The following is a 72,089-nucleotide window of genomic DNA, read 5'->3' as shown; positions in this document are numbered from 1 at the left end:
TTTATATTCTATAACTATAAAGTTTCATACAATATTGAGATCAATACAGACTTTTAAATAGAAAACTATACACACAATCAGCATTGGTTGATCTCAATGAACAAATATTTCTAGAATTATTGGACCAATCCATACAAGGCTCTTGGCCCTGTTGCTATCCCTGGCCATGCTATCCCTGGCCATGTTCTGAAGGCATGTGCAGACCAGCTGGCAGATGTCTTCTCGGACATTTTCAATCTCTCTCTAGCTCAGTCTATAGTTCCTTTCTGCTTTAAGAAAACCACCATTGTCCCTGTTTCTAAGAAACCCGGAGTCAGCTGCCTGAATGACTACCGCCCTGTTGCACTCACATCAGTTATCATGAAGTGCTTCGAGCAGCTGGTCAAAGCATACATCACCTTCTCACTGCCTGACACCCTAGACCCACTGCAATTTGCGTATCACCAGAACAGGTCAACAGAAGATGCTATTGCCACTTCCCTCCATACTGCCCTTTCACACCTGGATAAGAAAGGAACATATGTGAGAATGTTGTTTGTTGATTACAGCTCAGCATTCAATACCATAGTGCCCTCAAAGCTTGTCATCAAGCTCCAGGACCTGGGACTGAACACCTCCCTCTGTAACTGGATCCTGGACTTCTTGATGGAACGTCCCCAGGTGGTGAGGGTGGACACCAACATATCCTCTACCCTGACTCTAAACACTGGAGCCCCCCAAGGCTGTGTGCTTAGCCTGTCCTCTACTTCTTATTTACCCATGATTGTGTCACCAGGCATCACTCAAACTCCATCATTAAGTTTGTGGATGATACAACAGTCATCGGCCTGATCACAGATGGTGAAGAGTCTGCGTGCAGGGAGGATGTTGAAACCCCGGCAGAATGATGCCAGGAGAACAACCTCTCTCTGAACATCAGTATCTGACTATAGGAAATGGCAGGGAGGAGATCACACACCTATCTATATCAATGGGACTGCAGTGGAGAGGATCAGCAGTTTTAAGTTCCTGGGTGTTAACATCACAGAGGACTTAACCTGGTCTCACCACACCAACAGTGCCTATTCTTTCTCCATAGGCTAAAGAGGTTTGGCATGCCATCACATACCAGGCCAACTTCTACAGGTGCACTATTGAGAGTATTCTGACTGGTTGCATCACTGCCTGGTATGGGAGCTGCTCCTCCCGGGATCTCAAAGTACTGCAGAAGGTGGTAAAGTCAGTGCAGCTCATTACCGGCTGTGAGGTACCAAACATCCACGATATCTACTCAGCTAGATGTCTTAAGCAGGCCAGGTCCATTCTCAAGGACCCCAGTCATCCCAGTCACAAACTGTTTTCCATCCTACCGTCCGGTAAACGGTACCGAAGCATTCGGTCCAAGTCCAACAGACTATGGAACAGCTTCTACCTCCAGGCAATAAGACTGCTTAACAGCCAACCTGCAGCTCCTTTAGCAAATCACCTGTAATGGCTACATGGACATACTGTTTTCACTGTACTGCGCACATCTTTGGACATAATATATTGCATACACCACAGACAAATAGTAGCTCTATTTATATTAAGTTTTGTCTGTGTTTATTGTATTTAATTTCTATTACATTATCATCTATTTTTCTGTCACCTTATTTTTTGTAACCTTAATTTTGTGATTTTTATCCCCCTCCCCCTGGTGAGCTCGTTGAAAAGACATTTCATTGCCAGCAGCCAGTGCTGCATGCTGTATTGTTGTGCATTTGATAAATAAACTTTGATTGATTGATTAATTCCTTTGGAGCACTCCATTACTGCCAGTCTGGATCGTCCATACATACACAAAACAAAGTTTTTAATTCAGAAATATAATCATCAATGTACTTCCTCCTACCCAAAGCTGTACATCTATTAATGTAAATGGCAAAAACTAGAAAAATCAATGGGTTTAACCTTATTAAAAAGTCACCTACTGTCACGATAGGTAGTTTTAACACACTCCCTTATGTTTCAGTTAGTGTAGTAATTGTAAGACACTTCCTAGAGCAAACTAGACTGTTAGAATTTGGCTGACCTGTAAACGGACTCATTATATCGGTTTTAGTAAAAGTTAAGTTAAAACGCATTTCCTTGTGTTATGTTCTACTGTGTTTAAGTTATATATAAAAGAACAAAAAAAAAAGGTTACAGCCACCCCCCAGTCTGCAGTCGCAGGTAATCTTGCTGAAAACTGGATGCGATTTAAACAGCGACTCGAAGTATATTTATTTATCTGCAATTGGTGCGGATGAAAAACAAAGTGATAAAACGAAAGCGTCCGTTTTATTTCAAGTAATTGGACAGGAATCGCTGGAAATGTATAAATTTCATTTTTAACCCGGAGAACACACGAAGTTAGATGTTACACTGGATAAATTTGAAAGACACTGCATTCCGAAACGAAATGTGACTTATGAAAGACACAGATCCTTCACTTGTGTACAGGAACGGTTGATCAATATCTAACTGAGTTACGAACACGGAGTAAAACGATAATTTAGAGAGCTAACAGAATCTCTAATAAAAGATAGGATCGTCTGCGGGTATACTAGATAACGCACTCGGGAAAAGGTTGCTAAGAGAGCAGGATTTGGATTTGGGGAAAAGCAGTGAGAATATGCGAGGCAGCCGAAACGCAAGTAAAAGCGCAAGTAAAAGAGATGTGCACCAAAGAAAACGCTATACACGTGGTGAACAAAAAGGAGAAGAACAAAATGTACTGTATGCATTTACTGAGAAAAATTAAAACGGAAATAAAAAAACAAACGCATAGCACAAAGCATGCTTGTGGATGTTGTGGATCACAGCAGGCTCCTAGGCGATGTCCAGCATATGGAATTTTTTTTTTTTTGCACGCTGCTGTAAATCGCAAGAAAAACTAAGGCAGGCGCATGCTGTAATGGAGGAAACAGGTTTCTGTAGATGCAGTACATTGACTGAGGTGGAAGGTAGAAAGAAAGAGTGGATACTCCTGGTACATGTGAACAATACAGTAATTTCATTGAAACTAGATATGGGAGCACATGTGAACATCGTGCCTGAAAAGGAATTTGGAAAACTGCAGCCCAGATCAAGTCTACATGAGGCAAAAGTAAAAGTCATTAGATATTCAGGAGTGGAAATATCTGTAAAAGGGCAATGCATAGCTAGTGTTCTGTACAAAAACAAAAAATACTCACTATCATTTGTACAGTAGTTGTGCCAAAAGATGTACAGGCAATTTTAGGTTTGCCTGCAGGTGAGAAAATGAACTTGATTGAGAGAGTTCAGGTGGGGAGCTGCGTCAGCATGCATAGGCTGCAAAGGAAAAAGTAATAGGTTTATTCCCATGCTGAAAAAAGAAGAAGAAAGAAAACACAACGTTTCGGCCGTTGAGCCTTCTTCAGGTGTGAGAAAGACAAGGAAGTAGGCAGGATAATTTGGGTTTTGGACCACTCTAATCTCTCCCTCTGTGTTCTCAAAGACGGTATTCCGAACTCGTACATCAGAAAGACTACTGAAACCAAAATTATCCTGCAGCTAGGATCACACATTCCCCCTTCTCTTAACGACAGGCTACTGTTCTTCAACATTTTCTCCATTCATTGGAGGTTTCATTTCACACCTACACCTATTCTGACTTCACACCTCTTGATTGGCCTCTCTTTCTGTCCCCTGCTCCCACCTCTCGCTCCTCCTCTCTCCCAGCCTTTGTTCTCCCGCTGCATTACCTTTGCTTACTGCCTTGTCTTTCTCACACCTGAAGAAGGCTCCACGGCGAAATGTTGTGTTCTCTTTCTGTTTGATTGAGAGAGGGCTGACTATTAATGTAGAGAGCAGTGCAGAGTACAAATCACTGCTGGAAAAATATAGTAAGCTATTTAAAGGACTCGTTGTCTTCCTGGAGAGCACAAGATAAGCATAAACAAAAATGTAACTCCTGTCATCCACCCACGCAAGAAAGGTTCCTTTCGCCCTAAGGACAAACTGAAAGAGGAACTGGACAGAATGGAAAGCATGACTGTGATCAAGGACAGTTCAGGAACCAACTGAGCTCTCTGGTTATCGTAGAAAAGAAGAATGGTAAATTAAGAATCTGTTTAGACCCCAGAGACCTGAATTGAGCCATTAAGAGGGAACATTTTAAACTGCCAACAAGAGAAGAAAGTATGGCACAGTTTGCAAATGCAAAATATTTCAGTACATTGGATGCATCTTCTAGCTTTTAGCAACTACAATTAGATTAACCTAGTTCCAAGTTGTGCACGTTTAATACACTTTTTGGCAGATATCGATTTCTGAGATTGCCTTTTGGAATAGCATCAGCCCCAGAGGTCTACCACAACACAATACATATGATTTTGAACATCTGGATGGAGTTTACAAATCCATCATTGTGTGGGGAACCGAAAAAAAGAGCATGATGAAAGGCTTAAAAAAAGTTCTGGATGCTACAAGAGCAGCAAATTTGAAGTTAAAGAAAAATTTATGATAGGAGTAAAGGAACTGACATTCATAGGTGATATGAATTCTGATATTCTGAGTAGAGAAGGAGTTTGTCCAGATAAAACAAAAGTATCTGCTTTTGAAAATATACCAAGGCCACAGTGCAAGAAAGATGCACAGAGATTCATGGGCATGGTTAATTATCTTGGCAAATCTGTTCCTAACCTATCAGAAATATTAGCACCTCTTAGACACCTGACTGAAAAAAATGTTGAATGGAGTTGGAACCCTGAGCAAGAGAGAGCATGGAATGAAGTCAAGCAACTGCTAATCAAAGATCTGGTGTTAAAGTTCTACGATCCCCATAAACCAATCAAGATTTCATCAGATGTCTCACAATATGGATTAGGAGCTGTGCTATTACAAAAGCATGAATAAACATGGCAGCCAGTAGCATATGCACTAGATCTCTTACTGGAGCAGAGACAAGATATGCACAAATAGAGAAGGAGCTCTTGAGCATCACTTTAGCTTGTGAAGGGTTTCGTCAGTTTGTGTCGGGACAAGCTGTGATAGTTGAATCAGACCACAAACCCTTGATTGCTCTGTTTAAAAAATGATGTCTCAATGACTGTCCACTATGTATTCAACGCATGATGATTGAACTTCAGAGATACACCCTGGACGTAACATTCAGTCCAGGCAGATGGATGTTGACGGCCGACGCACTGTCAAGGGCAGTAAATCAAAAACATAGGCAGCGAGAGAAGATCTCAGAGGCAGCAGAAGCATATGTGGACATGATTGTAACAGCGATGCCAGTGTCAGCCAGCAAAACACAGCTTATCTGGAAAGAATCAGGAGAAGACGAAGCTCTGAAAAGGCTGAAAGAAGTAACCCTACAAGGATGGCCAGAGTACAAGCATGACTGCCACCCACAAGTGAGTGAGTACTGGAGCTGTCGGGCAGAACTTACAGTTGTGGATGGAATCATAAACAAAGGTAGCAAAATTGGGATACGATTGTCATTAAGGAAGCAGAGGCTACAGAAAATTCATTAAGGGAATTAAAAGGTGCAAGAAAAGGGCACGTGAGGTCATGTATTGGCCCACGATTAATCAAGATATAACTTAATGAAGTAGAAAGATGTACACTATGCTTGAAATATAGACATTGTAATGCTGCAGAGCAATTAAAACCACATCCCGTACCAGGCAGGCCATATGAAAAAGTAGGTGTAGATTTCTTTACTTGTCATGGAAAAGAATTTTTGATAGTTACTGATTATTTTTCAGCATATCCTGAGCTATGTGCATTGAATAGTACAAACAGTGAAGCAGTAATTGTTGTGGGAAATCCTTCATCAAAACAATCTTGCGTGGATTCAGTTGTTTTATTGAGCTCAATAATGACATCAACGTGCGTTGGGTCTGCCCTGCAGAACAGACGAAACTGCAAGGGTTTCCCAGCTCTTATATACAGTATAATCTCAGGAAGATGTTTTGTTTCACCGCTTCATGGGTATTCGTCTTGCCCTTTGATATGAAGCACGAGTTGACCAGTTGGTCCTGTCCCAAGTCCTGTCCTTTGATGTGTAGCTGTAATTGTTGGAGCTGCTTAAGATATGATAAGAAAGCCGACATATTACACAATGTGCTTGAATTAATACTGTAGTGTTGAATACAGGTAAATTATATATATATATTCCATCAATAATATATATAAGTGTTTTATGTTCTACTTCAGTAATAAAACGCCTGAAAGCTATTTTTTTGCAGACATGGAGGGCCAAGTGAGGTTTTTAGCGACAAGGGATCACAATTCACAAGTTTGCAGTTCAAAATCTTTGCAAGAGAATGGGACTTTGTACACATCACGTCAAGAGCAAATGTTCACCAATCTAATGGACTTGTAGAAAGGTCAATTCAGACAATTAAACATCTCATGAAAAATCTAAAGAAAGTGGAGGTGATTTCTATTAGAGCCTTCTAGAGTATCGTAGTACACCACGAGAACATGGAGCTTCCCCAGCACAGCTGCTCATGGGAAGACGATTCAGATCAAGCCTACCGATGAAGGAAGACCTGCTGAGGTCTGGAAAGGGAGAAGAAGTGCGAAGAAAGAGAGAGGACCAGGAAAGGAAACAAAAAACATATTATGACAGAGGAGCCAGGATTCTTCCAGAACTGGAAATAGGAGAAGAAGGAAATTCCAACAAAAACGTGGAATATTCAAGGAACAGTTAAGCAACATGTACTACCAAGCTCTTATCTTATTGAAACAAAAGATGGTGCAGTGCTTAGAAGTAATCGATGAGATCTCATCCTAGACAAAACGTCCCAATTAGAAGATTCAAAAGAAAGCACTGAAACACAGAAAACAACCAATTCAACATGTAGAATGTCACAAACAGCCAGAGAATCAAGTGAGGTTCTCAGAAGGTCATCAAGAGTGATAAATCCACCAAAAAGACTGATGGAGACTTGCTAAAAAACAATTATAACTGTTGTGACCCTGAAACTAGCCCAAGTCAAAATGTCAAGTAATAGGTTTATTCCATGCTGAAAAAAAGAAAACACAACATTTCGGCTGTGGAGCCTTCTTTAGGTGTGAGAGAGACAAGACAGTAGGCAAAGGTAATGTAGCGGGAGAACAAAGGCTGGGAGGGAGGAGGAGTGAGAGGCGGGAGCAGGGGACAGAAAGAGAGGCCAATCAAGAGGTGTGAAGTTAGAATAGGTGTAGACAGGTGTGAAATGAAACTTCCAATGAATGGAGAAAATTGTGAAGAAGAGTAGTCTGTCGTTAAGAGAAGGGGGAAGATGTGATCCTAGCTGCAGGATAATTTTGGTTTCGGTAGTCTTTCTGATGTACTGTATGAGCTCGGAAAACCGTCTTTGAGAACACAGACGGAGAGATTAGAGTGGTCGTGGCTGTCAGAGGTGAAATGAGAAACAATGGGCTTGGAGAGATATTTAATCTTCACAGCCCTGACGTGTTCTCTGAAGCGGTCTCTGAGTCTCCTTCCTGTTTCTCCAATGTAGAGAGAAACTGGGCATTTACTGCAAGAGATACTGTACAGTAAATAAGGTTGCTGGAGGTACAAGATGCCATCTGGGTGATCTGGAATTGTTTTGAGGGGCCTAGAATGAGTGTGGTGTTAGATATGTAAAAATGTAATGTGTATATAGTTGTGATTTGTTACTGAAAAGAAAATTGATGATTGTAAGGACCAGGTCAAAGCCATGCAGATCTGTATGTAAATAAAAAGTTAAAGTACTGGACTTTTTGAAAAAAAGGGAAAATGTTGTGATAGGTAGTTTTAACACACTCCCTTATGTTTCAGTTAGTCTAGTAATTGGGAGACACTCCCTAGAGTAAACTCGAATATTAGAATTTGGCTGACCTGTTAGCGTTATAATGACTCATTATACCTACTATATACCTACCTTGCCTAATCTGAAACTTTTCTGAAAAATTAAAGTAATTTGCAAAAACTACCAATGGAAAATTAATATCAAAACTATTGGAAAATCAAAGCAAAACAAATCTGGAGTGCCTGGTCAGAATTTTGCTGCTCTGAATTAAAGTACATCATTTCCAGCTTTAGGTTTAGTTTCCTCTTTCATCTTCAGATGGTAATGAAGCTCATTGATTTTTCCATATGTAGTTTTCCCAAATTCCTCTTCATCTGTTAAAATATAGTGGGGAGTAAACGTCTAATTACTAAACTGCTAGTCATTTCACAAAATGTGAAGTGCTTTGGAATCCTTTGGATGACTAGCATTATATAATATGAATTAAAACGATTAAAGTATTTTCTTACCAACAATGGCATTCAAGTTCTGCCTCTTTTCTCTCATCCTCTTCTGCCTAAAAAGGAAAAAAAAACATTAACCCTCTCACAGGATTTAACTAACTGTAGACTAGTTTGGGTATAGTACATCTATAGTTTGGGTTATTTTTTCACAACTATTTTCAATTGCAGTAACTTATCATTTCAGTTAAGAACCTTATAAAAGTATGACGAAAAGAGGAATTGGAACTGAAAATCTAGACGTGACCTCGATCCTGCTAATACAGCAGTTTCTGGTCAATAAACTGATTTTTCACGTAAAGAAAATATTGTAACCACTTATATTTAACATTCAAAATCCCGAAATTAAAGTTACAAAATAAGGTTTCATAATAATAGTGCAATAGAAATCGAAGAAGATAAACTCAGACAAAACTCAAGATAAATAGATAGTTTCTGTGATAAAATTAAATATGTTAACAAAATAAGCTAAATGACGCACGGTTACATTTATTGCTCATTGCAACTGCACCTTAGGTGCTTATTTCCAAACACACTTTTACCTGTTCGGCTCTGGAAGAGGGCTTGTTGTTAGAGTCTTCCGCACTGGAATCAAACCACTTCGACCGCTTGACTTTCCTTTAGGTCCCAGAGGGGAGATACAGCTCCATGTTGTTCATCTTTACCTCCAGACTCCTAAGTTCTTCCTCCTTGTCTGGGAAGCAGATTTAAAACCACAACTGAACGAATTAAAATGGGATCCACCCGTAACTGGAAATTGTTAAGAATAAAATATTCGATCAAAACATAATCTACTGAACCCCCAGACCCTATCGTGTTTTACCCTTGCACGTTTTCCATGGTGCTTTCAGTGGCGCTGTTCTATTTTATGAACAATTAATCTTTCTTGAATATTTCATATAAATTGTAATTATTTACTTCATGAATTTACTTCAAGGGTCATTTCATACCTGACACTTCCAGAGTTGTAGCTTTTTACAAGGAACATTCTTTCCCTGTTTCTTTTCCCCGGTTCATGCCACCCAACAAAACACGCCTTCTTCCTAGTCAGCCTCATCAAAATCACGCATCCAGCTCATCTTTCTTGTGCTTCTCCGCCCTTCTTCTTTTTCAATCCAGGAAAGTGCAAATTTCGCCATCCTTAAGTGTGGACCTCGAATCAGCGCCCGAAGTCAGTTTCCAGACGCGACCGTTAGGCGATTCATGAATCAGCCAATCGCAACACCTCAACCCGCGGGGTTAAACCATTCTTCATGGGGGGGTTTAACACATGTGAAATTACATGTGTTAAAAAAATATACTTTGCAGTTGAAAAACTGTAGCACTATAGTTCTTTTATTTTGTTTTTGAAGAGGAAAAACAGTCCAGTTATGTGCAATGTAGTATGAGATTGTACGTAAGCAGGATTCGTCCACGAAGAAAAAACCAAGGGATGTAAGTTTCAATGAGCTATGTACGGAAATAGCAGAGAGACTATAAAAATATAAAATGTTTATTTTCCAAAATTGCACAATCTTTGTGAATGTTTAAATTTGGGTGCTGTTTGGGAAACTGATATTTACTGCACTAGCATTTCAACTTATATTTATTTACTTCTATTTACATTATATGTTTACTGCAATGAAATAGTTTTGTTTGTCAGATGATACTATGGTTATTCATTTACCATTTCCATATACTAGAGGGTGTATAAATGAGTTTAGAAAAGCCATGCCTTGTTTGTTAATCATATGGTCCTATAATTTTCACATGGCTTTTGATTAAGTTCCTCATATCATGACTAAAAATGCACTCAAGGAATTTGTTTTTGGATTAGCTTTTAAACAGGAAACAGTATAAATAGGGGGTAAATGCTCAAATTGGGTGATTTCTGTGATTGAAAACCATAGGGCATCCATTTCCTAAATTATATTAACCATGTGGATTGTGGTACAGTTAGGAAACGAGTCAAATTCTCAAACAGAGTCCATGCTGTTGATGCTGCAAGGAAATTTTAAGACATACAAGAGGAAGAGATTAAAACAATTCACAACTGAGGCAAGTACAGAGTGTACCTGAGTAGTTCAGGTGGGCAGCTGCGTTAGCATGCGTAGGCTGCAAAGGAACAAGTGATAGGTTTATTCCATGCTGAAAAGAGAAGAAAGAAAACACGTTTCCGCTGCGGAGCCTTTTGTGGTGTAAGAAAGATAGGGCAGTCAGCAAAGATAATATAGCCTGGGAAAACACAAGCCAGGAGAGAGAAGGAGGCAGGAGCAGGGGAGAGGCAGAGTGGGGAATCAAGTAGTTAGAGGTCGAGAGAGGAGAGGTGTGAAAAGAAACCTACAAATGAAGAGAGAGAATTAGAAGAAAACAAGTCTGTCGTTGAGAGAAGGAGGAAGGTGTGAACCAAGTTTCAGGATAATTTTAGATTCTGATGTCTTCCTTCTATAGGAGTTAAGAAACCCTAGTTTGAGAACAGAGACGGAGAGATCAGTGCGAACATGGCCATCTGAGATGAATTGAGAAACTATGTCTTGGAGAAATCTTTCATCTTCACAGCCCTAATATGTTCTCTCCAAGTCTCCTTCCTGTTTCTCTAATGTAGATGGTTGGGCATTTATTGCAAGAGATACAGTAAATAAGGTTGCTGGAGGTACAAGATGTCATCTGTGTACCAGAGTTTGCAGGTAACAAAAACTTAAAATGTGGATATGAGACAGGAAACAATTCAGTGGTGAATGAAGTGGCCCCCTTCCCACCATTCAAGAAGTTACGTCTGAAAAAGATAAAAGCTTGTATGTTGAAATTGTTTCATGTTTGAGACAATGTTGGGGAGATAATAAAGGGATTACCCATTTAGGAATGGGAAGAGAAGGCAGTCCTCTACATAAAGGGGTTTGAGCTGTCCGAGCTAGCACCTGGATGAGATGATGAGATCCTCAGATCACACAGCTACTAGCAAGAAAACAAGCTAGATGAAGCCCTGTGTGATATTGGCATGCCACTTTATCTTATTTTGTATTATATTATTTGTACTATATTAAATGAACTTATTTTTATTATATTCAAATGTATTCTATTACTTTTCTAATCGCTTCCTTCAGTCAGTCTGTTTTACAGCTGTTGTACTTTAAATAGCCTAGTTGGAAGGTGGGGCTGCTTCACTTTGGTTTTTCAAAGTGGGTCACATCATGTTTACTGAATGATTTCTTTCCTGGCATTTCTCAAACATGAAAGCAGAAAAGCATCTCTATAAGTTTGATAGAGAACAGAGTCGTCATTGGAAATGGTCTCTCATACCAAGTCAATTGTGGCACGGTTGCAGTAGCTCTGATTTTAATTTGATCACTTTGTGGTTGTACTCAAGGGCTGTATTTTGCTTGGAGAAAAGCTAATACTGTAAATTCAGCTGCAACAGTCTAGATAACGGAAATGCAGACTGTCAGGCAGAGCCTGTGATTTAAGAGATAATAATACTGCCTCCCACTTAGTTTGTATCAAGACTGTGTTTCTCCGTAGTCTGGGTCAGGCCCTTGCTTGCAAGAAGCTGACATACACAATCATATAATCGCTTCCTGCATTAACAGTCTTCTGAGTCACACCTGCAGCTCGGCTACCTGGCCTCTGGTCCATTCTAAACTCAGTTTCTTGACAAATTTATTTTAATGAGCATTTTTAAAAGACATATTCAAGTTCACGTTTATTTGTCATTCCAGTCATATACAAGCATACAGTGGAACAAAATATTGTTCCTCCTGGTCCACGGTGCAAATACAGACAGGACACTGACATAATGTAGATATTGTAGACGGAATTCACATAGTGCAGATAGTGCAAATTACAAGGCAATACATAGTACAATATACACAACACACTGGGGGGGGATTTAAACCCTGTTTCTGGAACTGGAGTGGGTGCCAGTAGATTCCAGGGTGTTGAGGAGCCTGACAGCCTGTGGGAAGAAGCTATTACGGAGTCTGGTGGAGCTGAACCGTACACTGCGATATCTTTTCCCAGATGGTAGGAGGGCAAAGAGTTTATGGGAGGGGTCATCTCCTATACTGGAGGCCCTGTGTGTGCAGCGTCTGTGATAGGTGACAGAAATGGGAGGGAGGCTCCAATGATGTTTTCAGCTGTTTCCACAATTCGTTGCAGGGCCTTGCGGTCTGAAGCGTTGCAATTCCCAAACCAAACAGTGATACAGCTGGTCAAGGTGCTCTCAATGGTGCTTCTGTAGAAAGTTGGGGGAGAGGTTTGCCCTCCTCAGTCGCCGCAGGAAATAGAGACACTGTGCTTTCTTGGCTAAGTTGTTATTATATAGCATTTTAAAGTCAAAAGAAAAAGCTTTTGATACCTGATCAAGTAGGATAATAGTCCAAGGTTTGCATTGAACTGGTGAGCTCTGTTGAAGACACTGGGGTCCCAAGAACTGAGATTTTGAGCGTTGTGTTTGACAGAGACAGGCCAGCCAAAACTCATGTCAACTGCTGTGTGTGCTGTTGGTGCGCAGGCAGGCCAGTGAGGGTAACCAGGATGGGAGACCATAACCAGCCTGTGGTCCTCTGGTATCTGAGATAGCAGCCATCACCCTGAGGAAAGAGCTTCTGCCGAGGAGACACAATGTGAGGAGTGCAGGAGGAGCTGCAAGACAGGCATATCGGCACCTGAGCAGAACAAGGAGAGACTTCAGGTCAGTGAGTTCTAAAGCAGGATTTCTCGGTCCTCCAGCTATTCAACAGCCAAAGGCAGGTCTAGACAGTGCAAGGAAATCAGCCCTCTGTCCCCGGTGCCGATGCTCAGCTATGCCAACCAAGGCAAAACAAGGCCTCACACTGCATTCCCATTGAGTAACGTCCTGGAGATGTGTGCAAATCCCAGAGTCTGATTACGGAAAACAATAAGAGCACGTTTTATTTCTAGTGCACTTGACATAAATCAATCTCGAAGTGCAATACACATGAATATATACCACCCAGTTAACAAAATACAGAATAAAATCAGAAAACATCATACACAAAACAATACCGCAAACTGAAATCAGGCAGCACTAAATGTTTTCTTGTACAGATACTGTATGTTTTTGCTCTTGATTTATAAGAGGCCGAGAACGCAGTTGCCCTGATATCATTGGAAGCAACAGAAAAACAATACATTTGCACGACGAAACCCAGCAGTTTCAGCACATTCTGAAACACTTCCACAGATCAAGTTCAGGCGAGTCTTGAGCCTTAAAGAAAGACTGTGCCTCTGGAATAATGAACCATGTCAGTGTTAAGAGTGAAAATCAGAAGTAACAGTGAAGAGAAATCTGTCGTAATGCCGTGTACAGTCTTAATTTGTATTTCAGATCAAAAAACAAATCTGTGGCAAAAGTATGAAATATCAGCATTTGTGGATATCTGTGTGTATTCTAACCATGTGAGAACAGAAATATTATTGGGCTCAATTTCCAATCTGCATATGTATTGAGACAAGCTAGCTTAAAGTATTTAAAATAAGTATAAAACTAGTATTTGGTCATATATCCCTCATAGACGTTGACTGCTTGAAGTCACGACTCTTGATAAGTTATTTTAAGATGCTTTGCCAAGCCTTAGCTGCAGCCACCTTCAGTTGCTGCTTGTCTGTGGGGTTTTCTGACTTTATTTGTTTCTTCACAGCAGGTAAAATGCTCCTCCATTTGGTAATCCATCCCTTACACTTCATCCATTTCAGGGTCACAGGAGAGCTGGAGCCTATCCCAGCAAAGCGGGGTACACCCACAAGGCACACACAGACACACTCACATCCTGGCCAGTTATCCTAGAAGCCAATCAACTCTGGACTGTGAGAGGAAATGTACAGTCTGTGCCTCTAAATGTCCTGCCGCAGTGACTACCTTTAAAATCCCATTCTATTCCCGATTGATAGGCTAATTGCTAATAGGCTAATTGGGGAGGTGCGGTGCAGTCCATCTGTGAGTGCAGTCAGGAGAAGAGGGATCAAGCAGGTAACCGCCAGTGTGCTCCCAGGCTGCCAAGGCAGTATCGTAATCAAAGACCGCCACCTGGTGACTGGTACTAGAATAACGCTGTCTGCTTCACATTCCGTGTGCCCTATGGAGTTTTTCACATGCGATTAGTGTCATGTTTTTTACACAAGACGTTTTCGATATTTGATTTCAATAAACTGCCAGTGTTTAAGCCAGTAACTTTCGCACTTGATCCCAGATGGCTGCAGTGCACCAGGTTGTATAGGTACCTCGCCAACCTCGGTGTGTACAAACTTGGAGAACAGTGGGGATACAAATGAGTTAACTGAGCAACTGATTCAGATATAACTGTTTGGAGTCCATGGTGGGAAACTAGAAGACCTCCAGGACCAGGAGTGATTATCACACCTTTAATGATTTCAGGTCAGTTACACATGCCCAGCACCCATGGGACACCGAGACTTCGGGTCAGGGTGAATGGGTCATAAAGTGTGTTCATGACCTGTAGCATAATACAATTCTTCAGGAGAGGTAGTGCAGGCGGGCACGTCTTTGCTGAAATAATGAATTCAATAATGCATTTACATAGAGACTTGCATCGCAAAAGAACTTTACTAAGAGGAGGGGACCGGAGTGCAGCACCTATCTAGGAGACACACAGCAACCAGTCTGAATTAAGGTGAACTAGGGAAGCCAGATGTTTAGGACACTAGGGTTCAAATACCTCCTCTCCTGTACTCAACATCTTCAAATTCAGCATAATAGACTTGACCCAATGAACCAGAGGACACAAATAGGGAAGTGCATTTAAGAATGAGCACAGGAGGCACTTCTTTACACAAAGAGTGGTGGAAGTGTAGAACAAGCTACCCAGCCATGTTGTTGGAACCGAGACCCTGGCTTATTACAACAAATGGGTGGATGAGATCTTCACACCTATTAGCAATCAGCAACCAAACAAGCTGCGTGGTTCATTTTGCTTACTATGAATTTAAACTTTGCCATTGGTCATCTTTTAATACTAAGAAATTAATTCCTAATGTATTCACTGTTTCTATCACAACATGAATTGCTGGTAGCCTGGTAAGGTAGTATGGTGCTGTGCTCAAGGTTTGTTTGATGCTGTTCATGGGGATTTTAATAAGAACCTGTCTTTTTTCTTTTCTGTGTCCAAAGCTGTTGAATCGTTAATTACAGTACTTCTCAATGCAGGAGCAAAGAGAGCACTGTGCACTGTGCTAAAGGTCTATGTGATATTTTCATAAATAATGAGATCTAATGTCACTGAATGATAATGGAACATGGAAGGAAAACAAACCACTGAATAATTCCCTGAAACATGCATTAACGCGGTTTGTAATTCAAATTAAGAACTGCACTTGCATTACAGAAAGAGGACCCTGTGAACTACCATTTTAATAATACTTTAAAACCTTGAGACACTCCAAAGAATTAAAGGTAAAAAAGATTACCTTTAGAATGTTATTTTCTGCTAGTGAGGTATTAATACATATCAATCTTTACATGAATGCCTTATGATTTTAACAAAATCAATTTGTTAAATTTTACAACTGTAGTTATAGTGAAAAAATACATATTTTAAAAAAATGAAATAAAAATGTTAAAAGTACAGCTTCAGGCTAAATGTGTGTCTTTTGAAATTATTATGGGGTTGTAAAAAGATAGTCCTGCAGGATGCTATAATATTATCTACAAATGCATCATAGTTTTTACGATTTGCTAACAAAAAGAGTCTAGAATGGTTAGTTACAGCAGTAGTTCTCAAAATTTTTGAACCAAGTACCACCCTGATCAATCAAACCAAAGCATCCAAGTACCACCTACAAGTCATCTTCTCATAGGAACCCCAGAAGATCTCAATGACCAACATGAGCGTGTGTGCACACACACTCACATACACATATAATAAATATTATAATAATAAACTTTATTTGATATAGTGCCTTTAAAGGTGGCTTCTCAAAGCGCTTTACAGAACAACAACAATCAAAAATAAACAATAAAAAAGCACTATTTAAGTGAGAGGGGTGAGCCTGTTTAGTCAAGCAAAGCAGATGCGGATTCATTGGTCGAGCCTTGATACAATTCATAAGAGAGTCTAACAGATTTTAAATCCTCAGGCATTTTCTTGATGGCCAAGGCCTCGCAGTGGATGATGCAGTTCATATCTGGAGCAACCTCTCTAATTCGTGCAACTACACCGCTGTGTCGGCTTGTCATTGCTCTAGCACCGTCTGTACAAACTCCGACTCATTTTATCCAGTCGATGCCATTCTCTTCGATTAATTCATTCAGAAGCTGAAATATGTGCTCTCCTGTAGTTCCTGTTGGTTGCGGCTTACAGAACAGAAAGTCCTCATGGGACATGCCCTCAAAATCGTATCGAACGGAAACATACAAATTGGCCAAATCAACGACATTTATAGACTCATCTAATTGAAGTGAAAAGCATCTGCTCATCTTAACGGGCTCTATCAGCGTACTTTTGACATCATCCGCCATATCAATAATTCTATGAGTGACTGTGTCTTTCAGGGGGGGCAGCAGGTCAAGCTGTTTAGCATCCTTTTCTCCACACATAATATGTGTCAGCTCTTTTGCCAATGGTAAACAATGTTCTTCACAAGTAGTGTGGGGCTTACCGCTTTAGCAATCCGTATGCTTGAATTTTTCCCAGTTTCCAATTCAGGAGTTTGTCTCAGAAGTTAAAAGAAGTTTTTAATTAATGCGCATGGGAGCGAAACAGAGAGGCTTGGTGTATTTTTCTCAAATTTACCTAGAACAGTTCTTAATAATTTTTCTGTTGTTTTATCACGCTTTCATGTGCTCACAAGATTGCCAGTGTTCGTAGTACGCATTTCTATGTTTTCCTGTGCTTACAACATTGGCAGTGTTCCAAAATCATGCACATTAACCTATCTCCCTATTTGCTGGAAATAATCTTTTTTAAATACAATTGGCCGCTTTCGTTCATAACACGCATTTCCATACAACGGTATAGAATTACATTGTAGCTTTTGTGCCAACTCAAGTATTAGCGAGCGCTGTATCGTAGTACGTAGGCTGCGTATTCGACACAAACTAATGTTATTAAAATAGAAAATATGAAAACCCGTCCCACTTTTTCAGCGCACACAACAAAGTTTCAGGGTCATATGGCGTACAACTGGTAGGCGTACCACAGTTTGAGAACCACTGAGTTACAGGTACAGTATTAGTGTAGGGGCGATGGTCCAACTAAAACTGCAGTAACACCAGCTTGACCAATTGAGGCTGCCATATAGATGGATTGAGAGTCTATATTCACCTAGATACAGTATTTCAACGGTGGACATTCATTCAATCCATCCATTTTCTAACATTTCAGAGTCATGGGAGAGCCACAACCTATCCCACCAAGTAACAGGTGCAAGGGTACACCCTGGACAGGCCATCAGTCCATCACAGGACAGACACACATTGCAGGCTAAATTTCCCAAGGAGCCAATAAACTTACCAGTATGCTTTTGGACTGTGGAAGGAAACTGGAACATCCAGAGGGAACCCACACAAACACAGGGAGAACATACAAACTCCACACAGACAGCACCCCAGGTCTGGAATTGAACCCAGGGCCCCAGCACTGCAAGGCAGCAATGCTGACCACTGTGCCAATTTGCTCCCATAGATATGTTAGTGTCATTATATGTGCATATGAGAAATATCACAGGTTTGTGTATAAGGCTGAGAAAGAGAATTCATTGTATTTATTCAAGGTTTCTGCCATTTTTAACTGCCCAAATACTCTTGTCAGCAACAATACATCAAAACATTGAAAGGATTATCAATAGTGTGAGAGATGTGATCCCTGAAAGGAGCTTTAAAGCAGTATTATAATATATGTGGTCCCAGATCCAAAACAGGCTGTTGCTTTTTCAGGTGGTAGCAGACATCACTTTGAGCACCTTGAAGATGGAGAAGCACTCCCACAGTAGCACAGGAACAGAGACAATGACAGGAGTAAAGGAGAAGCTCTTGACTTCAGGTCATCACGTTCTAAAGCAGGAGATCCCAGCCCTAGTGCTATGGTCCCAAGTGATGTAGTCTTGTTTTATAGCTCATTGTATGTGAAACAAGTAGACTGTAGAGTGGTGAGTGTGCTTCACTGCTGGGAATCTTTGAATCTCAAACGCATATTTTTGTTTGCATATAATAGGCTTTAATGACGAAGCGTCAGTTTTGTCTGCGTGACGTTTTTTTTTTTTTTGGGTGCTCTGGTTACCCCCTGCTTTCCGATTCTGTGAATCGTGCCTTTACGTGTGGGCCGCCCTGTGTTGGCCTGCAGTCCCCTGCGTCCGGGATGAGCTTCTTTTTGCTGTGACCCTTACCATTCAGAAGCACCTTTCTGATGCCGGGTGGATGTTTAAACAGCACCCAGCTCTTAGGAACGTTACGGTAGAGGTGGTGATGTCATTGGTCACCGCACGGGCAGTTCTAGTAACCGGCAAGGTTCGGAGGACAGCGTCCTCAGGGGTAGTCAGGAGGCGGACAGGGCGCACTGCACGCTGCAATAACAGGGATGCAGCAGGAGGGCTGTACTGAAGGAGCCGGGGAGGCTGCAGTGACCATAAACAAAACTGGTAGGAAGATGCCGACTGGCCACTCGCTGCTCATACCGCTGACAGCAGGCAGAGTAGTGACGGTTTTATCGGCGGGGTGGCACCGACTCTGGGAGCTGCTGGACCGGGGATTAGGAACTGATAGGCGGCCGGCGAAGAGCTGAAGAACCAGGAGGGTAGCGTAGCAGCTGCGTACCGGCGAGAGGAAACGGGTCAGAAACCGCAGGTTCCGCATTCAATCACTCGCCTTTCTTAGAGCAGGCTGTTCAGTTGTTCGTTTAAGTCATCAGTATTCCAGTTTGAGCTCGACTCAGAATGAGTATTAGCTGATTAGCATTTATTCTAATGTAAATATTTTAAAAGAGTCATGACCTATGTGATCTTCACTAGTGATGTACATAGGTACATACTGTAGGTACATTATTACAAATTGTTATTCAACTGCACAATTTCAGGCATGTTCATAGAACAGATATAAGACAATACATTTTAGTAAAGTTCAGCCAGACTCGATTACTAAGTTTCAGCAGCCCTTGAAGGTTGTGTGGGAATGACTGTTCCGATCAGGAAACCTGCATTGTTGTGTGATGAGCTGATTAGCTTTTACTAATGGCGCAAGAAGTGTTTTTTTTATACTTTTATGTAAGGGCACTTTTTTTAGATTCGTAGGGTTTAGCCAAGTTAGATTGTATCTGCGTAAAGCTGGGATCCCAAATAGTGAAACTATGGGCTTCCGGCAGATAAGGGGTTGTTGTGGGAGTCAAACTTTATAAAATCCACTTTCAAGTTTCTGACAGATGGGTATGAGGGGCTGTATTGCATCGTGTCTGTCAATACAAGTGGTGTTGAATAAGTTAAGGGAAAAAATCAGTTTATTTTTAAATAAACATTCCCGTTATGTTATTTCTGTTCCAGCTGGTTTGGTAAAAAGCCCAGTACTGCATGATTTCCAAGTGGCCCCTGTAGATCTCTCTGTATTTTGTTACCACTGTATTTGAGCATTTGCTTGCAGTCACACTAGACAAATCAGGCAATTTTGGAAAGTGGTGACCAGAGATTTTGTTTCCTAGACTGAGAACTGGAAACTACAGCTGCCTGTTTGCATGTGTGTGCTACAAAGAATGAATGGTTTCATCCCAGCATTGCATAACAGCGAGTTGCATAGATATTTTACACATCATCAGGAAAATAATGTCGAAAGTGAAATATATTTAAAGAAATTAGACTCTTCACCTCCTGTGCACTTGGCAGTTAGGAAACCTTTCAGCCTTTTTCCCTCTTCTCCGATGGGCTTACTGCACTGGTCACCACAAATTATTTCTGATCTTTGCTGCTGAGTTCAAGATGTACAGGCAGATGAAAAAAAGGCAGCTGTGTTTTTCCTTCAATCATTTTCACTACCGCAGAACGAAAATCACAAAATTACTTTTTAGTTCAGTTGTTCACATTCAGTGCAATAAAGGCTACGTAATGTCACTAGTGAAGATCACATAGGTCATGACTCTTTTTCAGTATTTACATTAGAATAAATGCTAATCAGATAAGACTCATTCTGAGTCGAGCTCAAACTGGGATACTGAAGTTCTTTCACAACTGCTCATGATTTTAACCTATTAGGAAATATTTGATTAAATATTTTCTAAATAAACTTTAATTTCTTCACGAGTTACTTTGAATAAATTAAACAAGCTCCAGATAAATGCATTTATTCTGAAAGGTTACAGCCTGTCAGAATATCATTCCTATTCTTCAGGCTGCAGGTACATCAGTACTGCGCTGTAGGTTTTAGTAATATTTTCATACATACAGAGTTGAAGCATTTACTGCCACAGGGTGGAACAAGGTGAGTAATGGATACAAGTCTGAACAGAACAGTGTTTTTGCATTAATCCCTGGAATGTACTTGCAAACATTTGGATGAATTTTTTTTGTGTTTATTCAGTTTTCCTTTTGCTCTTTTCACTCGCAATGAGCATTGGTCGTAAAACGACGAAGAAACTGAACAGAGAATATGACTGACGCACAACCGAGTGCAACTTTTATAAATACTTTCACAGCTATTTCATAGAAAAACACAGTGTTTTGCAAAACACTTTTATGTTCTGGAATCAAATTGTTTTATAGTGTAATAAATAGCTTGTGCTTTGGTAGTGTTTAACAATACATGTACACACTGCCTATATCTACAAGAAGTTAATAACTCATCTTCAGAGCTACCAATAAGACTCTTATTTTATCCTCCTCTCTCGTCTTGTCTACTAGGCTCTGTAGAGACCGGCGCTCTGTGTGACTGAGTAGAATGGGGTTCCACAGAGCAGCCTGACTGCCAGCAGGCATGTGGACCTTCAGGACCAGGACTCGGATCCATGGCTCTCATAAAACACAGCGTGGACAAAGCATGGCAGCCAATCAAGAAAGAGAAGTTGAGTCTTTTCACATGATGGGGCAGTGAACTGAGCCGCATGGAGAAGCAGTCAGTAACCTGAAAGAGGAGACAGGTCTGAAAGGACTCTTTAAAATGGAAACTACAGTGACTTCAATGTAGAAGTGTATAAACTAGATCTAGAGCACACATTAATACCATGGGGGCTATTGCCTTGTGTCAGAGTGGAGTTAGAGGTGAGAGCAGGCAGGACACCAAAGCACACGTGTTTCCTTACTGGAACCTGTGAGGAACAGGGCAGTGGAGTCCACTTGCCTTTGCTGGAGCGGTGTGGAACAGAGAATACACACAAGAAAGACATACAGTATGGCTGCAACACCTGCAGGGCAAAACATCTTGCAGAACTGAAACTTCAAAAATTGAGAAGCAGACTTACATAACAAAGAGACTGTATTGCTGTATACAGTGAAGGAAGAGGTTTGTTCACAGATGATCTCTTAATTCACATCAATGAGTGCTCTCACTCTGGGGAGAGTCCCTACTACTGCAGCCTGTATGGGAAGTTTCTTAATTTGAAGTTAAGCCTGCAGATATAACAACCAAATCACCCAAGAGAGAGACCCTACTGCTGCAGAGGGTGTGGGAAGAGTTCCAGTCAATGTGCAACCCTCAAAGCTCACCAGTGCATTCATACAGGAAAGAAACTGTACAGTTGGTTCCAGTGTCAGAAGAAATACAGTCACACTGTAAAAGACCTAAGCATTCATGCGGGACACAGATGTTCAGTGGCTTGCAAACCCTTTGAAAAGCCAAGCAAATTCACACAGGAAAGAGAATACATTATTGCCCCCAGGGTATCAAGAGTTTATATCGATAAAGCACCTTCCAGAAACACTGCTGAGCTTACACTGGTTATACTGCTGCTCCCAGTGTGGGAAAAGGTTCATTTAGATACTGTGGTGTCGCCGGGGGAAAACAGGTGTGAAAGAGATGTAACTCACACCACACTGATCTTCTTTGTCCTTCATCCGTATGTTTCCCAAGTCCGTTCTGTAATCCTTTGCCAGTATCCTTAAATGATCCAAATTTCGGAGCCCGTGTGTCCAAACTAATAATTTAATTCCTTCCAGCACAATCCTAAACCTCTCCTTCCTCCAAAACGCTTTCACCTTTTCAGCTTCCGCGCCGGCTCACTGCTTCTGGGACATTTATATTCTGTTTCCAGACACAGCTCACCTGTGTCTCATTCTTTTGCTGCATAGATCTTTTCCAACAGCGGGTCAGCTGGTTATCCTTGGCGGCCATCTTGCCTAGGTCTATATCTAGTATATCCAGTGTTTCGTTATGGAAATACCGGTTATAAATGACCCTACCCCTGGTCCTCTTACATTACCTCCCCCTGAGATCAGCCCCGTCTTCGGGCAGTCTAGAAAAAAATAAACAGTGCATTCGGGAGAGGGCGTCTACATTTCCTTGTTTCCTTCCGGGTCTATATACCGTTTGGAATTGAAACCTTTGAAGACTAAGTCCCCATCGTGTAATTCTATCATTTTTATCCATATTTTGTAACATCCAGGTTAATGGCGCATGATCTGTGTACAATATAAACCGTCTTCCTAATAAATAATACCTCAAATAGTCCAGAGCCCATTTTATTGCTAGACATTCTTTCTCTATGGTAGAATAGTGTTTTTTTAACTTGTGACTAATATATAGAATAGGATGCTCCAGTCCATCAATTTCTTGCAAGAGTATGGCTCCAATTCCAGTGTCAGAAGCATCAGTTTGTACCATGAAAGGTTTATTGAAGTCCGGTACCTATAAGACAGGTTGAGAAGAGAGAGATGTTTTTAAGTCTTGAAAGGCCCTCTCTTCCAAGTCGGTCCATTTGATTTTTTCCGGAGAAATCACCTTCTGCTCTTGGGGCATGATCAATCCTCTCCCGATTGTATAACCAAGATAACTGGCTTCCCGAGCCCCCAGACAACATTTATTTGGGTTGGCTGTTATTCCTGCTGCTCGCAAAGCTCCAGTCACTGCTTCCAGGTGTTGTAGATGTTGTTCCCATGTCGTGCTATGGATCACAAAGTCATCCAAGTAGGCAGCTGCAAAATCATGATATGGTCTCAGAATTCGGTCCATTAATCTTTGAAACGTTGCGGGAGCGCCATGCAAACCGAAGGGTAGGACCCTATACTGATATAGTCCCTCAGGTGTGGCAAAAGTCTTGGCTTTGTCTTCTTCGGCCAGCGGCACTTGCCAATATCCCTTCGTAAGATCAAGGGTACTGATGTATCAGGCGTTGCCTAATCGCTCAATTAGTTCATCAATACGGGGCATGGGGTATGCATCAAACAGCGAGATCTCATTTAACCGTTTGAAATTGTTACAAAATCGAATAGTTCCATCCGTCTTGGGGATCAGAACTATCGGGCTAGCCCACTCGCTATGATTCTTCTATTATTCCCATTTCTAGCATCTTTTCCACCTCTCCTTTAATCAATTTCCTTTTAGCTTCAGGTACTCGATACGGGGGTAGTCTTACCTTCTTCCCTGGTTCCGTGGTAATCTTATGTCGTATAAGATGGGTGCGACCAGGTGTCTGAGAAAAAACATCTTTGTTTTGGGACAGGAATTTTTGTAGTTCCTGTTTCTGAGCCAGAGCCAGGTCTCCCATGGCTACAGCTCCCGTTTCTTCTTCCAAAGGGTCAGGGGAGAAGTGGGTGAGCAGAACTTCGGTCCCATGCCATTTTTTCAATAAATTGATGTGGTAGATTTGATGCTGCCGTCTTCTGTCATGTTGCTTGACCTTATAGTTGACCGGTCCCACCTTTTCTACCCCCTCATAAGGACCCTGCCAGGAGGCCAAGAATTTACATTCTGGGGTCGGAACTAATACCAGTACTTTATCTTCTTCTTCTTCTTCTTCTTCTTTTTCACAGCTTTAGTCCCAGACTGTCCTGGGGTCAGCGGTTTTGGTTGCTCTTCTCCACTTGTCTCTGTCGAGCACATCTTCCTTACTCACTTCACATACCTCCATATCTTTTCTCACACAATCTATCCATCTCTTTCTAGGCCTGCCTCTTTCTCTGTTACCTTCCACCTCAAATTCCATTACCCTCTTTGTTACTTCCTCAACGTCCCTCCTCATGATATGTCCATACCACCGTAACTTCTCGCATCTTCTCAACCACATTCACCACCCAACATCTTCTACGGATTTCTTCATTTCTGATCTTATCCTTCATTGAAATCTGCAGAATCCATCTCAACTCATTTCAGTTCTTCTCATCATGTTCTCTTCCCTCTTTCCAACTGCCAAGCATTCAGCTCCATAAAGTAGTACAGGTCTAATCACAGTCTTGTACATTTTGCACTTTAACTTTCTAGGAATTGTCCTGTCACAGATTATTCCAGTTATTTCTCTCCACTTGTTCCATCCAGCTTTCACTCTTTGTTTTACTGCCTCCAGTGTTTCTCCTCCCTTTACCAGTTTTGATCCAAGGTATTTAAAGCCATCAACTTGTTTCAGTTTTCCTCCATTTGTCTCCTCAACATTGGTCATAGTATCTCCTCTTCTCTCCATTACCATTATTTCAGATTTTTCTGCATTCATTTTCAGTCCACCCTTTTCCAGACTCCTCTGCCATTTGAACACTTTCTCCTGTAGTTCTACTTCTGAATCTGCCATCAGTGCCATATCATAAGCAAAGATGAGTTCCCAAGGTACTTCTGTTCTTACCTCCTCTGTCAGTGTGTCAATAATGTTTATGAAAAGGAAAGGACTTAGTGCTGATCCTTGGTGTACTCCAACTGTGATTTCAAACTCTTTTGTTTGTGTTATCATCTTCGTAGTTGCATCTCTATAGGTTGCTTGAACTAACTTCACCATGCTTTCTGGTACTCCTTTCTTCCTCAAGCACCAATACACCACCTCTCTGGGCACACGGTCATATGCCTTCTCCAAGTCCAGAAAGGCCACATACAGCTTTTTCCCTTTCTCTAGTGTCTTCTCCTGTAACTGTCTCATCACAAAAATGGCATCTGTTGTGCTTTTCCCCGCTGAGAATCCAAATTGTGAGTTGTGGATCCTAACTATCTTCCTGAGTCTCTTGTCCAGAATTTTTTCCAGGATTTTCAATCCATGTTCCAGAAGTTTTATTCCTCTATCGTTTTTACTCTCCATTGGGTCTCCTTTCTCCTTGTAGATGGTAACCATACTGCTTTTTGTCCATTCTTCTGGAATTCTCTCTTCCTTTGCAATATTGTTTAGCAATCTCGTCAGCCACTGAATCCCCTCTTCATCGAGGTTCTTAAAAGTGTTCTGCTGCTATTCCTGATGGTCCAGTCGCTTTGCCCACTTTAATCTCTTTGATAGCTTCTGTCACTTCCTTTACTGAAATTTCTTAGATTGGTCCACACACTACGTCTGCCTCCACTAGGTTCTCCCTCTCATTTTCTACATTTAACAGATTTTTGAAGTATTCCAGCCTGTGCTTGATCTGTTCTTCTTTAATCAAGACTCTGCCTTCTCCATCCTTGAGTACTGCCACCCGGATAATATCTTTTTTCTGTCTCGCTCTATGTTTAGCAATCTTGTAGATTTGGCCCTCTCCTTCCTTTGTTTCAAGTTTCTCATACCATTCTTTCCAGGCTGCTACACTTCTTTTTGCTACCTTCTTTAGTCTCTTATATTCTCGTAATTCTCCAGTGCCATCTTTCAGTGCCTTGTATGCTTTTTTCTTTTCCTTCAGTGTTTCCTGAACTTCCATATCCCACCACCACTCTTCATTTTCCCTCGGTCTGCCTCCTCTTGTCTTTCCACAAACCCTGGTAGCAGCCTCTTCTAGGATGTGGCTCATCTCAGTCCACTCTTCTTCAACTGAAGGCTCCTCTTTTTCCTCTGTGTTGTTTATCATTTCTCTCACCAGCCTGTTGAAATCTACTTTGTTTTCTCTCAGTTTCCACACTTTTGTTCGTGCTGGGTGTTTCCTCTGCCTTATTCTTCGCTCCTTCAATATTGTGATGTCCATCATCAGTAGCCTGTGTTGTCTTGTAACAGCCTCATAGGGCAGGACTTTAGCATCTTGAACTTTCGCTCTATCAATTCTTCTCACTAATATGTAATCTATTTGGGTATCATGGCCTCCATTCCTGTATGTCACCTTTTGCTCATAATTCTTCGTGAACCCTGTGTTTACTGCAAACAATTCAAGAGCTTGGAGTGTTTCTAGTAGCCTTCCTCCTTCTTCATTTCTCTCTCCTAGCTCTCTCTGACCATGTTCATCTGGATAATCTGGGCATTTCTCTCCTAAATGTGCATTGAAGTCTCCTCCAATTACCACCATTTCATTTCCTGGGATTCTGCTAACCACTTCTTCGAGATCTTCCAAGAAGCTATCCTTTTCCTCCTGTGGTCTTCCTACCTGTGGTGCATATACAGAGATGATATTCCATAATCCACTCTCAAAAGCACCTGTACATTGATAATCCTAATTGATAATGTCTAACCACCCTCACTATCTTGTCTGCTAGGTTGTCACACCCACTCCATTCATTTTTGTAATCTTTCCAGCGTATAGAATCTTGTATCCCTCTCCTAGGTGTCTTGAGCTGTTTCCTTTCCACTTGGTTTCTTGCACACACAAGATCTCCACTTTTCTCCTTGCCATAGTTTCAACCAATTCTCTGCCTCTCCCTGTCATGGTACCAACATTCCAACTCCCCACTCTCATTGACTTAACATTCCTTCCAGGCCCCTTTACCTTGTTTCTTTTCTGTAGCCTCCACACAGTTTTCCCCACAGTAGCATAATTTCCATTAGTACCCTGTTGGGACACAGCACTAATGGCGGACGTTGTTAACCCAGGCCCCGACCGATCCGGTATGTGCTTTGTGTTCTTTGCAACCATGGTTTTGGCAAGATGGTTTTACGTCGGATGCCATTCCTGACACAACCCTTTTAGTCGCCTCTTACGACAGGCAGGGATACCCAGGAGGAATTCTGATCCCTCTCCCTAGGGATAAATACCAGTACTTTATCGCCAGGTTGAAATTCTCTCGCAATTATAAACTTGTTTTTGTTGAGCTGTGCTTTCTCCAGGTTTTCTTTCACAATGGGAACAATGTTATGTTAATTCGTTCTCTCATTTGTTCCACATGCTCGATGATGGTCTGTAAAGTTGAGGGTTGGTGTTCCCAAGATTCCTTAACCACGTCCAATAGGCCCCGTGGTTTCCGAGAGTATAGCAATTCAAATGGGGAAAAACCGGTCGAGGCCTGTTGCACTTCTCGTACTGTGAACATGAGATACGGGAGCAGCTGATCCCAATTTTTCCCATCCTTTTGCATATCCTTCCTCAGCATGCTTTTCAGGCTCTTATTAAAACGTTCGACTAGCCCATCGGTTTGAAGGTGATAGACCGAGGTTCGGATCTGATGTATTCCCAGTAGCTTACATAAGTCTCACATGACTTTAGACATGAAAGGAGTTCCTTGATCAGTTAAGATCTCTGTAGGAATTCTGACCCGAGCAAACAGTTGTTCTAGCTCCCTAGCTATATTTTTGGCGGTGGCAGCTCTCAACGGAATGGGTTTGGGGTACCTTGTAGCAAAGTCCACTGTCACTAAAATATACTGGTGACCTTTGGTGGTTCGGATCGGGGGCCCCACCAAATCTATCCCAATCCATTCAAAAGGGGTTTCAATAATTGGGAGGGGAATCAAAGGGTTTCTATAATAAGGTTGTGGAGCAGTTTTCTGACACTCCGGGCATTCCCGACAGTACTTCTCAATGGCCTTATAGATCCCTGGCCAAAAGAACCTAGAGAGTAGTCTCTCGGACGTCTTCTTCACCCCTAGGTGTCCACCCTAGGAGGTGGCTATGGGCCAACTTAAGGAGCTTCATCTGGTAGGCCTGGGGAATCAGGAGTTGTTTCACTTCTTCCTGTCCCTTCTGCTGCACCCTATAGAGGAGATTATTTTTTATCATGAAAAATGGGTAGCTCAATGTACTAGGATCAGTACACCACTTCCCATCAATTTTCCTGACATGTCCCCACCCATGCTTCAAATTTCCATCTTCTAATTGGGCTGTCCCAAACCTACCACGATGTTCTGGTGGCTCCAAGTCTGGTAAATCCATATTTACGAATTCATCTCCAAGTCCAGTTGCTCCTTCTTGTGGGTCCGTCTCATCTGGGACATCGTTAGGGGCGTCACCTCAGCCTTCCGGACAGGGAATTGGTCTTCGCCTAGCTGTGTGGACAGTGTTCCAAATTTGGAGGAAGTGGGGACAGTCTCGTCCCAGTACCACAGGGTAAGGCAACTGCTCAACCACTCTGACAGTTGAACGGTAGGTCCCCTGTTCCGTAGAGATGCTAATTTCTACCGTCGGATAGACCTTGTGAATGCAAGTAATGGGTATCCCCTCTGTTCCCCGGATCTCCAGTTCTCCAGGAAGTATTGTAGGGGTCACCAGGGTCACAGTACTGCCAGAGTCCAACAAGGCCTCGACAGGTTCTCCCCCATCTCGATTTTCATAAGATGGGGATCCTCGCGGGTTGGGACCTGTGCTGTAAGGTAGTTACACTTGGCTTCATCTCTGGGGTCTACCTGCATGGGTTCGGACAGGCCGGGGCAATGGCTGACTAAATGCCCTTCTTCCTGACAATTAAAACATCGGGTTTCTTTCCATGGTCGGGGCCTTGAGTCTGATCTGTCCCTAAGGGGTTTCTTAAACTGTGAAGGCCCTCGATAATCACTGTACTTTATCGGCCGATACTTCATTTCGGTTTCCAGACTCTTGTGGCTTCTTCTCTCCTCTTTTCGAAAGTCCCCCTTTTCCTCCCTAATCAGGGGCTCTGTAGCATGGTGTCTGTCCACTAAGCCCACTGCCTGATCTAGTGTCTGGGGATCCCCACCACTTTCCTTCTCAGATGAACAGGTAGACTCCTCACAAAGTGATCCAACACCACCCTTTCTTCCACCTGTCCTGGGTTTAATTCTTCTGGCTGGAGCCATTTCTTTGCCAGATGTATGAGGTCAAACATCTGAGACCTCGTAGGCTTGTCCATTTGGTATCTCCAATTGTGAAACCGGACCGCCCGTATTGCCATGGTTACCCCTAGTCTTGCCAAAATCTCCTTTTTCAGAGTCTCATAATTCTCTGCATCTTCTTCATAATAGGCCTTTTGGGCTTCTCCAATTAAATAAGGTGCTACTCTCCCGGCCCATTGCTCCTTGGGCCATGCATTTCGAGATGCAGTTCTTTCAAATATGGTTAAATAAGTCTCCACATCATCAAGTTCTGTCATCTTTTGTAGCCCAATTTGTTCAGCCTGAACAGTGTCTCTCCCTGTTACTGGGGTCTGCCTGAATTCTTCCCCTAATCTTTGCAATTCTTCTCGTACTAATTTCTGCCCCTCTATAATTTGTTCGTTAGTTTTGGTTTGAATTTGATTTGCCTCCCGTTGAGCTTGGATAGCTTCTTGCTGTCCTTTTAAAGCCTGAAACTGGGCGAGGGTGGCCTGGGACAATTGCTGTATTAGCTGTTCCATTGTTTTTCTCCACACACGCAAAGCGAAACCCACACAGCGAGTGCCCGCATCCTCCACCAATTGTGGTGTCGCCAGGGGAAAACAGGTGTAAAAGAGATGTAACTCACACCACACTGATCTTCTTTGTCCTTCGTCCGTATGTTTCCCAAGTCCGTTCTGTAATCCGTTGCCAGTATCCTTAAACGATCCAAATTTCCGAGCCCGTATGTCCAAACTAAAGGACACTCCCAAAGGAAAGAAAAATGTTTTATTTCTGTAGTTCTCTGTAGGATATTGCTTTGAACATCATAAACTACAGAGTGCTTCCAGGAACAAAATACCAGCAAGAATGAAACTGGACTTGTAATGTCTAGGATGCACTAGAAGCTGGAAACCTGAAATGGCTCTAGAGAAGGTGATCTCTGTGCACTTTGGTACCCAAAGTGATTGTGAGCAAATTGAGTCTCTAGATTACTTTGTAAAGAGGAAATGAATGATATTGTTGTGTACTGATATGGATGTGTAGATTGGCATCATGAGGAACAAATGAAAACAAACATTGTTACTTTAAAACTCAGGTTACTCTGATCAGGTAGGGAGCCAGATAATTCTGTCAGCTCTCGAGTCTGGCACTTCCTTTTTCAGAACAGCTAAACTCAAGTGTCAGGCACTGTACTTCTAAGGTCAACTGCAAAGGCAGATTTTAGGGAAGAGGAAAAGAAAGCTGATAGATTCATTATTGAAGAACTGAAACTTACAAGTGAGCAGTTTATGAAGTTTTAAAAGAATGTTTGGAAGGAGGTCAAAGTCCAATCTCATCACGTCTGCCCGTGTTTAAATCTCATATTTATATCTTGCTTGTGTGCTTTGTTTCACATGATGCGTGCAAGTCTTCACCTGTTCGAAGGGACCCCAAACTCCAGAGCAAGCCGCTGAACTCTACCCCGCATCTGACGCTGAATTTCTCCCAGTGTCATCATTCCTGAGAACTGCAATCTCCTGTCTCTCCTACATGTCTGCTCACTATTCCCGTTTTTCCATTATTCCAGCCTCTGTCTACCTCTATCCAGCTACACCAGTTGGCTCACACCTCCTAGAGCTGCCCAATCCATCTGTCTGAGGCTCTTCTCCTAACATGACACGTCAGGTCAGCCACACCAGTCCAGCCTTTCCCAACCTTTCTCCACACCACGGACAACAGCCTACTCCCCCTGTGGCCTCACTGCCCTCTCCTTCTTCCTCATGCCATCCTGCTGACCACAGCACCTCCACAAGCACAGCACACCCGGGTCCAGCTTCTGTGAATCCCTTCTTCCCCTCCGCCGTCCCCTTCTGCCCCACTGGTTCCCTTCTCCTTTCTTCTCTTTTCATCTGTCTGAAGACAACAATTTCATGAAGAAGCTCACAGGTGGAGCTGTTGACCATCAGCTCCTCAGCCAATGCAAGTCTGTGATTTACCAAGAAAGCAGAGTTTGGATCTGAAAGAGGAGCAGTTAAATACCTCATACAGTATAAGCAGGGTATTAGATTAGTGGAGACAATGCCAGACTATTCGTGGCAGAGTTTGATGTGAAGTTAGAGAGCTGCAATCAGGAGTTGGATGTGAAGTGACAACAATCGAAGAGAGTATGTTGATCAGGAAGCAAAAAAGGTGTGAGCAGCTTACTGAGTTGTCCTAGCACAATAAGCACTAGGATACATTGGACTTAAGGGAATTGGAGTTGAATGTTCTCAATAAAATCCAAGACCTGAACCAACAACACTACATTATCATTAGATTTCCCTCATTAATTTCTTTCAATATGCACATCTGTGAGTGTGGCATAAATGTGTAGTGTTATGGCTCTCTGCATTTTGACAGGTCCATGACAGCTGTGTGTCTCACCAGTGTGATAAAATGATGCTTAATAACATTTTAAAGCAAAAAGTATTCATTCCCTCAGTCTACAGATATATGAACAGTTAATGAACAGGCCTCCATTACAAAATTAACTATTGAAATTTTGTTGCATTATGTACGTTTAGAAAACGTTTTCTTAATGGTTATAAATGTCACACTTATTAACAGCATCTGTTGTTGATTGCTGTTGATTTAGCAGCAGGTTGGAAGTCCAGAGCCAAGCTGGAACCTTTCTGCAGCCCTGCCACAGGGAAGATCGTGCTGACAGCTGTGGACTCAGGGAAGAGTGAGCATGTGAGCCTCATCAAGACCTCTTTCACTGGGGCTCATGCATGGACTTGCCCAACAGGTGTTGGCTGTGCAGTTTCTCTCCATGGTAAAAACAAACACTGCTGTTTTTCTCAGTATCACCTCATAGCATCATATTTATTTTATATTAAGATATGCTGTTTCTATTCTTATCAAGTCATCTTCAAAATCTTCGAATCAATAATTATTTGCCGTGGAAAATTGTCTGTAGAAACATGTCTCGTCCAAACAGGTACATTTCATTATTGCCATTAATGCCTTATTTCTTACTTTCTGATCTCACGTTAACTCTTTTATCTCTCAACTTACCAAGATTACAGGTAAAAAATGCATCCCCCGTCACCTGCACTTTAGATCGAAGGCTGTTACATTGTCTGGATCACTTGTGCTCCTCCTTCCTTCACCACTCTACCGAGTGAGACCTGGGAGCACCGGTATGTGCTGAGCATGTTTCTGCTCAATGCAGCTGTGTTTTAGGTTGGAGTCAGTGTTTTTACAGTTTTGAGGCTCGAGGGAACAGACTACTGTTGCAGCAGATTCACCTGGACCCTTACGAAATGCCTTGACGATTAAAACATTTGCTCCCAAAAGAGAAGGTTCAGAATGAGGTGGTGGTATTAGTTAAGTGCTGACTTCCAAATTAGCAAGATGGGTGGCCACCTCTTGTTTGTAATCTTTTTTTGTTTATGCTCTCTTTCAGACCACCCAAGCTTTCAGATTCCAGTCCAACGGTGCTCAAGGTAAAGTATTGTGTCTAGTTATCTCCGATCCATCTAATCTAAAACGAAATCATGAAAACACAAACACTTATTAGTAATTAGCTCAGAATGTGATCTACTGCTCAGGACTTTTTGGGCATTAGGGGCTGCTAATATTGGTCACTTGTATTATGGGTTCAGAAGAGTAAACTTTATGGGTTTTAATGCTGTCATTTTAATCTTTGGAAGGAAACAAAGCAATCATGGTTCACGTACAATTTTGTATGGCTTTCGGATTATTGTACAGCAAAACTAGAAAAACGATTTCCTATCTTACACAAATATAATTACCTTTCACTGCTGCAGACAGGGTTACACACACAGATTCACACCAAAAAGGAAAACACTCACTTTTTAAAAGGATATATTGTGAGCTGCAGGACATCAGTCTGGGAGTATTTTAAACATGTCTGGGTTTGCTGGGTGTACAGACTGTTCAAGTCAGTTTCATTAAAACCCCTCTTTTTTCACTCTTACATTCCCTGGTCTGTCTTTCAAGTTAAAGTTCAAACACTCAAAGTACTTTATTGGTGTGATAAAGCCAACGTTCACACTGTATGCACCTCCATTTGTCTTTTTCTTTTTCCCATCCTGCCTACATCTCCTCTTTCTTCCCCCGTCCTCCACTCCAACTTTGTCCCCATGTCTGGTAGGTGTCTCTCCCTCTGTTTTTTCTTCAGTAGGGCTTTCTCCTCGTCTCTGTGGTGCTCAGTAGTGGTCTCTCCCTCGTGGAAGTGTCTTATATGTCTTCTTCCCTTTTATTGTGGTGCGAACAATATGTCCGTGCTTTTTTGTCCAGAGGAGACGTCTCTCTGCCTGGAGTGTGCTCGGAAGTCACTCCCCTTGTCAACGGTGTGTGCTCGATACTCGTCGTTCCCTCTCGTTGAGGCGTGTTGAGTAAGTGTTTCAGGCCCCAGTCTGACAGCATCTCCACACTCCAAAACAGTGAGGTGTGGACAACAATGACAGGGGGGAACAAACAGATGGCAACACTAGAGAGCAGCCCCTTCAAGACCCTGTCCTGCAGGGAAACCTTCCCCCCAGGACTGGTGTCTGTGGAGTTGTGTCCCTGGAGTGTGCTTGTGTGAGCCATCTGGAGCTGCGTGGCTGTCCCAACCCTCTGTTTCTCCCTCTGTGGGTCTGGCAGGCCAATGCGTGGTTCTGTGAAATATCCTACATGCGTTGCAATGTCGGGTTTTCCAGCTGCAGCGTGCTTGAGCTCCACCTCATCGCTTAAGCAGCCAGTGAACAAATGTGTAGCAGCAGTGTGTGCTTTCACTACGTGTACACTATATAGTGTGTCTCCCCATCGCACACCATGTGTGTTGTAGACAATGAGCCCTCTCTCATGGTCTGTCAGGGAGCCTGCCTGCCCTGTCTGGCTGTCCGTCAGGCTCCCTCGAAGTGCTCTCAGGCTCAGTGTGAGGACGAGGCACAGAGCAAGAATGGGCAGGATCAGGCTGGGATTGCACAGGGGTCGTAAGGTCGCAGTGATCAGGTTAGGGAGGCAGACAGAGAGAGAGCCACCATCCCAGAGACAGTCTTCCACCAGGTCCTGCTCCAGACCCCACTGTTGCCAGCCATGGAGGGCAGACAGGATCCAGACCAACAGGCAACATAGCAACCCAGGAAAGTGTACCACAGACTCTCTGTCTCCATCCACGTGCCCTTTTCCTTTCTTTCTCCTATTGTGATTACAGCCTTTTGTCCAATCTTTCTCCTGTATCGTGCCATGGCCTCCCTGTTTTCTTGTCTCTCTCTCTTCTTGTCCCTCCAGCCATGGGAGGGGCCAAAGCAGCCTGCAGACTGTCTCTACAGTGATGAGGGGTGTGGTCAGAACCAGTATGGCCCCGTAGGTGTGGCCAAGGAAGAGCAGGAAGCGCAGGGCGATGATGTCACCGGACACAGGAAAACGTGGCATCCACTGGTCAGCCAGCCAGAGCAAAGCCAAGAAGGCTGAAGAGAGAGAAAGGAGAGGCACTGCAGGTGTTAGCACACAGATAAGGGGGTAAGGGCAAAGTTAAAGTACATTATGTAATTCTCATTTACATTTCATGTGTTTTATATCCAGTGCCACTTCTTAAAAATTAAATTTTTGTAATATGTGCTTCAGAATTTGCAATCCAAAGTATTGCAAAAGAGAAATATCACTTTGTATTTACCGACATCTCTATTTCTAGTATTCTGAAAAGGTCAGTGAGTGACCAAGCAGGACAATAGGGACAGCAGCCAAAGAGTCAATGGAGACCAGAGGAAAAGTAACAGTCATGTCTCTGAGATGTAGCCTGCTGGAGCATAGTTGTATAGGCAAACATACAAAGATAATGATTCCGCGAGTGTTTGACAGAAAGGGTGACAGAAAGTACTCATCTCTGACAGCAAAATCAAGAAAAAACAGCAAACAGTCACAGAACGAGCTAGACAATGAGAGAGAGAAGTACAGAGGGTGACATTAGGAGTGGGATAGCAGCAGGCCACAGACAGAAAGAGGGTAAAGAAAGAGTGATGTCTAGAATGATTGGGGAATACCGAGAGAAAGTGGCACAGTAAGTGAAAGAGGGATACTGACAAGAGACGGCAACTCAAGAAGTGAAAAAGCGAGAGAGTGTAACAGGAAGTGAAAGAGGAAAACAGAGCTAGTGATGAGTGTGAGCAACAAGACAGAGAGCATGATACAATAATTTCAGTAAGGAGGGACTGGAGATCTGTACCTGTGACACTGACATCGGTGAACAGCAGCAGACAGTTACAGCAGGAGGCAATGGAGATCACTGGAGCTGTGACACTGGGCAGAGTGAGGAGGTTACACAGCAGCTTACATGCTCCCAGACGAACAGCAATCTCCAGAACGCCACACATCCCTGAGGAGTAGAGAGTCAGGCTGGTGATTTCACCTTTCCAGACTGATCTGTGAGCTGTATCACACAGCACATCTTTCAAGCGGCTGTTTGCAGTTTATTGTGCAATGTACGTTTCAGGTTTAGCACTTAAAATGGGTATACAATCAGAAACTACAGAAATGTTTCGAATCAGAATTCAGAAAAAAACAAGAGGAGATAACATTTCCCTTATTCTAACATTATGTACTGAAATATTTTAAAACACGTTTCAGAAAGAAAAGCTCATCAAGAGCAGCAGAATTGACAGAAACATTAACTCCTAAGCGGGGCCCCTACACATCCGTTGCCTCTATTTCCTTAGTGTTTTTTGTGCTGCTGAAATAAATGGATTATCAGCCATTTTTTCACTGGGTACAGAAGCTGACTTCTGCGATCAAGGTGCTGCGTGTGTCCTAACAGCATTTGAATTGGCAACCCCTGGCGTCAAATACATAATTCATCCTGCTCATTGTTTAAGCTGCCAAGTCCTTCGATATTGTCTTACCGTAGAACAAAGCATCTACTCTGCTTTATATGAATGATCTACAGATCCCCCTGATAGGAATCAAGTGGCAGATATAACAATATTGTTTGTGTGGGTTTCCTTCTGGACAAACTGGCCCAGATTATATTATAAATTGTGAGCCAGTAGGTGTTTGTGTCTGTGTGTTCCCTTTGATGGACTGGCATCCTGTCCAGGGCCAATTTTCCCAGAAGCCATATTCTACCGTTACTCAGGACTCTAGGAGGAAACACGACCACCTGGAGGAAACCCACACATAGATGGGGAAAACATCAAACTCCACACAGACAGCCCCTCAGGGATTGAACCCAGGGCTTCAGCACTGGAAGGAAATGCATGTTCTGTCTGTTTCAAAATAGTAATGTGGGTGAAGTTAATGTTGGTGTCAGATTACTTAGGTGTAAACATCAGTGTGCACATAATATACAAAACTGAAACATCTGCCATTCCTGTCCAAATATGGAACAATGTCTCAAAACCTTCTGTCTGAATTATAAATATTATTTTCCCTATTTTCCTCTGAACAAATTAACATAATTCTGTAACAATAAAAACCGGGTGGTAAAATTAAAGTTAAAATTAGTGCAAAGCAGGGGATGAAACAGAAAACAATTGAAAACTGAAAATACTTTACAATTTAGATGCTAGTTTTGCAATAAAACATCTGGTTAATTATGGAGCCTGTAAACATATTGCCACCCTTAGATGTAAATCAGTATATTTATTTTTGAGCATCCAATTTCCTAAGTAATTTAATAAGAGAGTCAGAAACAAGAGGAGGCCATTCAGCCCATCTAAGTCCCTTTGGTAATTAGTAGCTTATTCTTTATCATCCAGCTGTTTCTTTAAGGAAGCCAGGATATCCACTTAACCTGGGCGGACTGTTCCACACACCCACAGCTATAAAGAATAGGCATTTGGGTGATTTCTTAAAATCACTGAAATAGCAGGAGGTTCAGCTAGAGATTTTTTTAGCAGTTAAAACTTGAAACTGCACTTTAATTGTAACTTTCTTTTGCATTTCTTTAGAAATGCCACAATTCACAAACACATGGGGGTTAGAAAGTCATCACCGTGAGCATGATTCTTTCAGAGTATGTGTCTTATTTTAATGTTTCTCCCGATTTTAAAAGCAGTGTTATAAATGTACTATTATATAATTAATTCATCATCAATTATTTTATTAATTTATCATTTATTTACCTTTGCTTAATAAATTAACATTTTTAAAAATGTATCACTATTTACAATAATTACTAATTGATCATTTATTTACTATTATATTGTTGATTTACTATTATACGGTATATAAAATTGATTTTTTGCTATAATGCCCCGATTTTGGAATTTCCAGTTGTGTGTTTCCAGAGCTCATGGCTGTGAACCCCGTGACCACAGGGGAGAAGGAGGACGTGTGGGTGACTCCTTCAGTCCAGCCTCCTTCCTACACATCACAGGCCTCACGGCCACAGGGCGTGTCCCTCAGCGATAGCACTGCCAGCCTGCAAGCACCTAGGAGGCCACAGGAGGGCGCTGTGTTGCCAAGGCCTGAGAGAGCCCTGGACGACTGGTCCCAACCTTGTCCTCGGCCGGGTTCTGCTTATTGTGCGCCACCGCTGGGGAGTCCCAGTGACTGATAGTGTAGCAACTTTCAATAAGCACACGTAAGTGAACCTCGGCACTCTTTACTGTAACCTACTGAACAGTTAGAAACGAGCTCTCCGGCGGCAGTGCAGCGTGCTTGCCTACACTCACTTCACTAGCAAAAGACAACCGGCAGATCTGGATCTGACATCAAGCAACACTTAATCTTTATGTTACAATAACCTACAACAGCCAGCAAAGTGATTTGACCCTGGTTTGAACTCGCGCCACCTGGATTATTCAACTCAACACTCAGATGGGTGAGGGGATGTGTCGTTACCAGCTGAGCTACAGGAACTTGTCACAGTTCAGTTTGAGTATGGCAGGAAAAACGCCACCGTCGTTCATTTTAGATAATTAACCTTAACTCAAGTATGTCTTGCACTTTAGCAATAGTATTTTTTTTGTTCTCATACAGAAATAAAGACACAGAAGTGTTTTTCAGCATGCGCTCAGCTTATCGATTAGTGTTCAAAATGACCGATTTGGAAACATCAGCTCAACTGCAGGGTTTTCCCCCACCCCCCCCGAGTCCGATTCGATCAGATCTCAGAATGCAGGCTCGGCCCGGGTGGGTACTGTACTTATGTAACGGATGAAGCGAGTCTCCTCCTGTAAGCATGGAACATTGGGAACCTTTGGGATGAAAAGAGCTACATAAAAGGCTTTTTTCCTAAAAAAAAAACGTTGTGGTGCCAGCAAGGCAAAAGCTGTGTTGCGCAGTAAGGAATTGAAATTCAAGTCGCCACGCAGTTTCCAGGCCTGCGAAGAACTGTTTGGAAAAATTGAAAAGCACTCTGCCGCTCCAGTATTTCACGGCTCACATCATCCCTATCAGTTTGTTTTGTTTGAAGCTGAAACAGCCGAGCTGGAAAAGCAGGCACCTTTTGTCTCCTGTTCACAGGTGTTATTCTGTGATACAAGTACAAGGAAAGAAAGGCACGGGTTCCATTCACATCGCCCTCTTTAGTCAGGCAGCTAGTTTTGTCCTTTTGGCATTTATTTAATCTCTGCCGTTTTTTTCATGACATGTGAAAATGGTACAGAGGTACACATCTCATCCCTGTATGCAGATAAGAGATTATCAGATATTCTGAGCCCAGTGTGAGAGAAGACATCATAGACCATTACTATCTGAGCTGCTTGTCATTCTTACTATACGCTTATCACACCCAAGCAAGTTTCAGTACTCCAAACTGCTTTGTTTCTTTGTTCTGCTTTGCTCATCACATATCATGTTCTTAGTGGTACCCAACTGGTTTGGAACTGCAAGCTTTTTAACAACGCATCTTACTGCTGCAGCCCCAGCTCTACACAGAGAGTGAGGGCCTGGAGACACACTGATCTGTGAGAGCCACTTGGCATTTATCTTGCTGAAAGCTTTATCACAGTGCTGTACAAGAGGGTGAGTACTGATTAGAATAGCAGTGTGTCGCTCGCTGATGTCACAGCATGAAGCTGTGGAAACCCTGGCTAGCACAAACTTAGAGGCTCTTGGTTAACCGTGTACCATCATCGATCATAGTAACCTAATATAACATGGCCCCAGGCTCAAACTAGTAACACCTTCACCGAACATCTCCAATACTGCTCATGGTTTCCCCACAGTCGTCTACCGACCAAGCAGGTCGCCTGGCCAAACAAATGTGTGAACGCTGACAAAACGTTACAAGAATCCATGTTGGAAAAACTGCTTTGCAGTGAAACACCTCAAGATAATTCGTGAGCCAGCAGCATCTACGGTACATAATCACACAGCTGTCAAGCCTCACCCGTTGGTACCACATCCACATTTTGGTCTGAAAATCTCACTTATTTGCCTCAAGTCTAGTCTGATTAAAGGAAATGAAGTAATAAACATAAAATTGGGCAATTACCATAGAGACTCGCCATTCCTTTAATTAACCAGTTTTTTTTTTCCTGTGTGAGGTAAATATAAAGCTGAATCATCGGGTCACAGACAGTAATTGTGTGTCTTTCGTTGCTCGTGACAGCTGCCGAGAGCCATCATGTGTGAAGAATCATCAGGGGAAGGGAAGCCACTTCATTAACAACGTGAAAATTTTTGTTTTTGCCTCAAACGAGTGAAAAATAATAAACAGCGCCTCAGTAGCAAGTGGAACAGAAATAATTGTTTTAATTGAGCATTAAAATGAAAACATACAATTGACCCCAGAAGTGAATAATTTTATGGTGACCTCTACATATATTTCCTGGACTGAGGCTCAGCCACACCAGGGATGGCGACACCAAGCCTGGAACAAATGACCCAGCCTTCTCCCTGAAAATGACGCTAATCGAGTCGTTCAGGGGTCCCATTTTTTCTACTTTTCAGGTAAATCAGAATGGATCCCGAAACACTGAGATCTCAAACATCGCTCTGCTAGCGCCCGATAGATCTGATCAAGAGTTGTGTCTGCATTAAACTTTGGTTCCTTTTCCTAAAAAATGCAGACTGAAAAATCGATGGTCTGGACTGGTGATTTTGCATTTGACTCAAAGGAATCTGAATTTCTGGAAAAGAAGGACTGAATTGACCTGTTTAAAACCCTCATTTATGTTTTTTGATGTTGAAGGACTCTGATAAAGGGGGCAAAAAGTGGGCTTCGTTTAATGTTTCATTTTCAGCCCTTTTCAGTGGTGATTTTAAAGGGTGACTGCAGTAAGAGTTCAAGATGATCATCTCATGTAATATGCGTGTGTGCAATAAGATTATAGGCTTGGATAAGACGTGAACTAAGAGGATGTGTCTCACAGAGACTAAATGAAAAAAAAAAACAGACCAGATAGCTCCTGTGACATGTCTTTGTGGCCTTTTCGTATATTGACCTTCAGTGTTTCAACCCTTGCACATACTGTAGCTGTATTTGGGTAAGTAAGAGTGTCAATTCCCCACAAAAGTCCCTTCAAACTGGACAGCAGTGGAAGATTCAGTGTAACAGATTGGTCTTGCAGATCCACAGCAGAAATGCCTTTCTAGATCTGGCTAATCCTGGGAGTCATTTCTTTTTTATGTGCATAGTAGAAACCTGGAGAATACCTGGTCCTCTTCTTGGGGTAATTATTTTGTTTTTTCTTGAACATGCAAGCTTTTGCAGTTGAACACTTGTGCATCGCACTTAAAGTTCTTATTTATAGTGCCAGATTTCCCATTAGGCTCTGTTGGCACAGTACCTAGGGCCTACGAAGGAGGAAAACACTATATGAAATAACAAGCTTGCGATCGACTCTAGGTGCTCCAAATCAATAATCATACGCTATCTAGCGGCTGTTCTAGAAACTAGAAGTATCGAAGTGATTGTCGCTTGGCTTGCTCCATCAATCAAGTGGTTTAGCACCAGAATAGTTTAAAATGCAGCATGTCAATCAACGTAATTCAATTGGTGTTTACCCTTCTTTTTGCACATTTCGGAGTGAAAGTGCCTATGGCCTACGACCGGTCCTGCTTATTTGTGAGAGTCATGCACCCTTTAGATAAATATTAACCACCTGTCCTTGTGTGCCTACTGTGCTTTGGAATGTAGATCCACAGATTGTTTGATACACAGGCTTTTACAGAGAGTAAGAGAAGCACTAGAGAATACGTCATTTATTTTCGTTCGTTCGTGACACAAAATTAATATCACTGTGATGCAAATTTTAATTTCAGTAACTGCAATGCCTCAGGGGGGTTCAGAGAGGAAATGTGTATTTCTGAACTCCACATTTTAATCACAAACCTTCACAGTATGAACTAAGGAACCTGTAATGTCCAGCACCTGGTTCTCCAGGCAGGAAAACCTCAGAATTTCCCCAAACCCCTCTTCAGTTGCAGTCTTATTTGCATCCCTGCAATTTCAAGACATGAAACAGGTACTTTTTTTTTAGAAAATGATGTTTTTTCATGGTTTTTTGGTACAAAGAATTTTTTTCGGAAATGCTTGAGGAGACACATCAGCAGAAATTATCTGCTGACCCCTGGTTAGAACAGTTTAGCACCAGAGATGACTAATTATGCTCTTGCAGCCTTCTTACGTTTTACATTTATTGCTATTAAGCCAACCCCATATATTTTGAAGCTAGCTGGTGACACTGCAAGTGCATTTGATAAAAAATGTAGATATGCGACAGCAGATTTTATATGGAGAATAAAAAACGAGTACCTTCTCTGATAGTCAGAGAAAGTTATTTTCCTCTACATATAAACAAGTACATCTTTAAAGTATTTATAAAAAATTTGATTTATTTTTGTGTTCAATAAAGGTGGTTTAAAAAACAACTGAAATGTTTAGGTTATTTTTTCAAATATTGTACTGGATCGTACCAAATGTAGTCTAACAGCTGTGCATTAAAGATAAGATATACTCATGTTTGGTCAGTGTTTTATAGTTTACTTCTGCTGCGCTTCAAATTCAAATAACTTTGTGCCAGGTTTGAATACAATGCATAGGACAACATTAATTTGTGGTGGAAATATTCATCTTCTGCAGCACATTTGAATTTTCCAACATTCAGCTGCCTTGTATGTTTTGTGAATTAATATCCCTCTGTGCACATGTTCTATCTTTAAATGGGACCATCAAAATTACATGACATTAAAACTCCTGCAGTATGTTGACTTAGTTTTGCAGTGTTTGTGAAGTGGATATCTTTACATATCACTGATAAAGGGAAAACTTCAAACATTGAAGAATATACACAGTCAGAGCTCAATTGTTCTGTGCACAGGTAATGTCCTGTGCATGTTTGCATAAGAAACCATATAACCATTGCTATAAACAAAACTCCTTTCAAACTAGAGCACTGCTTATTCTTGGAAATATTTGTGGGCTTACATTATTTTTGGAAATCGCAATTCTGCCACATAAGCCTTTGTAGGCGGACCAGCATGATTGATTTCCCCAGTCTTTTGTTTTTGTGGACCAACAACAAAGTTGCGCGCTATCCTATTTCTGAGCACTCGCGGGTATGAGATAATGATGTCTTACAACTTCACGTTAACTGCATGAGCGGCATCTTTGCAATTCAAGACATCAGTATTTTGACAGCCTAACCACTGCCAACTGACTTAAATGAACTGCGCCGGTTTGCATCCTCCCTGTCCCTAAGCTGCTCTAGACGGATGTGTAGAGATAGGCAGAGAGGTGATGGAGTCAAGTTTGTCTCCCTTTACCGCTCTGACTGCTTCAGGTTCATCCACTAACCTGTAATCACAACTGCAGAGACAGAGAGCGAGGGAGCGTGAGCGGCGTTAGTAAAAGGAGCACGATTAGGCACACAAGTGAGATGGAGAAGGAGGAAATACAAGTCGATCTGCTGAAGACAACAACAAAAAAGACGAATACATACAGAACAAAAATCGGAGCGATTGACCCACGCTTACGTACCTTCTCACGCACGAGGCTTCGCGATTTAAGAAAAGCAGTGCCGACTCCTCTATCCTGCCCGGTGTGTCTTACACACTCCTGTTTTTAACCCTCTCCACTATTAAATTCCGTGGGCGTGCCCGTACTACACTTCGTCCTCACCTGGGGTTGGGGGAGGTTGTGTCAGTATTTACTCAGAACGGGAGGAACAGGTCTGGTGGCTTCGGAGTGTGAGTAGTCCTCTGTGTGTGTTGTGATACAAGTGAACCACCTTTACTGCTGTACTTTTTTTGGAATGATTTGTATCGTGAGATTAACTCAGGCGGCGTTGGTGCCCAAATCTTTATTTTTAACTTCACAAGACAAAGAGATGTAGCATTATATTTAAATCAGGGAGACGCGGTAGGTAACAGCTGCGGGTCAGGGACTGCCTGTCTCTCATACCGGTTTCCAGGCAGTATCACTCTGACTGCAGAGCGACCCCCCGGCTGTTCCCACCTGTGCGGGAATTTCCCGTTCAGCTTCACCTGGACCTGCGAGACACCGCACACGCTCAACAAAGACACAGACGTTTACACCGTTAACATTCCTGGCAGGTACAAAGTAACACACAACAATGGGAAACTTTTTGCACACTAAATCCCTGACGTATTTAATTCCATCATAATCGCGGTCAGTGTAAACTGACGTGGACGGGCAGTATCGTGCTGTTAATGTGGTGTTATGTACGACTTAGTCTTGTAGGTAATATGATTATAAACATCGTGAAGACCCGTGAATTATTGATCAGTAAAGCATGCAATCCATTCCATTAAGATAACTCGATTTTTGCTTTCACAGGACCTGTAAATTGAAAGCAGGGTATTACAGTTGAATTGATCAAGTAAAATACCCGGGTGTATAAACAGATCGCCTTGCATAAAAGTGTCAACCAAGTTAATAGTTATAATAATTAATAATAATAATTTCTTACACTTATATAGCTCTTATATATCTCTTTTCACAGAAATATACCCCAGTGTGGTTTTAGCAATGCAGACTGAACTGACAGTTGCTTTCCGAACTGTCTAGGCTAAAACAGTATTTTAAAATGCTCAAAGTATAACGTGTTTTTGTTCAATTTAGCTTTAATAAATACAATAAATTAATAACGTTATCCAGGCATACAGATGAAGCCACGTGTGCTTGCGTGTGAAACGTAAATTTTCATCTCGGCATTTATTATTGCAAAATGCCAAGCGCTGTTATACTATGTAAACTTAAAACGTAAAAACCCCTGTTTGCATTTGCCTCCTTTTAAACAAAGACGGCGAATATTTAAAAAGCAGTCCGGTGTTATTTTACAAACGCTGCGTAGTGGTGTGTACTGATTACGGAGGGGAGCGCTACCTCCTGTCGCCGACCATGGGGTGTGAACAGGGAGAGCTCGGGGTGTCCCCTTGTGTAGGAGCAAGGTCAGGGGGTAACAGCACATCCAGGATCCGGGAGGGAAGCGGACAGCTACATAGCCCCCGGGGAACGCGTGAGAGTCCAGGCGACGGCTGTTTGCCTGGCTGTGCGGTGAGACACCGGTCGCAGGGAAAGGCCTCTGTTCCTGCCTCTGTCGTCTCCGGGCTCTCTTGTGCCGGCGGTCCGTGTGCCCGAAGGGTCTCGGGGCTGCCCCCTGTCGAGAGCCCTGGCAGGGGGGGAGGGGGGTCTGCCTTCGGTCTGCTGGCCGGGCTCTGCCCATGCCTGTGGCTCACCTGAGGAGACCCAGGGGTCTTCCGCCAGGGCTGCCACTGCTGCCATCGTCACGGTCACCGCTTGTAATGTGACAGGCTCGCCGCCGGCTTCTGTTCGGCGTGCCAGGCGGCGCTAAGGGCTGCGCCTCGGGCCCCCTAGCAGACGAGCTGGCGCTGGGTGGGGGTCTAGCTGGACCTGGGGGTCCCAGAGGAAATCCAACCCCAGGACGCACGTTGCCTGGATGGGGGGGGGGAGATCCAGATCGGTCCCTTAAATTGCTGGTTCCCTGCTTCCGCTATCACAGGAGTCCACCCGGGCGTGAGGGGTCTCTTCTTCTGTTAGTCTACCGAAACTCAGATCGGTGGGTAGCTGTGGGCATCTACGAGTAGGAAGTCGGGGAGTAGGAACGTCGTCTTTGACCGGGTGTTCACTAACGCCTGGCAGGGATCTCCTTCAGCTCTAACCCTAAGGTGATGGTATAGTTCGGAATGCACCGCGGACGAGAGTACTCCTCTCACACTCTCTGGTCACTAACGTGACCTCGCCCGAGTGGAGCGCAGGCCTTGACGTCTGCTCAGGGGTGGGAAGATGCAGTGCGCTCCTCCAGACTGCTTCCAGGTTCGCCGGGGCGGCAGGGCAGACGGGGTGAGGCGGTATGAGAAGTGGCGGGGAGTCCCATGTCGCGCCCTGCTGTTTTCTCGGTGGCGTCCGTGCTGAAGTCCGCTGAAAAGGGCGGCTGGGAGATCCCGCCGGCTGAAACCAGGCCCCACACCCAGATCGGTGGAGGACAGCGGCACGGACTAGACGGGAGGCAGCTTCAAGGTGCAGAGGGATTAATGGTGCTTTTGATTACAGAAGTGTGCTGCTCGCCAGGGAGAGATAAGGAGGGAGGGGGGGAGCACAGCCTCTTTTAGCTCATCATGCGTGCAAAGAGGAAGACAGCTGGGGGTGCCCCCTCCTGAAGGGTGCAGGAAGTGAAGCTGCCAGGGTGCAAGGTCAGGAGTTAACGGCACAGTCCAAGATCTGTAGTGGGGGCGGACCACAACATTTATAATAATAACTTAGTATTACACAATTAAATTCTTCTAATAAGAGAACATAGCAGGGCGGGTGAAAAGTTTCAGATTATATAATTAAAGGCATTGATCTGATCCTAACAACGTCTGTTGTGCTAAACAGGAGGTCTATGAACACGAATGGGAAATAACGGTGGCTGTAAGCAGTTTTCCACAGAGCACAGCCCAGAAATGCACCAACGCCGGTGAAATACAGTCAGGTGGTACCTCAGGCCTTTCAGTCCGTCCTCCATCATTCATCCCACGCGATCCAGCGAAAGCAAAATGTTTTCACACGTGGATTTCCCAATTCTGATAAAAAAAATTACAACTTCGGCTCAGCTGTGCTAGTGAAGAAGCTTATTCCCCTGGGTGTCTGTGTGTAGGAGAGGCTGTCCTAAGGAATCTGCATTTAATTCAGCAGGAGTGATGTTCTTTTTGCCCAGGAAACCAGCCAAGGCCAGATAAGAATGAAGTGTTTGTCTTTGGGAGCAGTAAAAAAGGAGAGGCGAGTGTGAGGTAAATGACTTTGTATGTTTTCAAACCTCGCCACCATTATTGAGGCTCAGTATGAGTTCAAAGAAATCTGAAATGCTGACGACAAGGGGTCTTAAAACAAAAATATGAATAAGCATTTGGCAAACGCAGCCAGGTTTTGCCTTAACTGAGGCTTAGTGGCAGTGGGCAGCCATGTCTTGTTCAGTAACTCTGTATCCAGTATAGAAAGAAAGTCTAGTATCATGATTCTAAGTGTCTACGACTAAAGCCCACATATCAGTCCTGAGGTCCTTTCAGTTTCTTGTATACCTTTTTTATTTTGCTAGTCCTTGAAATGACAGCAGTTTCTAATGAATGATTACGAAGGTATAACAAGAAATAGGGATGAAAAAAAATGTGGTTTCAAGTTTTGAATCTTCCATTCTTGTAACTGAACAAAATAAAACAATCCGGATGCTGTCTGGAATTTCTGGCTTTCTGAACAAAGTAAGGGAGCGCAGTGGTCAGTTTTACTGCCTCATAGCGCTGGGGCCCTGGTTTTAATTCCTGGGGTGCTATCTGTATGGAGTTTGCATGTTCTCCCTGTCTCTCCCTGTGTTCATGTGGGTGTCCTCTGGGTGCTCCAGTTTCCCACAACAGCCCAAAGACATACTGGTAGGTTAATTGGCTTCTGGTAAGACAGGCCCTGGTGTGAGTGTATGTACCCTGTGATGGACTGGTGTTCCATCCAGGTTGTATCCTGTCTTGCACCCGTTGCTTGCTGGGATAGGCTTCAGCTAGTTAGACAATGCATTGATGAATGACTAGAATGTGAATTCAGGACAGTTTACAGTCAGAATCCTTATTTAAATTGAATTGCTTGATAGCTTGTTTATACTGGGGTGTGGTGTGATTTTAAATTCTTTTTAATTTAATCTAAGTTAATAGGTTCAATGGTCCCTTTGCAGATGGGCAGCATTCCAACAGTTTGTCAGTTTAAGTCTAGGTTTCCTGGGTTAATTTCCACCAAATAAAATATTTTAAAGATAATTTGATTCCAAGCCAAACTTCAAACTGGAGAGTGGCAGCAACACTCACTCCAAAGCACACAACTACCAGCAATTGTTTTCAAACAGAATGTGCAGACATTCCAACACCATGAAGCAACAATACCACTGGAGTCCATAATGGACTGTGGGCACAATGCCAAACTCCCTGATACCACCATCGACCCACCAGATCTGCTTGATATATTTTTCTGTTGACAGAAGCCGCTAGTGAGGGTGGACAGCACTGGAGAGTTTTCTGCTTCACAGTTGTGAATATGTCTGTTTGCCTAGTGACTTCTGTAAAGAACCCAATGGCTCCTTTTTTGTCTTGGTTTTGCATGGGTGTCCCTTACCTGACAGAATATTAGGCCTCCCACAGCTCTTTGTTGTCTTATTCCTATATTCAGCCACTTAAGTCAATTGGGAACAAATTACAGTTCAATTACAATGGCAGCCTGGAGACCTTTTCCTACTGCAGGGTATTTACTGGAGCTGTTTTGAGTGAAATGTCTTTGTCAAGGGCATATAAAAGCAGTCTCACCCACAACTGTCCAGTCCAGAATTTAATGCCTAAATTGAGTAACAATTTCAAGGATCTCTAGTTGAGGAAGAACTGCCTTTTCTAAATCTGTGTTGACTATCTGATTGAATCCTGCTGCCAACTAGATGATCCTTTGATTAAGTTCTAATTATTGTTTCCCTAAGCTGACATGTAATAATGTCAGACATGCAGGCTTATAATTACTTCAGTTTTATCACCCTTTTTACAGATTGGTGCTACAGTTTTCCAGGCAATAGATATTGTCCCTGACCTGACTGACTTTTGGAAATTTTTTAACACTCTCTGAATAACATATTTTCCTTTCTTACATATAATTAGCAGAATACCAACAGACCCTGGAGATTTCCTTTAAATACTTATAATAGCTGCAACATCTCTTATGTGCTAATACTAATACAGAACTTCCCTCCTTTCCTGGCCCGAGACATGATGTTATCTTCTTCCTCAATAAATATCTAATTGAATCAGTGAATTAATACTTCAGCTGTTTCTCTTTCATTATATTAACTTTTCCCATAATTTTTCTGATTATCAGTATTTCACATTTATCATTCTGTGGCTGTTGCATTACTAAATAAAAATGTTTTTGCCACTGTTGCAATATTATTTTTTTCTCAAATGAAATTTCCAATATAATGTTTTACCTATATGTGCAGTTCATTATGTCCCATTCTGTAACTGTTTTTTAATTAGATTATTACCGTATATAGTTCTTTTTATGCTTGTTTTTCTTTATCTTCTTTATCTCTTTATCTCTTAAAAAAACACTTTGATTTGCACATAGGATAAATCAGTTTTGTGTTTAAAGTAGAATATACTGTTGCTATCCATTTGGTACTATATCTGTGTATCAGTATAATACAGATCAATGTTATATCCCAATCTATTTTCACAAAATGACTCATTTCCTTCTAGTCTGTGTCTCTGAAATTAAAAAAAACGTTTGCTGTGGACATCTCAAGTTTCAAAATATGTTGTACTTCAAAGTGTACAATTATTCTCACATTTCCCTAATGCCTCTCATGTTTTCTAGTTAGTAGCTAGTTCAGTACAGGCAGTGGTGTTCAGACAAACTTGGTAACAATATGGCTGATAGCTATGCTTGCCATTTCATTTTCAGCTTCTGATGTTTCGGAGGGTTTTCCCCTGTTAATCGGATGGCACTCTCCCATCGTAATCAGTTCTTTTTTTAAACATTTCCTGATTTGCTTTGAATTTGAATTAAATTACAACTTTATTGTAGTGGATATGTGATTTTGGTGGGCTGCAGAATACTCTTAACAAATGGCAGTTTTAAGATTTTTAAAGTTTAGTCTATATGTTCAGTGAGACTCTTGATACATTCAAATTCAGTTCCTCTTCCATCCTTCCTGTCTCTCTGGAACGCTCTGTATCTGCTAATGTTTTATTATCACCATCACTCTCTGTTAATAATAGTAATAATTGCTTTCAGTTATATAGCGCTTTTCTGGACACTCCACTCAAAGTGCTTTACAGGTAATGGGGATCCCCTCCACCACCACCAGTGTGCAGCCCCACCTGGATGATGTGACGCAGTCAGAGTGCACCAGTACACTCCCCACACACCAGGTCTCAGCAGGGAGGAAAGCAGAGTGAAGAAGCCAGTTCATAGATAGGGATTATTAGGAGGCCATGATTGGTAAAGGCCAATGGGAAATTTGTCCAGGACATCCCTAGGTAACACCCCTAGTCTTTTTGAGAAACACCCTGGATTTTTAATGACCACAGAGAGTCAGGGCCTCAGTTTTACGTCTTATCTGAAAGACAATGCTTTTTTATGGTAAAGTGGGCACTAGGAACACTATACTGTGGCATTAGAACCCACACAGACCTCAGGGTGAGTGCCCCCTACTGGTCCCACTAACACCTCTTCCTGCATCAACCTTAATTTTTTCCAGGAGGTTTCCTGACCAGGTTCACACCTGCTGAGCTCCAGTGGGCTGCCAGCTGTGATGATATAGCTGCTGTTAAACTTGTTTCTGTAATTCCAATCACATTCTAGTTATAGTTGAATGAATTAGCTTCTATTTCTTGCATTTTGTTGTATATCTTGCTTGGTCTTTATAAGGTTTGTTATTCTCTTGAAATCTCTTTTTGCAACTTTTTTTTGGATTCCCTACCTTTTCATTATAATTTAAATGCCTTTGAATTTTTCTGAACAACCTTGTAAAGCATGTTCATCCTACACAGTATGTTTCAACGGCCTTTGCTATAACAATTCTTGCTTTCACCATGTTCTCAGCCTTGTGCTGTGTTGATAGATCAATATTTACATTCCTCCCTCTGTATGTGGTGCTGACATGATCCCATAGAAAACCACTGCTCTAGTCTGGCTCTTTAGTTTGCTTCCATGGTTATTGGACAATGTTAGGTTGTGACTGATGTCATACAGTGATATATACTGATGGAAAAAAGAAACGCAATATTTTCTGGAATGAGAATACTATGGTTATAGCTTAGGTACTCTCACAAAAATTTGTGAATTTGTTTTAAGCCCTCTGACCAGCAATACAACTTGTGCAGTGAGGCATTGCAACTTGCCAATCACACGAAAACTTGTTAGGTGCACTTTTACCCAATGAAGTCCAGGTGGAACAATGCAAATTCAAAGCTGAGGTCACTGCAAGAAAAAGGCCACACTTAGTCAGTTTCCTGTGCATTTCATAATGCATCAAATGTCACCAGAAGCAAGAGAGAGGGCCATTGGCATGCTGCAGGCAGGCATGTCATGTGCCAGCGTTGCCAGACACTATGGAGTAAGCTGCTCCACTGTGTCCCAACTGCAGAGAAGGTTTCAGCGGACCGGCAGGACAGATGACCGTCCAAGATCCGGTCGCCCTCGAATGACCACACCAGAGCAGGACAGACACATCAGACTGGTCAGTCTTGAGAGATCGTTTCAGATCTGCCACCTGTAATGCTGCTGAAACTGCTGGCAGACACAATGCCCACATCAGTGACAGGACAGTGAAGCTCCATGCTGCTGGCGTTAGAGCAAGGCGACCTGTCAGAGGCCCTCTGTTTACACCTCCTAGACGTCACACCCGACTGGCTTGGGCCAGACAGAGGCTGCGATGGACTCGTCAGCAGTGGCATCAGGTCCTCTTCACGGATGAGTCACTCTTCAGCCTGTTCCACGCAGATGGGAGGGCCAGAGCGTGGAGGAGGAGGTGTTGCATTTCTTTTTTCCATCGGTATATCTATGCTGCTTGCTTCATTTCTGAAAAAAAAGTCACTGTTGGTCCTTTGAAACCTTGTGTTCCTGCTGAGTCATTTGATGAACTGCGCCCCGATCAGAGTGATTATAGTGGGAAAACAGGCAGTGAAATTCAATCTGAAAGGCAAGGTCATCACCTCCAACAGAAGGCTTTTTCCAACTTGAATATACAGTATGTAATAAGTTCAATAGTTAATCTGTGCTGTACAGTAGTCATTATGTCCACTGCTTAAGACCACTGAAGAACCTGAACTTTATTGCCATATTTAACTGGTACATGTACTGGTACAATGGAATTCTTACTTACAGAAAGTCTGTTGATTGTTAAAAAAGTGTAAAAACACAAAGTGCAGACAGTGCATCAAGACAATATACAAACAAACAGTAGACAATGTACAAGTTAGCAAGTAAACAGTTTGAATGTAAACAATGACTGGAGATGTGGAATAAATAAGAAATCATAATGAGGTAGATGGTGTAGGTGTGGTCTGAGGGGCATGGCCAAATGTGTTAGCCAATCACAGTGCTTGTGGTTAGAAGCTATTGAGGAATCTGGTGGTAAGTGTCTGTATGCTCTTGTATCTCTTGCCTGAGGGCAATGGGGTGGAGAGCTCATGCCCGGGGTGGTGACTGTCCTCTGTGATGGCCAGAATTCTACCACATCAGTGGTCCTCTTAGAGCTGTTTAATCTCGGTGAGACCACAGCCGATGATCTTCTGGGCCATATTGACCATTCTCTGCAGTGCCTTCCTCTCTCGAGAAGAGGTGTTGTCATACCACAGGGTGATCCCATTGGTGAGGATGCTCTCGATGGTGCAGTGGTAGTTCACCAACTCAGGTACTGGCATCCCCCATCGCTTGAGGCACCTCAGGAAATAAAGGCGCTGCTGAGCCTTCTTTAAGATAGAGTCCGTGTTCACAGTCCAGGTTAGATCATTAGAAATGTGAATTCCCAAAAACCCAAAGCTGGTGACTGTTTCCACTTCTGTTCTATCAATACTGAGTAGGCTGTGAGTGTATTGCCTGTGTCTCCAAAAGTCCACTTTTAGCTCTTTTGTTTTATTTACGTTCAAGTCCAGGTTATTGCTATGACACTACCTCAGTAGCTGTACGACTTCATTCCTGTAAGTGGACTCGTCATCATCGCTGATCAAGCCTATTATAGTGGTGTTATCCGCAAATTTAATGATGCGGTTGTTTCCGTGTCTTGCTTTGCAGTTGTGAGTGAATAGGGAGTACAACCTTGGACTCAAGACAGCAGTCTTGTGGGGTTCCAGTGCTCAGGGTGAGTGGTGTTGATGTTTTATTACCTATCTGCACCACCTTTGGTCTCTCGATAAGAAAGTCCAGCAGCCAGTTGCAGACAGAGTTGCACAGTCCTAGTCCCCTGTGCTTTGTCACCAGTTGGCTGGGTATGATGGAATTGAATGCTGAACTGTAGTCCACAAACAGCATTCTCACATATGAATCCTTAGTGTCCAGGTGTTCCAAGGCTGTATGTAGATCTAGGGAGACAGCATCATCCACTGATTTGTTGTTCTGGTAGGCAAACTACAAAGGGTCCAGGGACTCTGTTATGGAGGAGTTGATGTGTGACAACACCAGCTTCTCCGGGCATTTCATCACCACAGATGTTAATGCTACTGGGCGGTAATCATTCAGGCACGTCACTCTAGCCTTTTTGGGGAGTAGAACAATAGTGGGTTGTCTGTAAACACTGTGGTCAGCTGGGCTGCACATGTCCTAAGGACGTGGGGTGGTATCCCATCAGGCTCTGTACGTCCTGCTCTGAGAGTTTCAGAACAAACTCGCCCTGTACACTTGGGGTCTTCTCAGCAGTGTCTGTGTTCGAAGCATCAAAGCGGGTACAGAAATGGTTCAGCTTGTCGGACAGAGTGAATTGCTGAAGAGACATATCACTAGGATATTTGTGCAGTGTTTTTTCGATTAAATAAACAAGAATTGTGGCAATAATGTAACTTGACTAACTTTTCTAAAATGAGCCATTAAAGCATTACACATTTTTCCCACATCCTGTCAGCTTATAAACTTATCAGCCTATTAAAGCATTCGCTATGTGCAAAAGCAAAACCACAGCTTCTAATACGTATAGTTTTCACATGAGAATGCATTTTTCACGTAGCTTCTCAATACAATTGCTATTTTGGAAACAAAGTACCAATTATAACAATTATTTTTCTGCAGTCTCTTATCTCTGTTATTGGGGGGGGGATTAGGCTTCGGCGGCCTATACTGCTTATTTGAATAACAGCCTCTGGGATACCCGATTGTGACTCCAGCTTAGATCCTCTCAAGGCTCAGCTCGACTACAGTGAGCAACAGAACACAGCACTGGGAATTAAGTAACTCTTAAACACTAAAATGAATTTGAGTAGCACCAGATAAAAAATAAAAAAACAATTACCAGCAACAGAAGCAGCAGCCTCTCTTCCTGCAGAATCTGGTTCTCAGCCTGGGTCCAGGATGACTCCTTTGGTGTCTGATTTCAATTCCAATTAATTTCTGAATTACTGTGAGTAATTTCGAGATTTGACCTGCGTGTTTGATTAGCACTTTGTAATCCTTTTTCTGCAGTCAGTCCTTAGTTTCAGAAATACCCAGATGCAGCTGTCTTTTGCCCAGGAAATTTATCAAACAGAACTTTGATCATTCTCTCTCCAATCTGCTTATGAATGGTTGCTGCCTTCTGTCCTTGTAATAGGTGACCAATTAATGATGTACTGAGAAAGCTGGGAGCAACCCTGTATCTAAACTACAAGACCTAAGTAGTATATTTTAGAATAATTAAAAAGCAATTAAGGGTTACAAATTAAGTTATACAAAAAATCCATGTTACTGATAATTGTGTTTTCCCGTTTTAAAATTATTAATCTAGGATTGGCTACTGACTTTAATTCCGCACATAGGTGCTATTTTCTCTTAAATTTCTTCTGTGTCCCTCTGAATTAGTGAAAGACATGTGAAGGCTGTGTGATGTACACTCTCTCAATTTGTGGAGGAATTTTCCCCTGCAGTAGAAAATACCTGAGATTTGAATAGTAGTAACACAATATGGTTCCAAATTGCAAAAAATGCATCCCATAAGAGTCTTGTTGGGTTTCTTTTCCAGCACATACTACTACTACTACTACTACTAGGTCTCCAATATCTGGTCTTCTTCTAATCACCTGATGTGAAAATAGTTCAGGCGCCATTCTCCATGGGAGCAGATGACAAAGGCAGGGAAAAGGCAGCTGTCACCAGACCTTCTGGGATCCAGCTACAGTGGAGCAGAGGTTGTGGAGATAAGGCTCAACAGCTATTGCTGCTCTACAGCTGCTGGGAAGAGAGCCAAGAGCGTAACCTGGGAGAATGATGACCACGACAATGCTGTGAACCTGGAGATCAGAGGAGGTCTCTGTTGAATGTCAGGCTGAGGAGTGCGATCGTAACAGCAGCCTGTGTGGGACGAGTCCAGGACGTTCCTTCTCTGAAACCTCACTGTTCTTGGTCGGAAATGCACACTTGTCCCAGAAATATTTGCCCTGCCTAGTCTTTAGTAACGGTAAAAACAGATTTTGTCAGAAGCACAGCATAAAACTTAAGAACCTTTTTATAACTTATGACATGCATATCGTGTATAAAATCAACAGTACATGCTATGCATGTCATACAGTATGTTTATGAAATATTTGCAGCCCAATTGTATTCCATTTCTCAATTAGGATCTGTTGGCTAGACCAGTGGCTCTCTGTCCTAGTCCTAGTCCTAGTCCTGAAGGTCTGGTGTCTGCTGGTCTTTGTTCCTGCTGGTATTTTAATCACCAGTGTTAACTGGTGACTCTACCTGGTGACTTTTACTGCTCTCAGTCCTTAGTTTAAAAACTACTGTAAACACATTATTTCCAAAAGCTATCAGCACCGTGAATGTTAAGACGAAGAAAAAGATTTTGCTTCCTTTTTTCGGACTAATTAGCTCTTAATGGGTGACCAGTTAAAGATGAACAGACGTGGGTGTGAATGACACTGTATCAGACAACTACCATGGTGAGTCAATGTTATTTCTGAGCTTGTACACATGAATAAAGCCCTGAAACTCTTGAATTAACACAATGTTCATACCAATGACAAATCTCATTTTGGTTTGTTAGGAGTTGAAACCAAATTTTAATGAACTCCTCACATAGAACCTTGTACTAAGTTATTGTTATAATACGTCCATATTTTCTCAAAGAAAATAAGGATTTTTCTCTTGTTCATTTTCTCCGTGGGTTTTGGAAGTGAAATGGCTCTTGGGATGATGTGAGTATTGCTCATTCGAGAGAGACTGTATGTTGATTATATTTGTGGATTGGTCTAGTTCACTTACTCTATTCAAGTTCTCTTTCTGTACACAAGGACGATTTTCCTCGGCTCTCACTCCTGGCTCAGCCACAGAGCTCATTTCAGCTAATGTCTTCTCTTATCCAGTACTGTGCACAGTAGCTTTTCTTCAAGAGATCTTTATTCGAGAGATCATTTTGCTTTCCCGAAACACAATGCAAAAACAAAGTACAAACTCTCTGTAATCTTTTTTCTGCACTCAGTCCTTAGTTTCCAGAATACCCAGTTGCAGCTGTATTTTGTCCGGGAAATTTGTCATCAGAACTTTGATCATTATCTCTTTAATATGCATAGAAAGTACTGTAGTTGCTGCCTCCTTTCCTTGTAATAAGTAACTAATTATTAATGAATTGTCACAGCTGGGAATGACCCTGTATCCTAAACTACAATAATTAAGTAGTACATATTGATATAATTTATAAACAATAAAGGGTAACAAATTAAGTTATATAAAAAGATGCATATTTCCACTATTGTGGTTTTCATTCTTTTAAATGATTAATCTAGTATTGGCTACTGACTTTAATTCCTCACATAAGTGCTATTTTCTGTGTCCCTCTGGATTAATGAAAGACACGTGAAGGCTGTGTGATGAGCACCATCACAATTTGTAGAGAAATATTGCCCCGCAGTAGAAAATACCTGAGATTTGAGGAAGAATTACTTCATATGGTCCCAAATAGCAAAAGAATGAGTCTGTTGGATTTCTTTTCGAGCACCGAAATAATAGCTGAAATATAATAAAAAACAATTCTGCATTAATCTTATTGTCCATAGACCATAAAATCTCAATTGAAAAATAAGTGTATATAGTAGTGTTTTAGAGGTCAGATTAGTATTTTGTGTAATAGTTTGTGTTGGGTAGCAGAAAAGAAGATGACAAAGGCAGAGCCTGGGCCATTGGTGGATCTTCTGGGATTCAGTTATAGTGGAGGAGAGGTTGAGATGAGGCTCAACAGTAATACCTGTTGTCCAGCCTTACTCTACGCACGCTGAGAGACCTGCAGCTAACCCCTAGCCCTCTAAGATCACTGGCACTGCTCTCTCCTCACTTGAATCCTTGTACACCCAACGTACCACCATACGCACTAACAAGATTATTGCGGATCCATCTCACCCTGCACACGACTTATTTCAGCTGCTCCCCTCAGGTAGACGGTTCAGATCACTGACAGCCAAAACTTCACATTTCAAGATACTTCTTCCTGACTGCTGTTAGGCTGCTCAACAAGTAACGTGTCCCCAGCCTTCAAAAACTTAGTATTGTGCTTTATGACCTGTATCACATTTCAATTGCACTGATTTGTCTACGTTTACATTTTTCTATTTGTCTATGTTTACATCAACTCAGCATGTTTTGCATATTCGATTATAGAGTGAGTTTTTGTGTTCTGTATTGTGTACGGTCTCTCGTACCAGCAACAATTTCCGTGTGACAATAAAGATTCTATTCTACTCTGTTCTATTCTATGTTGACGTAATGCCAATTATCTGTAAACGTAGAAGCTGTTATATGTTCCACAGAAGGAGGACAACTGGATATTACAAGGAAGTGCATTTAGGGATGAGAACAGGAGATCCGTCTTTTCACAAAGGGAGGTGGGTGTCTGGAACAAGCTGTCACATTGCTAAAGCTGATTCTGTTCAAGGGATGAGACTCTCAGATCAATAAGCTACTTAGCAAGTATCCAAGCACAAGGGGTGTAATAACTTTTTCTTACTTCCAACATTCTCAGGTTCTTAAGTCCTTAAACCTATAAGCCTGTTGAATATTCCTTAATTTATCAGAAGAGTATAACGTATTTATTTGATGTCTAACACTATACATTCTTATATAACCCCAGATATCCTCAATTGGATCACTTTACCCTCTGTACCAGAATTTCCAGATCAATTATTTTACCATGGACATTGTACTGTAAGATTTATCATGCTTAGATCAGATACTAAATCAAGCATTTAAGATCATCAAGGATCCCATGGCTGTTTAACCCTGATGTCCTAGATAAATTCCATTCTGGTCCTGTACAGTCTGACCTCTCTAAAGTTTCCCTTTAATTCAACTGGTGAAGCAATTCCTGCAATTGTTCTGCTGCATATTAGGGTTATTGGTGCTTAATGACCTGCTCTGTGCAGTGAGTCCCCTTTTCCACTGTGTGTTAAGTGCAAGGAGATGTGGAGTGCTGTATGAACACAGTTATTTTTTAACTGTGCCAGCTAGCCATTGCTGGTACCTTCTTATTAGGCTACACATATACAGCATTCTGGCTGTGCTTCATCAGAAGTATCATCTATTGATTCTGGGATATTCACCTCTTGCATCACCCAATTTACTTTTTTCTTATTTGTGGCTAAATATGATGTGGTTGGCATTCATGGACTGCACGCAAAAAGACTACAATAACCAGCTTGGCAACATGTTAAACATTATTTAGGGAGGAAAATCACAACTTTTCTGACTGCCTGACTGCACCATCTTGTACTGATATAATTTTAAAGTTACATCGTTTCTATTGCAACAGCCTCTCAACTCTGGACATTTCATATCACAGTTTCCTCTGTTTCTAGGCACACAGAGGTGTCACTAAATCACCTGAAAGATGTTGGATGTAAGGACCTCAATATTGAAATTCCTAATGAGGTTTGGGAAGAGGGTTTGAGCAACATTCACCAGTGGTCTATTAATGTTAGACACCAGATCATACAATACAAGGTAACTTCATCACTCTACAACTAAATTGAACACGATATACCCTTCAGTTATTGCTTTATGTGACAGGTATAAGTCTTCTGAAGGCACTCTCTCACACCTCTTCTGGTTGTGTCCCCGGTTATATAAAGTTGGGTAGAAATGTTTCAGTGGTCCTCAAAACTGTTTGGGAACAATGCACCCCCAGATCCTGAATTCTTTCTCTTCTGTTTTTTAGAGTCAACTCTCAGACTAGCAAAGCAAGAACAAGCAGCACTACAGTTCTGAATGGTTGTGGCCAAAACAAAAAACCTATTCTTAAAGAAATGTGTCACTGGACCCTGTTTCAAGAGCTGGTTCAGTGAGATGATCTCCACTATGAAGAAGATATGTTTCTATAGGACAGGCACTGTGGGGCGATTCCTTAGGGTCTTGAATGTGTCAAAAAATTAGTTTTTTACAGATCCCTGCCTGTTTTCCACACTCAAACATTCTGTGATTACTTATATGCTAGAATTCGACTCTTATTTCAGTGAGAAAACTTTAAAAAGGCTTAAACTTAAGTTTGAGCTGTTTTTACTTTCTCTGACTGGTTTTTCCTTTTTGTGTCTTTTCTTTGTTTTTTGGTGTTTCTATGTAATTTCAATTTTTTTATGTTACTTATTTTTCTACGTCTTAAATAAAATCTTCAAAGTTTCTTCAAAAAAATACTGTGCTTAATATTTATCTAAATAGTCCAGAGGATAAGAAAACTTTCTGTATGTAGAAGACCTGCTAGTTGTTTTACATATTGTAAAATACTCTAAAAAGTTGTAAAAGTTACTTTGACAGCACATATAAAAACTGCAACCACTCTCTAGGACTTACAGTAAATAGATGTGGTCAGAGCATCCTGTTGTAGCAGATCTGAAACTGAAGAGCTTCTCTACAGAACCAAGCAAATACAGTCAGCAGACCTTCTGCTATTAGAATTGCAGAAAAAATGTAAAGAAAAAGTTTCTATAATTAATTCATTTTTCCCCCAATGTCTTCAATCATTAATATTAAATGTATATTGCTGTTGTCCTCGTCCCACAGGAAGTCCAAGCCTCAGTCCTTCCAGCTCCATGTTCAGCCTGTCTTGCTCCTCCTTCCCACGCTGCACTGCTCTCCTTGAGAAGCCCACTGGGACCGGGCTCCGCATTCTCCCCCTCCGGCTCCCAGAACTCCTTGGGACAGAGCTGGGGGCCGTTCCTGAACAGCGTGGGGTCTGGGAGGGGTGAGTCAGGTGAGGCGGAGGGAGGAGAGAAGAGACAGAGGCAATTCAGGTGACAAATGTAATGTAGGACTGGAAAATAGGTCTCTAATAATACAAACATAACAAAATAAATAATAATTATAAATATAACTGAGGTGAGCTCCAGATTTTTTAGAACCTTTCAGGGGTTTTATGATACTAACAGATGACTTGTGAGAATAAAACATTTATTTTTAAACAGTTCTACAGGATATGAAACATTCTGAAATATTATTAACAACCTATTTTTAAAGTTATGCTAAAGATAGATAGATACTTTATTTATCCCGTGAGGGAAATTGCAGTGCAAACGCAGCTTAACACACACAACACAGCCACAGTGTAACGAATTATATAATAATAGTACAATACATACAATACAATACAAGAGTTACTCACAGTCCGGACACACAAGAGCAAACTAGAACAGAACAGTACACAGAAAATTGTATCACACATATGAATACAAATATAGATGTAACCATAGATATAAATATAAATATAAATGTATTGCACAGGTCCCTGGCATATATTGCACAAAAGTGGTTATAAACGGGAAAAAGAAAAAGAAATAGAACAGATGTAGCAGTAGATGTGTAAATGCGTTTAGTCCAGAAACAGGTCACTGTCGATGTTGCCTCTGCCAAGACGCAAGGTGGATGCGTTGTACAGTCTTATGGCAGACGGAAAGAATGACCTCCTGTAGCGCTCCCTGTCGCACCGTGGATGAATCAGTCTATTGCTGAACGTGCTCTTCATTCCTGCAAGCCTGTCATAGAGGGGATGGGAGAAGTTGTCCATGATGGCCTCTAGTTTTGACATCATTCTCCTCTCAACCACTACCTCCAGGCAATGACAGAGCTTGCTCTCCTGATGAGCTTGTTCAGCCTTTTGGAATCTACTGCTCTAATCCCAGAGCCCCAGCACACCACTGCGTAGAAAATGGAACTCGCTACCACCGACTGATAAAACATGTGTAGCATCTTACTACACACATTGAAGGACCTGAGCCTCCTCAAGAAGTAAAGTCGGCTCTGTCCCTTCTTATAGATGGCCTCGATGATCTTAGACCATTCCAGTCTATCGTCGATGTGCACTCCCAGGTACTTGTACGAGTCCACCATCTCCACGCCACTCCCATGGATGTAGACAGGAGTAGGTTTGACCTTTTTCCTCCTGAAATCTACCACCAGTTCCTTTGTCTTTGTAACATTCAGTTCCAAGTGGTTCACCCCACACCACTCCACAAAGCTGCTGACCAGTCCTCTGTACTCCTCCTCCTGCTCACCCTTGATACATCCCACAATTGCAGAGTCATCTGAGAACTTTTGCAGGTGGCATGACTTTGAGTTGTACTTAAAGTCCGAAGTATAGAGGGTGAAGAGGAATGGAGAAAGAACTGTCCAATCTATAAAGAGATTACCTGGATCTGTTTTCATGGTTTTTTAAACACTATTAATATATACCTGCATTTGTTTTACTAAAAAAGACTACTATATTTTCTATATATATTACTACTACTACTATATTTCGTTTTGTTATTATTTCAAGTATTATTTTCAGATTAATAGTTGACTTCTTTGTTGTCAAGGTCACTGATATGACGTCTTCACTCAATACTAAATGAAGCATTTTGATTGCACGAGGAACCATGACATCATAGAACTGAAGTCATAGTAACGGAGAAATACACAAATAAACATCACTAACACCACTCTTGCTACCAGCAAAAGTCATAATAGATAAGTAGACGGATAATTTAAATTTTGTCTAAGTATAACAGACGTATTATAACATCTAATAAAAACAAATAACAACTCACCAGCCTGACTCTCAGGCTGCTTCTACTAGACGGATACTCTAGTTTCTCACCCTGGACGCTATCCAGAGAGGCAGGAGGATGACGAGGAGACAGCGGGCGAGAGGGCAGATGTTGATTTGCGGGGTCCTTTTCCAGGCTGTGTGATAAGTCCGGTTCTGGTGGGTTCAGTCCAGGCAGTGGGAAGGTGTGGCGGGAGAATCGGAGGTCTCCAGTGATTTGCTGTGCGTAATGTCGCTGTCTGCGCGCAAGCACCCCTGCCCCTTTCCTTTTCCAATGTTCGCGTAACACAACGGCATAGAGGGGCAACCAAAAAAGAAAAAATACAAATCCTGTTTCCCCATCCGTCTTCACAAAGGTTTACCTCTTGCCTTATACCTGTAAAAAACAATGTTACATGAGCTCGCTGCGCTATCTGTAACAGCAATTTTTCCATAGCTGTCGATGGTTACAGTGGTGGCAAAAGACATGTTGAGGTGAGTTTAGTGAGCCGTTAGATAACTGAGCTGCTAGTTATTAGCTTGGTCAGGTCTCGTGGAGCATGATCAGTGCAATATTTTTGTTATCAGACTTATAGAGGTTAGTTCAGGTGGGGAGCTGCGTCAGCATGCGTAGGCTGCAAAGGAACAAGTAATAGGTTTATTCCATGCTGAAAAAAAAAAGAAGAAAGAGAACACAACGTTTCAGTTGTGAGAGAGACAAGACAGTAGGCAAAGGTAAAGTAGCAGGAGAACAAAGGCTGGGAGGGAGGAGGAGATGCGGGAGCAGGGGACAGAAAGAGAGGCCAATCAAGAGGTGTGAAGCCAGAATAGGTGTAGAGAGGTGTGAAATGAAACCTCCAATGAATGGAGAAAATTTAAAAGAACAGTAGTCTGTCGTTAAGGGAAGGGAGAAGGTGTGATCCTAGCTGCAGAATAATTTTGGTTTTGGTAGTCTTTCTGATGTACTGCATAACCGTCTTTGAGAACACAGACGGAGAGATTAGAGTGGTCGTGGCCGTCAGAGGTGAAATGAGAAACAATGAGATCTTTAATCCTCACAGCCCTGACGTGTTCTCTGAAGCGGTCTCCGAGTCTCCTTCCTGTTTCTCCAGTGTAGATGGCTGGGCGAGTTTTTAAGAACCCTGTACAGGTCTCCAAGAGAGTTATAGATGTTAGAGCGAGTTGTTAAGAACCCTATACAGGTCTCCAAGAGAGTTATAGATGTTAGAGAGAGTTGTTAAGAACCCTGTACAGGTCTCCAAGAGAGTTATAGATGTTAGAGCGAGTTTTTAAGAACCCTGTACAGGTCTCCAAGAGAGTTATAGATGTTAGAGCGAGTTGTTAAGAACCCTATACAGGTCTCCAAGAGAGTTATAGATGTTAGAGCGAGTTGTTAAAAACCCTATACAGGTCTCCAAGAGAGTTATAGATGTTAGAGCGAGTTGTTAAGAATCCTGTACAGGTCTCCAAGAGAGTTATAGATGTTAGAGCAAGTTTTTAAGAACCCCGTACAGGTCTCCAAGAGAGTTATAGATGTTAGAGCGAGTTTTTAAGAACCCCGTACAGGTCTCCAAGAGAGTTATAGATGTTAGAGCGAGTTGTTAAGAACCCCGTACAGGTCTCCAAGAGAGTTATAGATGTTAGAGCGAGTTTTTAAGAACCCTGTACAGGTCTCCAAGAGAGTTATAGATGTTAGAGCGAGTTGTTAAGAACCCTGTACAGGTCTCCAAGAGAGTTATAGATGTTAGAGCGAGTTTTTAAGAACCCTGTACAGGTCTCCAAGAGAGTTATAGATGTTAGAGCGAGTTGTTAAGAACCCTGTACAGGTCTCCAAGAGAGTCCCATGACTTATGGGTCAGAGAGGGGCGAGGCAGCAGAGTAGGCAGGAGATCCAGGCCGAATCCGGATAGAGAGAGGGAGAGCAACAAGGCAAACAAATCCGAGAGGGGCGAGACGAAATTTGTTGAGAGGTCCTTGGCTAGAAGAGCCTTCGTAATTGAGGTCTGGGAGAGATAGATTGAATATGAAGGTCTTGAGGATGATGCGAAGCTCAGGAGGCAGATAGATTCTTAATACCGAGCAATGATTCGTAGTGAACAGAGGGTGTAAATAGTGAAGGAAGGGGTGTGGAATGGAAATTGGATAATGAGGGTTAATTGACGCCAGCTGCACCCATAACAATAGAGCTGCCTTATAGAGCTATAAAGTAGCTACTTGATATAAGTGTGTGAAGGGGTGGATTGAAGGTAGATTGTATCTCTCACTGGATATAATGAAACTGAATTAATTTAATTTAGCTTTCTTGGTAAAGTGATTACATTTTTAATGGCATTATCATTTTTAATGCATAACTGCATTATGAATACAGATTGCAGTACATGCTTGTTTTGTGAAAGGCGTGATTTTATTTCTTCAGGGACTGCAGCGTGTTAGGGAGGCAAAGCACAGGGAGAGGTCTAAGGAGCTCAAATCAAAGTGTTTCTTACCAAAACAGCAACAGGAAAGTCTGAGAGAAGAGGTGACCAGCGCAGGGGTGCAGTTCACATATTTTATTGTAGGGCACTACTTGCCCTTCCAGATAAGCCAGCACACAGGGAAACTATTCAGAAAAATGTTTCCAGATTCAGAAATAGCCAAACACCATGCCTGCTCATCAACTAAAACTGCAGCAATCATGAATATGGCAATGGGGCGTGAATGCTTAGAGAATCTTTTCAAGTATATTCAAACTGAAAAAAGGCCATAAAGTATCATGGTTGATGAAAGTAATGACATCATGTGTGAAAAGGAGTGTGCCATACTAGCCTGGTACTATGATGAAGAGCGTGAAAGAGTCACAGGTAGGTTTATAGACATGCCAGTGTGCAATAATGCCTAAGCAGAAAATATATTCAACTGCATCTCCTCAGCACTGCAAAACACAGGCCTGGAATGGTCTAACTGCATTGGCGTTCGCAGTGACAACTGCAATGTGATGATGGGTAAAAACTCTGTGTTATCTAGAGTGAAAGCACAGGCTCCGTACATTTACAGTGTTGGCTGACCAAGCCACCTTGTCAATATTTGTGCCAAGAATGCAGCTAAAAAGCTTTCATTAGCACCTGAAAATCTTCTCATTGACATATACAGTTTCTTTGAGAAGAGTTCAAAAACAGAAGACCTGAAAGAGTTTCAAGAGTTCTGCAATGTTGCCGAGGAGAGAGTCCAGAAACATTGTCCTACACGCTGGCTTTCACTGAGCAAAGGTCTGGACCACCTCATTCACCAGTGGCCAGCATTCCTTTCATATTTTGAGTCAATGAGTGAGAATCAGCAGTCATGTCACAAGACTTAAAGACCCCCTGTTAAAGGTCGACTCTTGCTTCTATCACAATGTTTTGACAAATTTAACTTAGTTTTTCAAACCAAGGTGCCTAGCGTATACAATTTGGATGGGAGTGTTGAAGAGCTTTTGCGTGACAGCAGCAGGTTCATTCGGCCAAAGGAATTGAGAGAAGTGCAAAACATAGCAAACCTAGATGTAACCAACACTGAAATTCACTGCCCAGATGAAGGGCTTTACACTGGCTTCCTGGCAAGGAGACTGTTAAGAGGAGAGGAGGGACAAGAAGTTTCACCTCACAAGACACAACAATTCTTCACAGAGGCCAGAAGATTCTACATGAGAAGCTTTAAAAACATTCTGGAGAAGTTCCCAATTGCAGATCAGGTCTTGAAAAATCTGTCAGTTGTCAATTCAGATAGCTGAGACCAAGACAGGGCATAGCTATCATCCTTTTGGTTGAAAGATTTGCTGGAAGATACCAGAGAACAGTTACATCTGGAAGTGTAACTGTGGATTAATTTTCTGGATGATTTCTGGGGGGAGATGTCCAGAGTAAAGTCAGTGTCAACAGGGCAGGCAAGATTCAAAGAGCTCTGCAAATTGATGAAACTGCTTTTGGTGCTACATGATTCCAACAGTGATGTGGAAAGGCCATTCAGCACTGTGCATCACATAAAGACAGAATTCAGAGGTCTGCTCGCACACTAAACTCTTGTTAAGCTGATGTCTTGCAGAAATTCATTGATACAGACTGCTATGACTTTGAGCCATCTGAGAATCTGCTCAAATCTGCTGAACAAGCCAATGAGATGACATTTAGGTGTGAGTTTGAGGTCCTGTCTTTTACATTACACAGTACGTTTAGGTACCAACAGAGTCTGCTTTTCACCATACAGATTTGTCAAACACGCTCTGCTTAAAAGAGTTTAAAAAAACCTTAGAAGAAGATGTGTTGATGCTCATCAGAATGGAAAGGGTTATAAATGCATTTCTGGAGACTGAGGCCTCCATCAGTCCCCAGTCAGGCAGATGGTGTTAAGGTGGAAGAAATTCAGCACCAATGGTACTCTCCCTAGGAGTGGTTGTCCATCAACAATTACTGCAAGAATGAGGGGTACATCCTCAAAGAGGTGACCGAGAACCCTGGAATAGTAGATAAGGATCTGCAGGCGTCTCTGGCACTGGCTGATGTCGGTGTTCATGAGTCCACAGTAAGACAAACACTGAACAAGAGTGGTGTGTGTGGTGTGGTGCCTCCAGGGGAATAGGTTTATGTAATAGATACTCACACCACACACTCTTCTTTTATTTTCGGGAAGTTTTCTCCTTTTCTTTCGCTCATCCATCTTCCCAGCCAGTCCGCAATTTGTTTTCTCTATCCTTATTCAGTCCATGTTCCAAAAGTCCATAAATTCCCACAAATCCGTTCCGAGTCCAAATCACAAACCGTATACCGTTATCCTTTATTTATTCCATAAATCCGTTGTCCTTAAATCTATATCCACACCGACCAAACTCCACTATCTCCTCCAAAACGCATTCACCTACTGGCTTCCATGCCGGTTCACTGTTTCCAGGGCATATATATTTTGTTTCCTGATGAGACCCACCTGCGTCTTGTTGTCTTTCAGACTGAGCCCTTTCCATCTGCTGGTCAGCTGGTTTCTCTTAGAGGCCATCTTGGTCAGGTCTAAGTCAAGTATAGTGAGCAGATTGTTCCTAAAATACCTGTCCTGGATGACCCTTCCTCTGGTCATCTTACAGTGGGTAGGACACCGCAAAGTAATCCACTGAAGTCCAAAAGCAGTCCTGTAAACAGGAAGAGACCAGAATACCCCCAAACCGACTGATCAGCAGCTACAGGAAACATTTGGTTGAGCTCACTGCTGCTGGAGGAGGTTCTACCAGTTGCTAAATTTAAAGGTCCAGCACAGACAATGAACAGTGTATAATATAGACTTAACAAGGTACAATTGGGTGTTGTTTAATGAGATACGTTAATTTAGGCAATTTCTTGTTCTTTATTTGTTGATTTTAATGTATTTGTGTTAAGTTCTAGAGATGGAATTTAACAAATCTCATTTCATTTTCTGACTGCATTTTTTCTTGCACTACTTAACAAAAATAAGTATGTTAAATATACTTGTATTTGTATTTCTGTTTTTCCAAGAACATTAAAAAAATCACAAACGAGAGGAGACCATTCAGGCTTTCTTCAATGGTTGTGTTTAGTAACTCTGAGCTGAAGATAACTTCCAAACATCTACTGAAAGAGCCCCTGGTTTCAGCATCTACACCAAGCCCAGCTAATTGTACCGCACTTCCACAGCCCTGTGTGTCTAGAAGCGCCTTTCTCAGATTTAAACCCATTTCCACATTTCTGCTTCGAACCTGTGGGTTTTGTTTCATTGTTATGTAATAGCGAGATGTTCTCTGACACCGAAGATGTTCATTCCAGTGACTTTTTTGACACCTTCAAGGATTTTGAATTTGTGGGTTAGGTCTCTTTGTAGTCTTGTAGTGTTTTCTATTAAAGAATGAAAAGGTCCAGCATGTGGTCACTATTCTCAGTCAGTCAATCAAAGTTTATCTATCAAATGCACAACAATACAGCGTGCAGCAGTAGTTGCTGGCAATGAAATGTCTTTTCTACGAGCTCACTGGGGGGCTAAAAAAATAAAGTTACAAAATAAGGTTACATAATAGTGCAATAGAAATTGAATAAGATAAACTCGGACAAAACTCAATATAAATAGAGCTGCTTTTTTTTAGGGTGTATGCAATACATTATGTCTAAATAGTGCAGTTATGCTAAATACAGTGGAAACTGTGTGTCCATGTAGCCATTACAGGTGATTTGCTAAAGCAGCTGCAGGTTGGCTGTTTAGCAGTCTTATTGCCTGGAGGTAGAAGCTGTTCTGTAGTCTGTTGGACTTTGACCGAATGCTTCGATACTGTTTACCGGATGGTAGGATGGAAAACAGTTTGTGACTGGGATGACTGGGGTCCTTGAGAATGGACCTGGCCTTCTTCAGACATCTAGCTGAGTAGATATCCTGGATGTTTGGTAGCTCACAGCCGCTAATGTCCGACACGCGGAACAAACACGTTGGACAATGTTTACACTCCCTTCCGGGATGGTTACAAAGCCCTCCCACGACCTCCTTTCGGCAAATCTGATCACGCCTCCATTCTGCAGCTTTAAACATTCAACGTTGATCGGATTAAACTGATTTTATATTAAGTCACTGTTTTGCTACCACCGACTGGCAGATTTTCCACAAAGCTGCCGGAAATGATATCAATCTGTATGACGACTATGTTACTGGCTACATCAATAAATGCATTGAAGACGTGGTTCCCAGGATTGCTGTTCACACATACCTAGACTGAACCTGGTCCAGCACTATCTTTTATGTAACATGGCTACCAAAGTTATATACAGTAATCTAAAGTATTCTTTGCCATGTGCATGTAATATTCTGGACTTGTCTACTTTAAATATGTTTCAGCTATAGGAGACTACGAAGTGTCTCTAAGAATCTAGATCAAGTAAGATTTGGCAGTGTAAACATTTCCAGTTTCAAAGCTGTGATGTTGGGGGTCCGGATTCAGTGATAAAAGCAATCCTAAAGTTTGCCTTGGCTTACAGTACCTTACTAAGTTCTGGGTAATGGATTGAGTGTCAATCAACAGTCCAGAAGGTCCTGACTGAAGAATCCCTCAGTTAAAAACAGTTTCTCCTGATTATTGGCCGCATTTTCAAATAGGGAAATGGGTTCCTATTTATTTTGCAGCATCAGTGTTTGCAGACTCAGAGAGATTTAACGGCAGGTAGTATTCTACTTAGTTTGGAAGGCATCTTATCTCTTTTTTGATCTTTGTAGCCATTATATATGAGTTTGAATACTTGGTAACAGTCTGGGGTTTTCTGGGCTTTAAGACGTTAGGCCTCTAAATTGCCTTTGTCTGAAAATGTGGACATAGGAAAAGTTATTGTCTTGTATGTTTATGTGTTTGTAGAATGGGTATTGTCATTGTTATTCAATAGTTATGTACCTGAATTACTTCTCTCTTCACCAAAACTGTGCCAGAGAACAAAGAATTCACATCATTAAAGTTTCTGATTTTCTCCTTTTTTCTCAGACACCCACATATTTAACAACTCTTTCATATTTGTTTTGCGTTGATGTTGCTATATCAACTGGCAAAATATTTGTTTCTGCTGGACTTGAGGTTGACCGTTTGCCTGCCTGTGGTTTATTTGGCTCAGATAGTTTAAGAAATAAACTCAAGTGAAGCGCTTGGAAGCATCACAGTTGTTGTATTTGTTTTGGCTGTTTTCTTGTGGCTTGGTTTTGTTCTCCACTGTTGTAGTTTCCGTTTTGTGAAGGGAGGAACTGGCCTGATGCCAGTCTGTGTGTGGTTTGTTGGGGAGGGGCAGTTCAAGCGTGTAGCGAAAGAGCTACACTAAAAGTTTCACAGGCATAACTCCAAGGGAAACCTTTTTGCTGCTGAACAAGTAACCTAATGGTGAACCAGTAGGTGGAGTCTTCCTTTGGGATCCACAGTTTCCAAATTGCTGATGGTGGCATTGAGCAGCCCAAGGGTCATAACATACTGGCAAGCTGGCTTTCCCCATTAATCTAGTAGAGATAGGAACACTCCTGTGTGCTCAGACATGGACGCACACGTCGGCACTACACCTTTCTCCCTGCTTTGCTTTTTAGGAAAATTGAACCATCAAATAAAATCTCAGGCAGAAGTGTCATTGTCTGTGTGTTCCTCAAAATATTAAATTAGATTAAAAATGTTTTACAAATTGTGACAATCGTCAGGTTAGGCTCCAGTTTTTTACAACCATGCTTTTACTGCTTCTGAAGTGTTCACAGAATGGGTGGAAAAGAGACTGACTACCTTTAAAGATTTGTATATAGATGAACAATTTGCATTGTTTAACCACTTAAAAGACACATTCAGCCTCTCACAACACACTTTTTTCATTATTTGCAAGTCAAATCCTTTGTTAAGGAAAATGTGCTTCAATTTGAAATTTCCCCAGCTCCCATCTTGTAAAATTGGATCGCCAAAAAAATGATAAAGAAGTGTTATTCAGAGGAACACCCTGAGAATATTAAATGAGATTAAACCTGTTTATAATTTACACAAAAACCTGTTTAAACTCCTATGTGTTACAACCATACCTCTACTCCTCACAAAAAAATAAAGAATGTAGAATGGACAGTAAAAATGAACAATTACTTTTACAAAATGATATATAAATGAACAATTTGCATCATTTTATTCAGCTAAAAGACAAATTTGGTCTCTCACAATCACACTTTTTTCATTATTTACAGGTCAGACACTTTGTTAAGACAAATGTGCCTGAATTTGAGAATCACCCCGATGAGATCTGTTTCCATGATCTTATTGCAAGGACCCAACAGATCTAGACATTTAATATCACAGTCTCCTTTTTCCCTAGGAAATGTGTGTTCATCACCTGAAAGATGCTGGGAGAGAAGACCTTAATACTAAAATTCCTAATGAGGTTTGGGAGGAGGGTTTGAGCAACATTCACCAGTCCTCTATTAATGTTAGACACCGGATCATACAGTACAAGGTCATACACTTATACTGGTTGTGTCCCAAATTTTGGATAGAAAACCGTCAGTGGTCCTCAAAACTGTTTGGAAAGAATACACCCCCAGATCCTGAACTGTCTCCAGAGTCAGCCCTTGGCTTAGGAGAACTAGGAGACTGCCTAGAGCCCCAAGACCACTAGGGGGCCCCCTCACTGCGCAACACAACATATTCCTAATCGTCACATTCCAATGTGATCCAACAATTCCCTCCAGTGGCTCTTTCTGTTGCTGCTGTGCTAAACTAGGCTGTAAAAGTTTGTTCGTTATAATTTACTAGTTGTGGATGTAAGTGTGGTAGTGTATTTCACTGTCGATGTAGTAAATGACTCAGATCTTTGAGAAAAGATGAGCATATCAGTAAGGTTTCAGCTGCTGCGTTTCACTGAACACTCTTTCATTTAATTTCAGAAAGTGGTAAATGTTGTGATGATTGGTTTTATGAATGTTTCCTTATATCTAACATGTGATGAAACATTACAAGTGACCTTTCACTTGTGTTACAGACTTGGCTGGAATATATTTTAATTAAAATCATGTAGTTGCAACTGATCAACACACGTTGTCCTCCAAAACGATAGGACCAATCAAGTGCTGAGAAAAGGAAGAGCAGAGAAAAGAACACAAAGAATATTTGTATTTCATCTGTTGTTGAGTCTGTCAGACCCTTGTAACTAGCAAACAGTAGACAAACTTTTTTCTAGCTCGACATGTCAAATACTAGAAGCATTTCACTAGAAATGAACAGATTCACGTTTCATGTCATTACTTTCATTGTTGAAATACATGTTGTCTTTTTTAAATTTGTGCTTTTTGTTCTTGTTTGTAAGTGATTTGTTATGTGTTCTTCAAAGCGGTTTTCTAGGTTCTATAATTCATTTAATTGCTCTGAATAGTCAAATAAATTTGAGCTGGGAGCTGGTACTAGTAGCGTGTGTGCCAATTGTGATCTGGGGTGCCCTTTCCAAGCTCTTGCCCAGAGCCTCCAAAAAGCTAGGGCCACCCTGACTCTCTCTCTCTTCGGCTGTTCAGAGTCAACTCCCAGACTAACGAATCTGCACTGATGTTCTGAATGGTTGTGGCCAAAAACATTATTCTTAAAGAACGGAAATGTCTCATTGGACCCTGTTTCAAGAGCTGGTTCGGTGAGATGATCTGCTCTATTACAATAGAGAGGATATGTATTTATAGGACAGGCACTGTGGAGCGATTCCATAGGACCTTTAATGTGTTGAAAAATACTTTTGTACAGATTTGTGATTATGTTACACACCCAAACAGTCTGTGGTTACTTTATGCTAGATCTCAACTCTTCTTATTTCAGCAAGAGAGCTGTAAAAAGGCAAGTTTCAGTGTTTTTTTTCCTTGTGTGGTTGCTTCTTCTGTTTTGTTTTCAATGTTTCTTGTTAGTCTTGTTAAACTCTTCAAACATTTACAAATAAAATACTTCAAAATGTAAACTAATAGAAAGATACAAAAAAAGATTTCAGTATCCAGAAGACCTGTGAGAATTTGTTTTAGGATTTGTAAAAAACTTTTAAATATCTGCAAAAATTACTTTGCAAGCACAGAAAATGTAGGAGATTGCAAACCACTCTCTAGGAGTGAAATAGAGCAAATAGTGGTGGTCAGAGCATCCTGTTGTAGCAGATCTGCAACTGAAGAGCATCTACAGAACCAAGCAAATACAGTCAGCAGACCTTCTGCATATAGAAATACATTTTTCTGTAAAGAGTCAAAATGACAGTATAAGTTCTTTATTAATTTT

The 72,089-nt window shown here is 41.9% G+C and overlaps 1 protein-coding gene and 2 long non-coding RNA genes across 16 annotated transcripts; 2 read left to right on the top strand and 1 right to left on the bottom strand.

Moving 5' to 3' along the window:
• Positions 1-18,550: 18,550 nt before the first annotated feature.
• Positions 18,551-41,607, top strand: LOC107075496 (uncharacterized). Of its 11 annotated transcripts, none has more exons than XR_011183645.1 (5): positions 18,551-18,844; positions 21,086-21,321; positions 31,840-34,718; positions 37,467-39,161; positions 39,751-41,607. It is a non-coding gene; the product is annotated as an uncharacterized lncRNA (long non-coding RNA). The 11 variants fall into 11 exon arrangements; XR_011183651.1 differs by adding an exon at positions 37,142-37,206 and having other exon boundaries at positions 18,553-18,844; positions 37,467-41,607; XR_011183652.1 differs by having other exon boundaries at positions 18,554-18,844; positions 37,467-37,776; positions 39,059-41,607.
• On the bottom strand, positions 33,058-53,846 carry LOC107075495 (uncharacterized). 2 transcript variants are annotated; one of them, XM_069183897.1, is made up of 3 exons: positions 53,630-53,846; positions 35,422-35,571; positions 33,058-34,666 (listed from the first exon to the last, which is right to left on the bottom strand). In XM_069183897.1, exons 2-3 carry the CDS (start codon positions 35,567-35,569, stop codon positions 33,450-33,452), a joined length of 1,365 nt encoding a protein of 454 aa, XP_069039998.1. In that variant the 5' UTR covers positions 35,570-35,571; positions 53,630-53,846; the 3' UTR covers positions 33,058-33,449. The 2 variants fall into 2 exon arrangements, with proteins under 2 accessions (XP_069039998.1, XP_069039996.1); XM_069183895.1 differs by lacking the exon at positions 53,630-53,846 and adding an exon at positions 43,123-43,980.
• LOC107075497 (uncharacterized) lies at positions 43,268-58,971 on the top strand. 3 transcript variants are annotated; one of them, XR_011183653.1, is made up of 5 exons: positions 52,359-52,489; positions 55,180-55,250; positions 57,111-57,185; positions 58,155-58,299; positions 58,514-58,971. It is a non-coding gene; the product is annotated as an uncharacterized lncRNA (long non-coding RNA). The 3 variants fall into 3 exon arrangements; XR_001477018.2 differs by having other exon boundaries at positions 54,335-55,250; XR_001477017.2 differs by lacking the exons at positions 52,359-52,489; positions 55,180-55,250 and adding an exon at positions 43,268-43,331.
• The last annotated feature ends 13,118 nt before the right edge of the window (positions 58,972-72,089 follow it).

Source organism: Lepisosteus oculatus, chromosome 25 (genome assembly GCF_040954835.1).
Source record: "Lepisosteus oculatus isolate fLepOcu1 chromosome 25, fLepOcu1.hap2, whole genome shotgun sequence".
NCBI lineage: Eukaryota > Metazoa > Chordata > Actinopteri > Semionotiformes > Lepisosteidae > Lepisosteus > Lepisosteus oculatus.
Note: the sequence above shows the minus strand (reverse complement) of the source record. Positions and strands in the feature narration are given on the sequence as shown.

Coding starts and splice junctions, on each gene's coding strand:
- LOC107075495 (XM_069183897.1), bottom strand. CDS start 35,569: ATGTGTGGCGTTCTGGAGATTGCTGTTCGTCTGGGAGCATGTAAGCTG. Junction 34,667..35,421: donor CACCGATGTCAGTGTCACAG/GTACAGATCTCC, acceptor CTCTCTCTTCAG/CCTTCTTGGCTTTGCTCTGG.